This window comes from Fundulus heteroclitus, chromosome 12 (genome assembly GCF_011125445.2).
Source record: "Fundulus heteroclitus isolate FHET01 chromosome 12, MU-UCD_Fhet_4.1, whole genome shotgun sequence".
NCBI classification, from domain to species: Eukaryota; Metazoa; Chordata; class Actinopteri; order Cyprinodontiformes; family Fundulidae; genus Fundulus; species Fundulus heteroclitus.
In genome coordinates, this window is record NC_046372.1 from 17,221,918 (window position 1) to 17,294,006 (window position 72,089).

General features: G+C 39.7%; 4 protein-coding genes across 5 annotated transcripts in view; 3 read left to right on the forward strand and 1 right to left on the reverse strand.

Annotated features, from left to right (window-relative positions):
- The window catches only part of prodhb (proline dehydrogenase (oxidase) 1b), a 16,153-nt gene extending 8,091 nt beyond the window's left edge, over positions 1–8,062 (reverse strand). Inside the window, exons 1-6 of one of the 2 annotated variants that reach the window (XM_012869865.3) lie at positions 7,593–8,062; positions 5,887–6,095; positions 2,300–2,334; positions 2,062–2,211; positions 1,821–1,927; positions 1,596–1,712 (exon numbers count right to left, since the gene is read on the reverse strand). In XM_012869865.3, the coding sequence (XP_012725319.2) occupies positions 1,596–1,712; positions 1,821–1,927; positions 2,062–2,211; positions 2,300–2,334; positions 5,887–6,095; positions 7,593–7,958 (984 nt within the window). In that variant the 5' untranslated portion in view covers positions 7,959–8,062. The remainder of the gene's footprint in view (positions 1–1,595; positions 1,713–1,820; positions 1,928–2,061; positions 2,212–2,299; positions 2,335–5,886; positions 6,096–7,592) is intronic. The other variant, XM_012869866.3, reaches the window with a different exon arrangement.
- Positions 8,063–14,429: 6,367 nt separating this feature from the next.
- Positions 14,430–42,751, forward strand: scarf2 (scavenger receptor class F, member 2). Its single transcript, XM_012869857.3, has 11 exons — positions 14,430–15,162; positions 19,327–19,385; positions 19,480–19,581; positions 22,119–22,638; positions 24,184–24,402; positions 24,533–24,661; positions 24,963–25,066; positions 27,304–27,418; positions 27,713–27,810; positions 35,411–35,566; positions 37,521–42,751. Exons 1-11 carry the CDS (start codon positions 15,059–15,061, stop codon positions 38,741–38,743), a joined length of 2,829 nt encoding a protein of 942 aa, XP_012725311.2. The 5' UTR covers positions 14,430–15,058; the 3' UTR covers positions 38,744–42,751.
- Positions 42,752–59,441: 16,690 nt separating this feature from the next.
- LOC118564841 (selenoprotein M-like) lies at positions 59,442–62,052 on the forward strand. Its single transcript, XM_036144119.1, has 4 exons — positions 59,442–59,947; positions 60,289–60,365; positions 60,582–60,660; positions 61,742–62,052. Exons 1-4 carry the CDS (start codon positions 59,828–59,830, stop codon positions 61,883–61,885), a joined length of 420 nt encoding a protein of 139 aa, XP_036000012.1. The 5' UTR covers positions 59,442–59,827; the 3' UTR covers positions 61,886–62,052.
- Positions 62,053–62,338: 286 nt separating this feature from the next.
- Positions 62,339–67,205, forward strand: LOC105923206 (transmembrane protein 17A). The gene is made up of 4 exons (XM_036144115.1): positions 62,339–62,622; positions 63,572–63,678; positions 64,750–64,863; positions 66,467–67,205. Exons 1-4 carry the CDS (start codon positions 62,496–62,498, stop codon positions 66,785–66,787), a joined length of 669 nt encoding a protein of 222 aa, XP_036000008.1. The 5' UTR covers positions 62,339–62,495; the 3' UTR covers positions 66,788–67,205.
- Positions 67,206–72,089: the final 4,884 nt, after the last annotated feature.

Sequence of the window (72,089 nt, forward strand, 5' to 3'; positions counted from 1 at the left end):
GTGGGAATGCACACAAGCCATGCACTTTCTGTGCAGCCAAAGGACAGAAGATGTTATAAACATGCACATCGTCCCCTTATAAATCACAGTGCTTGTGGAAATGAGCACACTTGGATTAGGTTTTATATCCAATTAATGATCAATACAAAGCGCCTCAAGAATGCTAATGAAAAGTAATGTGCCTGCAGATTTCTGACTTACCCAGAGACGCTGAGAGGAAAATGTATTTATCAGATACAGACATCTGGGTGCTAACAGGTGAGTGTTTGCCGTAAGCCAAAAGCTGTTCCCTCCTGATTTTTCTATTAATCTTTTCTAGTAGTGGCTAATGGCAGCATGCGTTTGTGCAAAAGTATAAAAGCAAATAAATGAAACTTAAGACTGCAGAATCTCAAAGAATAATATCCTGTACTCCTATAAAACAAGATGAGTGTAACTCGACTCTACAAGGTTTCTATTTTATTTGGATATCATCATGTGCGTTTAAACATGTTTATTAAAAAAAGATGTTTAAAATCCAGAATGCAACATGCAAATGCACTTTGTTGTTTGTAATCATTTCCACTACAGCACTGTGTTCATGTCAAGTCAACCAGAAAGAGCTGACCTTTGACATCTTAATGAACATTTGTACAGCTGCAGATCTATCTTTTGCTAAAAAATGTACACTAAAGACATGCTAAGTTATTGCATGTTAAACAATATTTTTTCTTTTCTTTTTTTTAAAGAAATTGAATTATTTGTTTACTTGTATTTCCTTTTAAATGTATTTCTATGACTCATTAAATAACGATGAACCTGTTAAGGTGCTGAGTAAATGAGTAGAAGAAATCAGTGCATGGATGTGGCAAAATTAAAGTAAAGACAAAATTAAAGTAATAATTTTTGGAGCAACAGGGAAACGATCAAAAGTTAGCACACAGCTTCAGTTGCTTTAACTAGTAAACACTGATCAAGCCTGAAGTCTGGGTGTAGTGATGGACTCAGGCCTCAACCTTCAAAGGCATCTAAAGACAACTACAAAGTCGGCCTTATATCACCTAAAGAACATTTTCAGGATTTAAGGACTGATGTCTCAACAGGATCTCAAAAAAACAAATCCATCTTGAGTCGGTTTGATTGCTGCAACGGTGTTTTCACAGGTCTGCCTAAAAAGTGGATCAGACAGCTGCAGCTGATCCAGAACGCTGCTGCCTGCATCCTCACTAAGACTAAGGAAGCAGAGCATATTAACCCAGTTCTAAAGTCCCTATATCTCAGAGAATAGACTTTAAAATACTTCTGTTAGTCTATAAATCCCTGAATCCCTTAATGTTAAAGTTTGTAGTCCAACTTATCTTACACTGTATCTTGACCTGCAGCTACTATTCCACTGCAATGTGCTTCCATCTGTCTCTCTAATGTTTTTTTTTTCCAAATGCAGCACTTTGAATCGTGTTACTGAAAAGTGCTTTATAAATAAACTTGCCTTGCCTTACTCGATTAATTGTCAGAATTGATAGAACACTTAATTACTAAAATAATTGTTAGCTGCAGCCCTAATCCAATTGTCTCTGGGCTCAATGCAGAAGGAGAAGGAAAAAAAAGAGCCCTACCTGCAGCTGTGTCAGCTCCAGCCTCTGCTCCAAGGCCTCCGTGCCATCTTTACCCTGCTGTGAGGCCAGGAATGTGAAAAATCGCCCCCATTTCACGAGAACCTCAGAGAACTGGAGCTTTGCGAAACGAAGGGGGAAAAAAGAGATCTCAGTCGTCTCCTGTCCTGCTGCTATTCCCCGAGCTAGACGGTCACACTGAGCTTTAAATCATCATTCACAGCTCACCAGAAGCTGGGGTCGTCCTAGTGCAGTCATTTTGATTGCAGAAAAGCCATCAATGGAACTCTCACCTATGGAGAGGAAATGATTCGGTTCTGATGTAAATAGATTTGCTGGAAGACAATTTATAAACAAGTCAATAAAAGATATTACAAAATTATGGGATCCTATTTAAATTCATGACTTCAATTAAATAGAACGAAACCAACTTATCTTCGAGATGTATCAATGATTTAGGTTTCCCTACCAGCTGCTTTGATACACTTCATGAAGGTTTCCATATGCTGGTCACATTTGGCCTCATCAGCATAGAAATACGCGCTGGCTCTGATCGCCTCCCCCTGACTGTCACCCAACCGCTTGCCTGCGCCGCGGTTTCTCTCTCTGTAGTCCTCGCCTGGGGAGGAGAACACATTTGCATGCCTATTTCTTCTAATTGCATCATGTGCTGTGTACACAAACGAGAACAAAACAAGGCGGCTTACCTATGCTCCCGTCCCCTGCAGCGGAAACGCACGAGCTGAAATGGGAGTGTCGAGAAAACGTGGTTAATTTGCTGAGAATTGGGGCAACATCAGAAGAGCGAGTTGCATCATAGCCAGGGAACTGGCACGTCTCCGCGAACGGTTTTTTTTTTGGCCTTGTGGCACGCCATAGACTATCATTGTGTTTGATGACCTTAAACACTGTATGCGGAACATCCTTTCCGTCTGATGCTGACCCTCCAGGGGGGCTTGAAGCATCACTCTTCACTTGACCTATTCCCCCTCCTCGCCACAAGGCAGCAGAGGAAGCTGATATAAACAAGCAGCTGACTTAACAGCTAGACAGCCAGACATCGGAAATTCAAGAAGAGCTGATGGGAGCTGTCTGCGTTTACCACTGCAAGCTTTTGACAAGGGATTTAAAAGTTTAAAATTGGATCATGCTGCAAAAAACAATAGAAGTAAAGAAAATGTTGTTTAAAGCCCATTTTAATTGATTTAGGTTGCAATAAACACAATTCTCTTGCTCTTGCAATTCTCTTTTGCAATTGTTTTCGGTCTTGTTTAGCATGCACTTAGAGTAAAATGCTTAGAAAGTAAGAGGATGGCGTTTCATAATAGAAACCAGTTTCATAAAATTAAATAATACTGACAATATGCACAGTATAGTATTTTACTATGAGTGAGTACTGCCGTCCGAAATTGAAAGAATATTTAGATTTGTTGCATTATCAATTACAAAAACATAATGCTTTAATGTCTGCTTTAATAATCAGAATTATTTTTACACAAACAATGCATCCTGCCCATTACGGAGGGTTTCTCCTTCTTAAATTAATCCAGGGTATGTTTCTCTTCCTCATTTCCCCCTTTTCCAGCTCATCAAGGATCTTAGAGTGTTGCCCTCTGGTCAAAGAATAAGTCCTGAAATAAAATTGGAAAATAAAACTAGAAAGTAGCTGCAAGTTGCAATTATTTTTAAAATGAAATTCCAAACTGTTTTTGAAAAAGCATTTTGCCGTTTGTTTTTGCAATTTTGTTGCACTTAAATGTTTTAGATTACCAAACCAATTTTACAAGAATGAACACAAAATTTAATTTTCAAATAATGATTTAATTTATTAATGGAATTTTTTTTATCCAAGCCAGCCTGTCCCTGTTAAAAAGTATGACTGAACTAACTGTGATTGAAACACATTTCCTTTGTTTGATTTCCCTCGCAAAACACCCAGGCGTTGACTCCCTGCCAGACATGTATCACCTAAATAGAACCTGTGACAACCTGGAGTAGCCATAATTCTGCAAATTCTGAGTTATCCGGGCTATCGCAACAGCAAGAAGGTTTAAATCCGAGGCAGTCGGAGTTTCGTTCAGTTGTTCAGTTAAACAGGCAACTCATGCGTGGAAACCCTCCAGTTGGCTTGAATTAAGAATGGGCCAAAAATTATCCACAGTAAAAGACTGGTTGTTGTTATTTCAACTTTTAACGTTTTGCTCTCTGTCATTTTTTTCTCATCATAGTAGGTACACATGGTCTGGCGTTCTGTTAGCTGTGACATCATCCAAGGGAGATGATCTTCCGCTATTACCATGTAATATAGAAAGGATTCATGGATCAATGTGTGCTTCTGTGCATTTTTGTGTCTCTGCTCTGTTTTCCCTAATCCCCAGTTGGTCGAGGCAGATGCCCGTTCACACTGAGCCTGGTTCTGGTTTTGGTGGAGGATTTTCCTTCCCATTAAAGGGGAGCTTTCCTCTCCACTGTCACTTCACATGCTTGCTCAGTATGAGGGATTGCTGCAAAGCCATCAACAATGCAGACGATTGTCCCTGTGGCTCTACGCTCTTTCAGGAGGAGTGAATGCTGCTTGTCGAGACTTGATGCAATCTGCTGGGTTTCCCTAGATAGGAAACTTTTTGACCAATCTGTCTGATTTAACTGAATTTGACTTTTTAAAGTGCCTTGAGATGATATGTGTTGTGAATTGGCACTATATAAATTGAATTGAATTGGTTCAGTTTTCCCTTGGTTACCAAGTATGGCATTTATTAGCTTTAGGGGGTAATCATTCTTTCCACATAAGGTTGGTTTGTTTAGATAGCTTTTTTCACCTTAATAAATTCAATCAGACTTTGCATGCTTAATTTTGTTTAATCAGATAACCAGTCTGATATTAAAACCTGAAACATTTAACTGTGACAAAAAAAAAAAAAAAAAAAAAAAAAAACGAGGAATCTATAAGAGCCGCATACTCTCTCACAACACTGTAACATAAGATAAGTAGGTCATGATGGAGGTAATGGTATTCCACAAAAGGTAAAGCACCGGGGATCTTCTTTATGTCACAAGTTGACACAGTAGTCAGCCGTCACTCTACATCAACCTAAAATTATATTGCCTGAAAAGCGCATACTTCCTTCACCGTTTTTTGACCTTTTAAAAACCTGAGACGTCACACAAGATATAAAAGGTCAGCTTTTCTGCACAGTGTAATATGATAAATATATCTGACAAGTTGGTTTTTTTTTGTCTTACTTCTAAGAGAGGCTCATGAAAATGTTTCCTTTTAGTCACACAACTGATTCAAGTAACTATGCAGTAGGCAGAGCTGTCTATATTTAATCGTGGACTGTGAAAGTGTTCTAATTATTCTACATATGCATGAACGCCCAGAGCTAAGAGTGAAGCAGCATTGCTGCTGTCGAGAGACAGTGGTTGCATAAGGATATTACTGTCATCCAAGTTAACACACGAGGAGGGAGATCAGATAGTTGTTGCCTTGTGCTGCCCATGTGACTGAATGCCAAACAAGTGACAAAATACTGCCAGTCCAGATGGGGTGCCCACAAACGTGCCAGGAAATCAGTTATCATCATAATCTTAATTTTTCCACAGTCCTCACCCTAATCTTACCAATTGAGGTGAGTTGTTGCATTCACCATTTTTGCCTTACATTTGATAAAAGTTAACTGAAAGTAGGGTTGGGCGATATGGATTAAAAAATAAATCTCCGATTTTATCATACCAAATCCGATTAAATCGATTTTTCCCCCCTTTTTGTTTCATAAAAAGAAATTAAAGAAATTATTTGAAAACCTTGCTTTATGTCAAGCATTTCATCAACATGCTTGTAAAACAAGATGGCAGCCGTGCCATTATAAACAATAAAAATATAACAAAACATTTGCTGCTAGTGGTATTACACATTGAGCTAAGAACAGGCTTCACTGCACTTGTGAACTTCAAACTAAGTTAAAAAAAAAAGTAAATAAGTAAATGAAGTACCTCGTATTATGGTAAAAAAAAGTTTCTAATTAACAATATTTTGACAATACATTTGCCTAAACATATATTCAGCATCACATGCTGTTCTCTTCATGGAAACCCAATGAATGTATTGGCAAAATAAAATCCAGATTTTCCAAAAATGAATTCTTAAAGAATTGTAAATTCGAATTAATCGATTAAATCGATTTATCGCCCAGCCCTAACTGAAAGTACATTTAAAACACAATTTCAGAGGGAATATTATTTCTGTCCTAGGCAGTATTAATTATAATGTAAGGAAATGCAAGACATGTTATACTCCTTCTCTTTCTGCCGAGCTTCTGTTTGGCTGATGTCCTCCTCAACACTGTAGTCCAGGACAGAGCCAACGCCAAAAGCCTGGTTCTTCTGGATCAGAGGTTTGATGGAAAGGTGATCCTCCCCAGCGACGAACTGGCCATAAAAGGTCATCTTCATGAGCTGATCGAAAACCTTCTGGCCCAGAATTTTCTGACCAAGATCCATTATCTAGGCAAAAAGGAGAGACCATTACTAAAGTCTTAGAGAATGGGAAACCGATAGTGACAGTACGGTATCATTTGTGTCTGAATAGTACTGAACCCATGCGACTCAATGACAGACTTATGGCTTGAAATGTTTTGAGCTAACCTGACGATGTAAAAACATAAAACAGCAAGCTATTGTGAAATAAGTAACAATTAAAAGAAAAAGAAAGTAGAGACTATTGGCTAAAATGTAAAATTAGAAAAACATTGGGTTTAATTGGTTTATTATTAATCAATACTTTAAAGGTATTTTAAAAGTACAAACTATCTGGTAAAGTTGTAAACTCCAACTAGGTTGATTTGTTGACAAACCAGCAGATCCAGCCAGATGCAACTTTTCCCACTTTTTATTGAAAAAAAAAAAATAGTATTGAAATTAACATATTGCGTCCTATTTTTTGTCAGTGGCTGGACTCACTGTCTGAGGTTTATGGTTTAAATGAACCCAAAACAGAAGGACATTAACATAGTTTAGTTAGGTATTCGCTACATTATCCCACGCCACACTATCACTAGGATATTCATACGCATTGTCAAAAGAATCACACGAACATTGTGCAGCCCTAATTCTAATAATTAAAATATTTTTTTATTGAGCTAAATGCATCTTTTGTAATGATCTAGGACTCAGTTGTTTGTTTTTCTTTGACAACTCTAACAACTTTTAAAACGGCAGGCTGAAACTGGAGGGCACAAGATGAAATTCTTAACAACAGTCCGACTACAGAGAGCCTGTTTCTCATCTTTTTTGCACTAAGAATGACTCAACATGTTAGAAATGTAGTTTTCCTGTATTTTATTTACCGACGAACGTCAACATTAAATGACTGATGGTAATAAAAGCTGTATTTATTACCATAACCATACACAATTACCATTTATTTAACACAATCTAGTCATCTGCTAAAAAGATAAAAAAGAATTGTGCATGTGGACAGACATATTGGCGCATATTGCACCCCGTAGGCTCTTGGTCTGCTGAACAAATAGTTTGCATTGTGAAACACAGACTGCAGAGGGCTTGGCATGCAAGGACAGGTTGTAATTTGATTCAAGGTTGTCCTGCAGGATGTCTGGCTGGTTAGCTGTCAGGGACACCACAACAGTCTCTAACAGGTATACAGCGGTTTCAGTTTATTGTTCAAACTTGACAATTCATTTTATTGGTAACAGCACTAATTGGTTATTATAGCTAGAAATATTTGTGTAAAGACAAGTCTATCAGCACCGGCTATTTAATACATCATAATTAGGCTACTGTGCCAGAGTAATGCCTGCAGACAGTAGTTAACAGTAGGCCGGGTGTGTCTGCCAATTACTCTCTATGAAGTTTAGAGTCATCCTTCTAATCTGTTGTTCTACGAGTATGATAAATAGATTGTACACACATTTATTGCTAATATAAATCAATCTGAATCTGCCGAATTTGAACTACAATTTCTAGAAACAGGCTGATTACCTCTTTATTGTTATCAACCAGGAAGTTATAGGAACAAAGTTTGAAAACCACCAAACTTCTCAGGAGCTCTAATGAGTCTTTGCTCCTGTAAGCCTCCTGGCTTCGCTCAAAGTCTACGGAGATTCTGTTAGCGGCGGAGGAAAGGTCGGCGCCGTCTCCTCCTGCCTCCCCACACTTCCCAGGAGACTGCAGCGGGGCCGAGGCCCGCCGAGCTCCGCTTCGGCTCTTGCCTCGGCCCGCCGTCTCCGGCCGGGCCGTCGAGCCGGAGGTGACGGTGGACCGGAGTCTTCGGTGGGATAAAAACCGCTCCAAGTGAATCTCGGCATTTGCCCGCGTCGGGGCTGGCAAGGTTCTGACCCAAAACATCCGGTAGTGGTGAGGCAGATGTGAGCGAAGTGTCAAAGTTTAGCGCACCATCTTCTTAGCTGCCGGCTGCTGGCACGCGACGGTGTAAATAAACAGGAGGTGGAAGTGTCAGAAGAGAGCCACCTGATTGGCGGAGAGGGCGTGACGCTCCCCTCCGCTTCAGAAGCGCAGCGCGGCGTTAGCGTTTCTTCTCGGCTGAAGTTTCCATGAGCAGACACCTGCTGTTGCGCTTTTTCCACAAAAGCATGGGCGGTTCTAGACAGGGGCCAACAGGGGCCTGTGTCCCTATAAAACTGGCCAGGGCCCCAGTTATGCATCATTATTTTCCGCTTATTTTGCATCATTATTTTGTATTACTAATGTTGCCGAACTTTTATAACCCATTTAAATTGTACACAACTGAACGTTTACTGTATTTTTGCACCATATCATATTGCACTGCACCTGCAACTTTTTGATATTAATGCCTTTTGCACCATTATTTTTGCACCATATACATGGTTGAACATTCTTCTGCACATTGTTTTGCACACTGTTTTTCCCATGCATTGTTACATTCTGATCATTGCTGCACTCTATATTGTAATGTTATCTTATTCCACATGCAATCCCATTACACTGTCATAAGCTGTATGCAACGCAATTTCGTTCTGTATGCACTCTGTACATACAAAATGACAATAAAGTTGTCTAAGTCTAGGTGTTATGGCCCCTGTACTAAAGACATAATACTGAATCAATTTCTTATGATATGTGCTGGAACAGAAACCATAACTGATTGGTCCCTTGGGCCCTTTTATTTGTTTTTAACTTTACATTTTATTTTAACAATTTTTAAATTGATGTGTTTCACTTTTAGCTTCAGCAGTATTGAGTCAGCCCCCAACCCCCCGTCTAGAACCGCCACTGCAAAAAAGTGTTTCCGGTGCTTACCCAGGGCGTGTTCTACAGCCAGTTCTTAACTGGTTCTGCAGGTGCCTCTACCTGCGAGCCAGAGAGCCACATCATTCAACACGTCTCATTTTGATCCTATCCTTGTTTTACTCAGTGTTTTTTAAGGACTGTAAAGCATGGAGGAAATTGTAACTACATAGATTATATTATTTATCCTATTATCCCTGCAATATAGATGCCATGACATCACCGCCTCTAAACCATCAATCATAATCAGCTGAGTACTATACAATTTAGTTAAATTATTTATTGTACATTATGTTTGTATGTACCTTTTTCATAAATTAACTTAAATGGCTTGAATATACAGTATACACAGACTTCTTCTCTTTTCGCTTTTTTATTACCCTTATTGAATTCATGGCAAAACTTGTTTTTAAATAATGATTTTACTCATTAATGATCAAAATCTACTGAGGCCGACCTCGCCCAATGTGACAACAGCTATTGTTCTCCTAAGCCCGTGGAGGCATTTTTCCAACCCTTCTCTGCAGAGTTTTAGTTTTAGAAGGTTTTAAAGCATAAATAGGCCATTTAAGTCCATGCCACAGCGTCTCATTTGGAAATGTTTGACTTTGATGAGGCCATTCCAAAGCATTTGGGTCACAAGCAGTTGGGTAGATATTCTTTGTTGTTATTATGTTTACAATGGGACATGATATGTGGCTTTTGGGGATACTTTAGCCCGCTTCATGTTGTCAAAAAGATTCTTCTTACGTGGTTTAAAAAAAAATATCTATCAGACACTAATGATGAATGGGTGTGGCTATTTATGTTCAACCCAGTTTTCTAGAAAATTTGGTTACTTTTATTTAAATTATGACATTGATTGATTTGGATTTTTTTTTCCTTTACTGAATTTATTTGAAAATTGTATCTGTTTTTTATTTTAAAATGTGTTTGAGCATCTGAATCAAGAGGGAAACAAATGCAAAGGCATACATAATCTGTAAGGGGAGAACATCTTTTCACAGCACTGTAAAACCCTATTGGGTCCAAATTCAGTCAAGTCACAATCCAATCACATATAAGTAACTGGATCCGAATCGCATTGTGTATACACTGTAATTCTGTTCAAAGTTAGTTGATCATATACAGCCAGGTACTATAAAAACCTGTCAATTGCATTATCTTCCACTACATCAATCCATGCTCCTGAGGAATCATGTTTGGTAGTTGAGAAAGCGAGTAATATCTTGTTACTGACAAAATCTCATTTTAGTTTGAAAAGCTTGTTATTCAGAAAGTGAATAAAAAAAATAGAGTGCATCATACTGTAAAACTTAATGCCTTTTAGCGCACACACACTACATAAACACTTTTCACAGGCTGACCCGGAAGTCATTTCATTTGGCTCTCCTAGGAACGTCTTGGGATCCTAGGCCAGACAAATTATGATCACTGCACTGTGGTCTCCTCCCGTCGGATGTGCTCTGAAGAAAAAGTCCAAAGGAATTCACCCAAAAGGCATTCTGATCAGATTTGTGACTTATCTCAGTTTTTCTTCTGTCATTGTGGCGGAGCAGCAACTCTGCTCCTTTCCTCAGATCACCAAGCTCCTCATCCTCCCTCTATAGCCGAGCCCAGCCCCTCTAGGAAGGAAGCTCCTTTAAGGTCTCTTATATTTGGGATAGAGTTTTGCTCCACCTCTTATGTTCATAGGTGAGGCATGGAATATGTACAGATGAATGCTGACAAGTGTTGCAAATGGAGAAATTTTGACTCAGCTTTGCTCACCACGACAGACGGGGATCAGTCTCTCCATTGCCACAAGCCATCCACCTACTCCTTCCGACCATAACCGACTAATCTGTTGTATGATAACGTCGCAGCATACGAATGGGTTTCTTATGCTGCTTTCGTACCTTAGAATCTGTGTAATACTTAAAAGTATATTTAACTTTATTCCTGTACAACATTTTGTGTTTTTGCTATTTGTTTTCTAGATTTTTTTTGTGGAAAGCATTATACAGTAGCAGCCACATACCTTGTCCATTTGTTTAAGATAAAGGAGGAAAGTAACGCAGAAAATTTACTCATATGCACTGATCTGTCAAGATGTCGAGGGTCTTCATGCTTCACTTCAGAATGCCCTTTTTGTGCAAATGTATACGTTCTCTCCACTTCAGTTCAGACTGTAAAAATAACATTAAATGTACTTGTTTATGGGGCTTAATTGCTTTAGCACTTCAATGCTAAATACATGTAAACTACTGAATTGATAGAGTAAACTTTTGTAAGCAAAAAACGTTTGTAGCTGGACTTACATTTTAGATAACTTTTAGTAGTCAATACCTGCTCTAGTTAAGTTAAAAGACCTTAAAAAGCTTTTAAGTTCTTAAAATATTGAGCATAATAAACATAAAAAAAATAAGCAAAACATTTATCATCAGTGTGCAGGAAGGGCACACTGATGATCATGCACATTTAATTAATCCATAACAATTTCTGTTACCCTTTTTAAGGAACAAGCACATTTATTACAGCAAATGCATAGTTGGGTAAACTCAAAATAAAATACAACAGAAAACCAGTTTTTAGAAACAGGACTTTGAAAATGTAGTTTTTGTTTATTTCAGTTTCAGTATTTTTGCTCTCCTTCACTGTTAAGTTTATCTAAAACAGGGATGTCCAAGTCCAGTCCTTGATAGCTATCATCCTACAACTTTTAGATGAATCCTTTCTCCAACATCACTAAATCAAAGGAATGACTTGTTGCCAGGCCTCTTCAGAGCTGAATGACATTCTGGTAACTGAGGAAATTCAGCCATTTGATTTAGGTGTCTTGGAGAAGAGATTCATCTAAAAGTTGCAGGATTGTAGCTCTTGAAGTCTGGACTTGGGCACCCCTGATCTAAAAATGACTTCAAAATCCACAGCCTGGGGTTTGTTTCCATACGATTTAAGATACAAAAATATCTTTGCAAAAATAAAGTTATATTTAATGAATTAAAACAGGTGTTTCAATGAGGCTCGTTTACCAGATTAAAAGTACCTGTAGAAAATAACATTTAAGTAGATATGAAATATACTTTTCATTAAGCCCACTTTTCTGTAGTAGTTCTGTTGCATTCAAATAATAACCTTTAATATATCTTATTAAGATAATTTGCTATTGGCCAACAAAACATGGGTGACCACGTGTGTAAGGAGAGCTATAGATGGTTTGCAACGAGGTTTTATTCCATCCATCCATCCATTTTCCATACCGTTTAATCCCTCATGGGGTCGCGGGGGTTGCTGGTGCCTATCTCCAGCTGTCAATGGGCGAGAGGCAGGGTACACCCTGGACAGGTCGCCAGTCTGTCGCAGGGCGAGGTTTTATTTTATCAATAAAAACAAAAAAGTTTACCATGCATTTGTATTTTGCATGCTCTACTCTAATATCCTAAACAAAATCATGGGCAACCAACTGATCACAGAAGTCCCCCTAATCGTGAATAGAGTTTACCTGTGTGTAGTTGACTCTCAGTGTAAATCCAGCTGTTCTGTAAAGACTTTAAAAGGTTTGTTAGAAATTATTGGTGAACAAACAGCATTTGGAGCAAAGCAGATACGTCAGAGATAAAGTTGTAGAGAAGTTTAACCCATGCAGGGTTGGGTTAAGAAAAACACAATTCCTCCCTTTGAACTCTTCACGGAGCCCCCCATAAGCCATCATCTGAAAATGGAAAGGATATGGCACAACTACAAATCTACAAATACCTGACTGCCCCCCCAAAGCGATTGCCTGGACATGAAAAGCATTAATCAAAACAGCCAAGAGATCCATGTTAACACTGGAGGAGCTGCAGAGATCTACTGCTTAGGGGTTGAAATGACAACTACTGGTTGTGTACGCCTGTAAACTGGCAAAAAGAAGCCATCGTTGAAAGAATGTTAAATGGCCTGCATTTGTTTATTGCTTTATCAAGTCCAAAAGACCATAAAGAAAAAAATTAAGAAGTGTTTGCAGTTTGCCACCAGACATTTAGGGAACGGGAAGAAAATTAGACCAAAACTATGCTTGTTCACCAGCTTAAAAAACATTTATGTGAAGAAAAACTTATACTGCACATTACCATGAACCATTGCCATGGTGAGGTGCGGTGGTGGCAGGACCATGCCATGGGGATACTTTAGTTCTTGACGGACAAAGAAGCTGCTGATATGGGTCATGGATGTAGCAAAATCCAGGGCAACACTGGAGGGAAACCTGAGGGAGGCTACTGAAAACCTGAGACCAGGGCGCAGGTTCACCTCCCAGCAGGACAACAACCCTAAACCTACAGCCGTAGCCACAATGGAACGGTTTACATTAAAGCATAACCAGGTATTAGAACAGCCAAGTCAAAGTCCAGACCTAAATTACCTCAAGAATTTATGGCAGGACGGAAAAATTGCTGTTCACAGATACTCTTCATCCAACCTGACCAAGTCTAAGCAACTTTTCTGAAAATAATGAGCCATAACTTACTTGTACAAAATTGGCAGAGAAACAGCACTTGCAGATTATCTTGTTGCTGAACTCGTTAATGTGACATAACGAGATCAAGGAGGTCGTTGTACAGCAACAGCAGCTCCACTGGGTCATGACATAAGAGCTCAAGCTCATGTTGTCGTGGCAACAACTCACAATTAAAAACTATGCACCAATTTAAACCTTTCTGGAATTTTATTCACATTATAAACACACATCTGGATTTATTTTACTAGAATTTTATGACACAGACAAACATAAAGTGATGTAAAATTGTGGGGTGCAAGGACAAATGAAACATCATACAATCTTGAGCTCCTTGGTGGGAGACATTTTATTATCATCCATCCATCCGTTTCCGAAAGAGGATTTTGCAAAGAATTGACTCAGTGGGTTGAAAGCAAATGTACGCCACACTTTTCAGATTTTAATTTCTTAACATAAAAACAAATTGAATGCCATAAATCATTTTACCTTTCCTCCAAAATGATAAACGTTGCGTTCCTTTAACTAAAGTCCTAACACCATTGATTGTAATTCGTGGATGTACCGTGACGAAATGCAGAAATGACACTAACTGTTTTGGTCTCAATGGTCTAACACATTTTTCACTCACAGCAGAGGTGCCATGTGCCAGCATCATTTGCTTCCTGAAGGGGGAGCTATTGTACCACTCGGAACGCCATCGTTTCTTCATGGGCCACAGGCACACTTTTTCCATGCATTATAATCTGCTGCTGTTTGTAGTTTTAATACCGTTTTACTGCTCACTTGTTGTTTAAACGGTTTTAAATAATCATGTTTAGACCGTAATAAATCTAATGTAGGACCTAACAGGCCTATGTGAAATATCTATAATACATTTATAACAGGTAATTAACGAAAGTAATAAAGTAATGAAGTTTTAAGCCTTTGCATTATGCTTGTCTTTTTGTTTGTTTTATTAAAGGAGTTATTTGTCTATGCATTTATTTTAACTTGGGCCACTGAGGCAGACCACGTTGCGCCCCTGCTCCCGCATGCAGGCCTATGTAAATCTTGGTGGCGGAGGCATGGCGCACAAAGCCAAAGATAGAGTAACAAATCAGGAATTTCCCTTCTGCCACTCCTGAGAGCGCAAGAGAAGGACCAAAATTACGGATTATGCGCTTCCCCCCTTGGCAGGGTAACGTCGAAACCCTCATTTGGACTTGTTCGTTTAAATTATTCTCATTATTAATACGTTTAACAACAATCTAAACGCGTTTCCATACAAGATCCGGAGTTTTTTTTCTTCTTCTTCTTCTTCTTCATTTCGGAAACTTCTTTTGTTTTATGAGTCTGGAGTCATTCAGGCATTTTGCACAACCATCATGGAATAAGCTGCGCACAGAAGTGGCATCGGGAGAACCATCGGGTTTGAAAGTTTGGACTTTGTGTCTTTTTCCAATATTTTTGAAGCCACCGTTGGGATTGCTTAGTTCCTCTGCAGCTTCGGTGCTGGGACACCTAAAGACCGAGGATTTAAAGGGTCTTTTTCATGAAGTATACCCAGTGACCGTCTGGATTAAGAAAAAGAGAGAAGTGGAAAAAAAAAAAAGAAATAGTGAAACATCGCCATTAGAGAGGGAGAGAGAGAGAAAAAAAACAGAGAAAGGGAAATGTGGAGGAAGAGTGGCGTCTACATGAGGATGCTGCTGCTCTTACAATGGAAGTGAAGAGCTGTTTTACTGCCGCTGCGCTGTTTTGCCTTTTCTTTTTCCCCGTTTTCAGCCAAAAACTCAACGCTAAAGGCAGGAATGTGTGCAAAGGGTAAGAATGCATGCTTGGCGGGCAGAAAACTGCCTGTAAAGGTTTGGTTTAAAATCACTTTCTCTGAATTATTTAATGCAGGTTCACAGAAGCAGGAAGGAGATGGAAAATGTTTCATAAACCCATAAATAAGGAGGCACTTTCTTATTTTTGGTGGACTTAACAATGTGTGTTTAAGCTGTGCAGATCATATTCAAAACTTTATATAGTCTAATTGTTTTAATTTATGCAGTGTCGGACCTCACCATTATAAAACCATGAAACTTTTTTAAACGCTGTGTGTTGTAGGATCAATGTGGCCATTGTTGTTTAAGTTATCCTTGTTGACCTAGTTTCAAGACGCGTTAGCGCGGTTTCTGTGCGCTGTAGCAGCAGCTGGAGGAGGAGTGTTGAGGGGAAGGCAGCCGTGCAGATGTGCTTGCATCTGGAGGCGTGTTTTTGTCCATAGGTGGCGCTCTAACCAACCCCCGATGGCCTTCACGGAACCGTCTTCCAACACAGTTTTAGTTTAGAAAGTCAAGTTTTGCCTTTGAGGAGCCAGGGGAGCCTTTAAAAAGTTCAGCGGCGGTGGTTCAGCCTGCAGATGTCTATTTCTTGAAGGTCCTTGGCTAAGCCTGCATGTCTGGCTTCTTGTGTGAAAGGCAAGCATCCGAGTTCCACAATTACTGACTGCAACTTCCAGATATGCTGAGGTGATGTCCCTGAATCCTAAAAAGATGTTGGCCTGAAACAGCTGAACATAATCTTACGCTAGTTCTTCTTTTTTCCCATGCAAAATAACCCAAAACATGTTTATTTTTGGTGTGTTTAAGTTTGTAGTTGTTTTGTCTCAGATGGATCTCTTTTTTTTGGGAACTATAGCGTGGATATGGGGAATTTTTCATGTGCAGTAAATATAGCTTGCTGTAACCACACTAAAAATAACTTAAAGCCACTGACTGCAGTTACCCAAGCCTTCGGGATGGAAGTAATCAGGAGCTGCTCCTTCATAAGCTAAAGTTTTGTTGACATCATATTTAAAATTAGCTTTTTTAATAGCCACAAAAGGCTTTGAATCTCTTAATTTCTGACCTAAACACATGATTCTGGGCAGTATAGAGGACCCAAAATGAAAGCATCACAATCCAAATAAAAAAAAAAATTGATAAATGTTGCAACTTATCATAGCTTGTCATTTTCCCTCTTCAATTTGTGCATACAAATAATCTCCAAACAAAACCGAGATGAAGGAGTAGGGACATGTTAACATCCAGTTCTTGTTTTCTTGTAATGTCTAAAATAGTTTTCTTACTTCTGATGAACTGGGGGAACTGATGACGAGCTTATGTCCACCTGTGAGCATTTCCAACATGTTCCCAGATTACAAAATCAGCTTCTGAATTTAGCTGAGGTGGCAATAATAGGCTAACTTGGCCATGATGGGGCTTTTTAACACCCATTGCTTTATAGCTGTGCTGTTGGTTGAAATGCTTGGGAACTAAAACACTGTGAGCCTCAACATGTGTCTGAATAAGAAAACAAAAACAAAACCTGAGCTGCTATGAAAGTCCATGATATACAAGTTTTGTTGTAATGAACACGCCCACACGCAGAAATCCATCCAACGCCAGATTAACTGCAGAAGGCTGTGAATCTAATTGTTCATTCTCCGTGCTGGCAGACCTGTCAACTAAATGTCATCAGCTTTGTGCAGTTGCAAAAATAATAAAATTAAAATTAAATAACTCACTGGCCACATTATTAGGTAACAAATAACAAACCAACCAATTAAAATGGAGCAACTCAATGCATTTAGGCTTCTAGAAGTGATGGAGACCACTTGCAAAATTTCAAGTTGGGTATCATAACGGGGAATAAAATGCATTTAAGTGACTTCAAGATGGACATACAGGCCGGCTTCAGCACATGAGAAATTGCTCATCTGGTAGGATCTTTTTCAAAAAATGGGCAGGAAAATAATCCAGGTAGTAACAGTTGAGGACCAACATGCCTTGTCCATGTCAGGGATAAGAGCAGAACAGGCAGAGCGGTTCGAGAGGATGAAAAGCAGGGGTAGCTCTGCGAAGGCATGCAGAATAGCACCTCGGAATGTACAGCGTGCTGAACCCACAGCAGCAGAAGATCCCACCGCGTTCCACACTGTGTCAGCTAGGAAAAGGGAACTGAGGTGACAGTTTGCACAGGCTCGTCAAAAATGGACACTAACTGATTGGAAAAGTGATGCTGGCCTGGCGAGTTTAAGTTTCCGCTCCAACAATCTGGTGGTAGGGTCAGAATTATATGTAAGGCAAGGCAAGGCAAATTTATTTATATAGCACAATTCAGTACAGAGACAATGCAAAGTGCTTTACATGATTAAAATATAGGAATAAAAGCAAGTAGGGATAGAATGTAGAAAAGGAAAAAAAAAGAAAATTTAAAAACAGTTTAACTTGAACATTCAAAGGCAATTTTAAACAAATGTGTTTTTAATCTCGATTTAAAGGAACTCAGGCTTTCCGCACTTTTACAGTTTCTGGAAGTTTGTTCCAGATAAGTGGAGCATAGAAACTAAATGCTGCTTCTCCGTGTTTGGTTCGTGTTCTAGGTATGCAGAGAAGGCTGGAGCCAGAAGACCTGAGTGGTCCTCTGGCTACAGTAGGCTTTTGCCTACTACATGTAGGCAAAAGGAAAGCATGGATCTAGCCTGTCTTGTGTCAATGGTTCAGGCTGGTGGTGATGGTGCAGGGATAGTAGGGACATTTTCTTGGCACGCGATGGGCTGCTGAGTACCAGCTTTGCATCGTTCGATATACGACAGGTAGGGCTGGACGATATAGAAAAAAACATTATTGATAAAATAGAAACCGTATTGATAGATATCGATAATTATCAAAACATTCAAAACATATTTATACTGTTACTGAATGACCTATTTTTTAAATGAGGAACACTGAATTCAAGCATAACCCTTTATTCAACCATTTTTCTACCAAAACGGTAAGTCTTAAAAAATGAACACGTGCTCTCTGAACTCTTTGAAGCTTGGTGCCGGAGCATTCCTGGGTCAACGTTTGTGATTGGTTGGGAGGGTATAATGACTTTAGCATTAACCTACATGATAGGCTAGAATGCAAAAAGAAGGAAAACTGTTCTTCTATTGAACTTTTTACTGACCCCCTTTTTTTGTTCTATTGAACCACACGTCTATCGATCGACATTTTTTGTTGCTGAATTATCGTCTAGCCCTAGCGCCGTTGCTGACTATGGTTGCCCCTTGATGAGCACGGTACATCCATCTTCCAGTGGCTGCTTCCAACATGCAAGCATACCTCAAAGCTGAAATGGTCTCTGACTGGTTTCTTGAACATTACAATGATTCACTGCAATGGCTTCCACAGCTACCAGATCTCGTTCCGATAACGGTAGATTTTCATTGTGGTCAACAAATATGCTGCATCTGCATGATGATATCGTCTCGACGTCGACATAGATCTTCTTGTTGAATCTGTTTCATGAAGAATGAGGCAGCTCTTTTAAAGGTGGCGCTTCAGATCTGGTAATAGCAAAGCGCCCAGTGGATGTAAAATACAGGAATAATGTTAGCAATTAGCGTTACTCTTATGAAAAGTACTACAGGAGATAAATCTGTGACCTTAGACGAGTGCCTGTCTGTTCGGGATTAAGAACAGCCCTGCTCCCTTCATTCGGACTCAGGGGAGCAACCGTCTACAAAGCATTAGAGGAAGCTGACGTGTTGCAGGGGCCTAAAGAGGTCGCAGGCGAGGGAGGAAGAGGAGACACATCCGTCCTTTCCTGTCAAGCCCACAACTGTCTGCGAAATGCTTCCTTTGAATATTCATGCTCCCTCCTCGCAGGTCAGGAAGGGTCAGATAGCCGGAGAAACCGCACAAATTCAGATGTTAGAGACCTGAAAGTGTACTTTCTTGTACAGACTGGAATTGACCATGTTGGGGGTAATTGCACAACAAATGTGCCACACATCTGAACCCATGCACACTCTGGCAGACCGGGAGAGCTGCGAGTTCAAAGAGACGTGAGCTGGGTGTGGATGCTGCCTCTTTGATATGTGTTTGTTTTTCCTTCGTTTCAGCGCTGTGCTCCATCTCTGCCCTCTCGCTGTACGCGTCTCATAGCTCTGTTTGTTTCGCTGTTGTTTTCCAGGCAATCAGGATGGGTTTGCTGCAGCGGATGGGGGCAGCTAGGAGATGAATGCCCGACACGTACGTTGGAATACGTCGTGCATTAATCAAGACGTGTCAGACGGCTCATTGGGTGAGCAACTGTAATAATCTGGCCTATTCTTTTTCATTCCAGCCCTCTGTGAAGGCAACTTCACCTGCAAGGAAAACGAGGTGTGTGTCAGGCCAAATGAATGTCGATGCCGACATGGATACTTTGGAGCCAGCTGTGACACGAGTAAGGGCCTGTTTTCTCCCTTTCCATGTGGAGCTTGCCTATCTTTTCTGTTGTGTTTGAGATGCTACAAAGCTGTGTGAGCTAGTTTTCACCAGAAAAGACACCTAGCAGGGTTTTTTTGTTTGTTTTTTGCATTGGTAAGCAAAAAGCGCTGAACATGGTAATACTGGTGAAAGTTTGTTGCTGAAAAGAAAGACATGAAGTTGTGCTCTGACATTTGTGGTGCTCAGAAAATGTTGATCATTCCTAACTATTATACATTTCAATAACCACAGGATTGTGGTTTGATTGCAGAAAGCTAGAGACTGAGGCTGCCAGACGGCATGGGTTTTCCATGTACAATAATCTTAAGTAAATATACATTTTCCGGTTATTTACACCCCCCAAAAAATAAAAATAAATATGTATAACCTAATAAAAATGACTCTAATTAAAACTGAAAAAAAAAACAATTCTTATTTTAGTTGTTAACATTTTGCATTTTATCATGTTGATAATATGTATAACATGGATTTGTCGTTGTTCTAATTTTGAGACACAGACTTAAGCAAGCCTATAGAATCGACACCCTCTAAATATAGTACAAGGTCTTCCGGAAACATTTTTTCCCAGAATGCTGTGCCACTTTTACTTTTGTCTTCTTTATAGAGTAACACACCAACACTTAAAATAGCCTGCAGTCAGCTGGGTAACAGGCATGCCAACTGTACTTTTACAACAAGCTCAAACAAGAGCAATTGGTGTCTGGTCTTTGATTTCCATTTAACAGTTGGTTTTTGCAGAGTGGCAAGATTTCCAACTTGCTGAAATGTGTCTTTATTTCAAACAAAAAGAAGGTGTAGTAGACATCTTTCAGCTGGATAAATGGAGGTGCCCAGGAGCATGTGGGGGAGGAGCAGTGTTGCGTTACTCTATGCTCTGCAAAGCTGGCGAAAACCCCACTTGCTCCCATATGTGCTCTGGCCCTTCATTAAATAAACTTTAAACCGTAGGAATAGTGTCCTGAAAAATCTTTGTGGCTCTGAAACCATAAAAAAAAGCTTGGTTTACCATGTTACCTTTAACCAACTCATGCATAGCTGGGAGATTGAAGGAATCAGGGCACTTTGTTACAACAAGGAAAATAAGAGGCACCAGTAAGAAAGAGCGAGAAAACAAAGACAAGGAAATAACGACAAGCCGAAAAACAATAACTCAAATATAAAATAACAGCAGGCTACATGTTTACAGTATCCATTCATCATCCTATATTGGCCAGGTCTCCTTCAAAAAGAGCTTTAATCTTGAGGGACTACCATGTAAAATAACAATTTAATTAAAAAAAAATTCCCATTTATCCAAGATAGATAATAAGAGTAAATGACAGGAAACAGCTAAAGGAGAGCAACCCAGATAAAAGTGCTATGTCAGTTAGCTTCAGTGGATTTTGTTAAGTTCAATTTATCAAACATAAACATGCTAATTCATGAGACAAATGTGCGATCAACATTAAATATCCAAACCGATCTCACGGAATTAAATCCAATGTAACTGAGAAAGTTTGGTTGCATAGAGGGATGTGTGGTTTTCCTTCATGGTTGTGTTATGAGACAATCAATGAATGCCACTCAATTACACTTTGAGTGGCAAGATGTTGTGCACCCTAGCACTCATTTTGATTAAATCAATCAATCAATCAATCAATCAATTTATCCATCAAGTGCAGAGTCAAACATATAATTATTTTCACAAAACTTTCAACTAAATGCCAGTTTGCATTTACAAATATTCAAACTGTCAGCATCCCTCGGGTCTTCAGGAAGGCTGCACCAACAGCTGATGGCCATAATAGGAGAAACAGAGCTAGCTTGCCTTGTATTTTAGTGCTTTGGTCCCAATAAGGAGCCCTACCTTAGGGGCCTGGAGGACAAAAGGAAATCGGATAAATAAAGCGGTCTAAGACTATAAGAAGTTTAAAATACTAATAAGGCCAGCTTTAAATCAGCTATGCAAAGGACCAATGCAGAGACTTTAAAGTTGGTGTGACGTGAGCTGGCTTTCTGCTACACATTAGCATTTTTGGAGGTAAATTCTGAACTAGTCGTGGTAAAGCAAAAGAACATCGGGAGACCAGAACGAACTGAATTAAAGTCTCTGCATTGGACGGCGAGAGAAATGGCTGCATTGAAATGGTAATGCTCTTCACAGAATAACGTGCATTTTTGTGTCACTTTTTACGTGGTCTTTGAAATTATTTGGGTGGGATCCTTGTAGCGCAGATGTGGTATTATACTTTTGTTCTTACAGTTAACTGAAGTGTAGTTTGAGGCTTTTGCTTAATGCATCTTCATGATGAAAGGCAGCCACAGGCATTTATATTCATTAAACAAATGACTATAACCTGAGCTTGTAAACATCTGTATGTTAGCATTGCTTTTTCCAATGTGCCTGTATTTTTAACTCTGATTTCTGAAGATCCTCACAAAGTAAATGACATGACAACTCACTCTGCATCACAGCGGTTCTCACATTCCCCAATTATGCTTTGTTTTTAACAGAGTGCCCTGCCCAGTTCTGGGGCCCTGACTGCAAGGGCAGATGCGACTGTTTTCCTAATGGCCAGTGTGACGACTTGACTGGCAAGTGCACCTGCAACCACAACCGCTGGGGACCCAACTGCGAGAAAGCGTGTCAGTGCCAAAAGGGCAATTGTAACCAAGACACAGGGAAATGTACATGCCACCCCGGGGTGTGGGGTCCACTCTGCAACAACAACTGCTATTGCAGCGTCAATTCTGTCTGCGATGTGAATACGGGCCGGTGTCTGTGCAATCCCGGCTGGATGGGGAGAAACTGTTTGAACCAGTGCAACTGCAACGGCTCGCCGTGCGAACAGTTCACGGGGCGCTGCCAGTGCAAGGACAGGACGTGGGGTCTGCGATGTGATCGGTTATGTCAGTGCATCCACGGCAAGTGCAACAAGGCGGACGGCTCGTGTACCTGCACTCCAGGATACCGTGGGAAGTTTTGCAGGGAGCCATGTCCGGCTGGATTTTATGGCCAGAACTGCAGAAACAGGTGGGGCGGAAAGCCTGTCAGAGAGCAAATGTACCGTTTTAAACACAAAAAAATCTAACTGTTTGCAGATGTTCTTTTCCAGATCCATATTATTGTGTAGAGATTATTGTTTATTATGCGAAAAGGGATTTGTACCAGTGCACAGTGGAGGTAAATAATGGGAGGTGTGAAAGCTGGTTTTCACATTATGCAGTAATAGTAAAAAAAAAAAAAAAAGCACAAAAACAATTTAACTAAAATGCGTTCCATCTGTTGACTGTCTCTTATAAGAATATTTTCAAAAGTTACAAACTTCAGTGTCAATGAAATTTAGTAGAAATGCCCATTTGAGAGATTTGTGGCTAAATTCCTGTTGAATCTTTGTAAAGCTCTGACGTGCTGATATTAATTTTAAGGCTTGTTTTCTGGCTTTCTCCCCAGGAGCAGTCATTATTTATTTATATGAAAGACAGAGGCAATGGACCATTCAACTTGTGTTATGGCAGTGGCTGTAAAACATGGTTTGCTACTATAATACAAAAAGAAGTTTATGGCGCTGACATCAGTGTCTTAAATGAGCAACTTGCCAGTTAGCATGTTAGCAGTTAGCAACTATGAGCTGCCACCCTTTACTTGTTGCATTTGGTAGAGACTTTAGTTGCAACCCTAATACACTACCTATGGAGCCCCTAAAGGGATATTAATGGGAAAAAAAATAAAAAATAGCTTTCCAATGCGCACCATATTCTTTCAGCACCAGAAAATATCTGGTGAGCATGAAAAAGTATATTTGGAAAGAACGTTGTTTTTGTTTTTTTTTATTATTTCTCTTCAATGACCCTCTATGGACTCAGTAGCTGTATTCAATTTCCAAAATGTAATAAAAACATAAATAAAGGGCAACTTTAGATATTTCTAAATTTACTTGTGTCAACTGCATGTATGTCTATGTTTAGCCTCCTATCACCAAAGCGGGTTCCTGGTACATATAAAATACTACTGAGCAATGAAGCTCATCCTGATTCAGATTTTGATCCAGCAAGGCCTCCTGTTATCTACTGAAATTAGCTCAGAGTCAATTTTCTCCTTTGCGAAATCGCTGAAACAATCCCAACGTGGGTATGAATAGATGTCTTGTGGCAGATGGCTCGTTTTCTTACTTGAAAAATGAGGGCCTAAAATAATAATAAAAAAAAAAATATTTTGAACCGCCATCATGCCTTTTTCTTTTTAAATTGCTTCTGGCTGTTTTTTTTTTAAACCTTACTGACTCTGACAACAGCTAACTTTGAGTCTTCTTTTTTTATAATAGCAACTCAGGAGACAGTTTCTGTCATCACAGCCTGGTAGCGCATATGGTGCATTCACATGTGTGTTCACGCATCAGAAAAATATAGGATATTTGGTTATGCAACCTGGATGCTCAAGCTAAAAGAATCCTCCAATTCTCTGTGCCTATCTAAAAGTTATAACTGTTTTGATAGTGAAACTATTGTCTGAAGATGAGAATGAGCTTTTGTCCAGATAAGTCATAGTTCTGCATCTGTTTCCCCTGAATGCGGTCAGGTGTGGACACTGCAAAGGCCAGCAGCCATGTAAGGTGACGGAGGGTCGGTGCATCACCTGCGACAGAGGCTGGAATGGAACACGATGCGATCAGCTCTGCTCCAAGGGCTTCTTTGGGGAAAACTGCCAGGAAGTGTGTCCCACCTGTAAGGATGGTCATCACTGTGACCCTATTCATGGCAAGTGTTCTCACTGTAACCCTGGATGGATTGGGGACAGGTAAGAACCAAACTTGTTAAACTCCTTTGCAGATTAACTCTTTTCATTTTAAAAGCTTTACTGTTTGGGTGATCATAAATATGTCGTCAAAAATGACAGTAATTGTGGCGTTCGTTCCTAAATGTGACAGGTGTGAGGTGCGCTGCCCCAACGGCACATACGGAGAGAACTGCGAGAACAACTGCAGCCACTGCTTCAATGGCATCTGTGACTTTGTCACCGGAGAATGCCTTTGTGACCCAGGCTTTTATGGCACCTAGTAAGTTACAAGATAGCACATAGTGTAAAAAAAATAGCATGTTTATGCCCTTGGCTGCTTTATAGTGAAAAGATTTGATCACTTTCATTTTCTTTCATGACACGGTTGTAGATCTTAGGAACTGAAGGGTTTAATTTACATTTAAAGACAAGTTCTTATTGTTTGAAGAATCTTTCAGGGTAGCAAAGCTGAATCATAGAACCGAAAACATGGAGGAACATGGACATTACACATCTTTTTGTTGTATTTGTGCCATTTTACACATAAAACACATTGCTTTTGTCTCTCCTCTTCACTCAAGCTGTAATAAGACCTGCCAGCCTGGTCAATATGGAGTCAACTGCAACCAGACCTGCTCCTGCCATGACAAGAACTGTGATCCCGTGTCTGGTGCCTGCTATCTCCGTAAGAAACTCTTTTTTTTTAGAACAGCATTATTACTAATGAGTTACTTTCATGAGGGATGCCCAGTCAATATTATTATGCCACCAATACTGATCAAAGTCATTTAATTGCATAAATGCAAATAGAGGAGGGAGATTATTTTAAATTCCACTGGTGATGTATCTGTGTGGACTTTATTTAGGAGATATTTAAAACCACAATAATAATGGAGACATTTCTATGTCATGAAGTCTGTTGTTAATACAATTCAAATGTAAGCCAAATAAATTGCTGATGTAGAGAGCAGGATAAAAAAAAGTCAATGAAAATGCATGCTACAAAGATTTTTGGAGGAATCCTTTTGTATCACTGCTTTAACCACAGTAAAGTAATTTATTTTGAGGGCAATATCGCATCTATAAATCAAAGCTGTAATGATCACTTATCACAACAAACAACTGTTGCAGATAAAAATGGTATTTCACATATTTTGGTTGTAAAAGTAGACAGGGTGTCTGTCTCACTGACTAAAACTGGGAGTTGGTTCCACAACACAAGATGCTGAACAGTGCAAGGACATGCCTCCCACTCTACTTTTTGAAACTCCAGGATCCACCCGTGAACCTGCAGACTTGAAGCGAAGTGCTCCGTTAGGATCATATGGAAGAATCCGATCTCTGATGTGTAACAGAGCTTGATGGGCTTTGTATGTGAGGATAGTTTCAAATTATATTCTGGATATAACAGGGATTATTTGAGGGAATCTAAAATAGGAGAAAGATGATCTCTGTTTTCAATTTTCAAAGCTCCTGCTGCAGCAATTTTTAATAAGCATGCATTTTGTAGACTTCCTGATAGTAAAGAATTACAATAGTCCAGCCTGGAAGAATTGGTGTGGAGTATATTGTCTTGGTACACTGTAATGCTGATAGTACCATCTTAGCATGACTTGAAAACTCTTTATGACCACAGTGTACTGATGACTACTTTCAGAAGGATATATCACCATTTCATAAAGCTCAGATCATCTCAGACTTGTCTGATGAACATGACGGCAAGCTTGCTGTCCTCCGACAGCGTCTACAATCACATCTCTTCAATACAGATGATCTTGAACATGAGATTACGGTGTGCAGCTGAATCTCTGAGGAATGTTTCTGAAAACCTTTGAATCTATTCGACAAAGGATTAAGGTACCTCTGAAGGAAGACATAGGTCCACCCAGACATTAGATATTCCCATTAAAGCAGCTGATTAATGTATTTTTACATGCTAAATTAGCTGGGTTTGTCAAGAGTGACAGTAGTCCAGTGTAATATATGGAAAGTGCATACACACTGCGTAGCAAACAAATACATCCATTCAGGTCAATTTGTTTGAAGGGAGATCCAGGGTCCTTGATTGTATTTCCAGACTGAAGCCAATGTCCTTTTTATGACTGTGATTGTTGGATCTGTTCCTCCACGGCCAGAGTAGAGGCAAGAGAGGGAACCATGAAGAAAGAAAAAAAAAACAGGATAGAAGATGGATGGATGGAAAGAAAAAAAGAGACTGAAATCAAGACAGAATAAATAAAGCAAAAGGTGTTGATTTGGAAAGAGATTTTTTTTTTTTGTTTCAGACAGGCATGAAGCATATCGGGTTAGAGTACATAACGCTAGCAGCGATTTTGGCCAGAGGAAAAGATGGATGGTGACAGGTTGGTCAGCGATATTATGAGACCTTGTCATTCTTGCGCAACTCCTCTCTCAAATTCAGCAATTACAACCTGCCACGCCCAGACTTTAGTATTATTTATGATAGTGAGTTAACTCCTAACTGATTTTTTCTTCTTCTAATTCCCATTTGTCCTTGCAAGTGCAACATATTGTCCATGCTTGTGAAATACAGCACTTATTATGCTTGGGGTGTATCCTATTTGAGGGAGTGGAGGGGCACTAATAAATCATTGGATGATGAACATTTAGGATGAGGGGAGGAATGTTGTTGCAGGAAATCTACAACGAAGGGGTAAGTGGTTTCATGTCTTTGGGGAGGGATTATGCAACACCAAGCCATCACATTAATAAAGATCCTACATTTACAAGTGCTTGGGACTTAGTTCCCATACTCAGGCTATGTGAATGCAGTTTTATGGTAAGTCATAAAAATGGACTAAATTAGACTGTTTTTAGAGTTTGCAGAGTCCATTTTTTCTAAAACTGGCATTTCCTGCACTCATGTGGCACACCCTTTACTTGTTGCATTTTATCTTTCAGAGCCAAACCAGCGGATGGGTGTGATCGCAGCTGGGTCCCTGGTCTCCTTTTTACTGATTGCCCTTCTTTCTCTCCTGTGCTGCTGCTGCCTCTGTCGAGACAAAGACGACCACAAGTGAGTGACACAAATCCTGATTTATAATAAAGAGAGAAACCTTGTCTTTTATCATTTGTTTTTTCTCACAAACAGATGGTTGGTACAAAATAAAGGGGAATGACTTGTATTATAAAGTTTTTTTTTTGTTGTTGTTGTTGTTGATTGACATAGCCGTGTGGATATAAAACTGGTCCACGAGCCCTCAAAGGAGGCAAAAGGGGCCAGGTTTTTAAATGTCTGCTTTCAATGATTCATGTAGATTTCCATGGCATCATCCCTTTTCACTTCTAACTGAGACAACTCTACCAACAGCAAAAAAGCCAAGCGGATTTTGTGCGGACGATTCAGCCGAATCAGCACTAAACTTCCCCGTATTCCACTGAGGCGACAGAAACTGCCCAAAGTAGTCGGTAAGCCTCAAAAGCTTTTCTTTTTCCTTTTTTTCCCCCCCTCCTCACGTCCCAGCACATCCCTGCCAGAAGCTGTGTGTTATGAGATGATTTTTTTTTTTTTGTCTGTGACTTAATAGCAGAGAAGTTTGTTATTCATATAACAAATAGGACTAGTGTCTGACTTTACTAATGTTTACCAAAGCATTGAAGTTGTCCAGCTTTACATAGAGAATGACAGCAACAAATGACGGTCGATGGGAGACTTTTCCTTGGTTGCTACTTTCGTCTGCTCCGTGGACGGTGACTAGAGTTGAAAAGTGTACGCTGGCTGGCAAGCGAGTGTGGGGTTTCATTTAGAAGGAATGCACTGGTTTTAGAGACCCTTATTATTCTTGGCACTCTCGAATGCCATGTGTTCATATTATTACGACCCTAGTCGTGTAACTTTTTTTTTCTTCTCATTTTCTTTGCCCTTTTTCATTCTCCCCACCCACCCCCCACCCACCCCCAAAAAATAAGTTTTTTTTCCCCCCGTTCCACTGAGAAGGAGGTTGTGTTGTTAAGTAATGGCGAGTAGTCGTTCGGGGGCCCGTCTGCTGGCGTATGAGCTGCTATCAAAGGCCACACTGTTTGGGTAGACGTTGCAGCCCCATGCGGAGGCCTCGTGGTGTGTGTGTGACACATCTGTCTGTGACTGCAGTCTTTTTTCATTGTAGTCAAAGGAGATATGCTGATCTTTTAACCCCCCCCCCCCTCCTCTTTCCCCATCGGTCCCCCAACAGTTTGTCATGTTTGTGGTTTGTCTCTTTACCAAATTCAGAATTCAAAGCCTGCTTTCAATACGGACTTTAAACAAAACTATCTTGCATGGCAGATGTCCTAAATATCTTTTTTCAAAAATGATACGTTTTGGCATGTTGTTTTTTTTTCAAGGCAGTAAACTCTTATTTTTGTTACATAGCAAATAGCACTTGAGCCCCCTTTGTGGCAAATGTTATGATTTGTTAAACAAAGTTAGAGATTGTGTAATTATGGTTATTTAACAAGCTTTGAGATATCTGATCTCCTCAATCAGCCCGTAACTTCAATTACATACATTTGTCCTCATTTAGCAGAAGAAAGAAAGAATACATTTCTTATTTAAAGCTATTTCAATTTTCCGATTTGTAGATCTCATCATAATCTGACCTAAATTTTTTTTCTATCATCTTAAAAAATCTCACAACCTCAATAGGGATAAGTGTGTTGGAAAATGGATGGATGGAAAAAAATACATTTTGAATGAGGCATGAGCTGGTATGTGATTCACACGTTATGATAAAGTTGAGTACGGTTTCATGTCATCGAGTTATAACAGTATTAGGAATAAAATAATTTTAGATAAATAATATAAAAAAAAAATAAAAGCAACAATTATTTGTTTTGCTGCTAAAATAATACATCTTGGCTACTGTACACTTGATTACAAAGCATGCATGACGTAAATTGTGTCATCTAAGACATGCAGACATCCACATGCAGCCAGGATTTGTTGTGACCGCTTTGACTTTTTCTTCCAAAGGAACCATAATACACCCAGTCAGAGGGTTGCACCGAGGACACAGCAAAAAAATACAGTTCAGATCTTGAAAAGGACAAAAATCACAACATGTAGTAAACGTAATAAGGAAAGATTTGCTGTTTGTGTCCAAGTGGCTTGTCTACAAGGACACAGAGAAATATTTTAAGGCCATGTCCTCACTAAGACTAAGAAAGTAGAGCACATAACCCCAGTTCTAAAGTCCTTACACTGGCTCCCGGTATCTCAGAGAATAGACTTTAAAATACTTCTGTTAGTCTATAAATCCCTGAATGGCTTAGCACCTAAATACATCACAGACTTGTTATCAGTGTATCAACCATCCAGACCACTAAGGTCTTCTGGCTCCAGTCTGTTCCGCATACCTAGAACCAGAACCAGAACCAAACACGGAAAAGCAACATTTAGTTCCTATGCTCCACTTATCTGGAACAAACTTCCAGAAAACTGTAAAAGTGCAGAAAGCCTAAGTTCCTTTAAATCAAGATTAAAAACACATTTGTTTAGGATTGCCTTCGACTGTTCCAATTGAACTGTATTACTGAAACATCATTAGTTCAACTTTGTAGTCCAACTGTTTTTAATGTTTGCTTTTAGTTTCTATTCTCCCATGTCTTATCTTGTTTCTACATTTTATTTCAACTTGCGTTTTATTCTGTTTTATTTTCCTATAATTTAATCATGTAAAGCACTTTGCATTGTCTTTGTACTGAAATGTGCTATACAAATAAATCTGCCTTGCCTTGCCTTCACTGAAATACTGTCTGTGAAGATGAGAAATTAATAGAATACTAGAGAATTTTAAATGGACAGTTTGGAAAACTTGCAGAGCTTTGATTATAATAACAAGACTGGTCACACTTCGTGCGAATAAATCTAAAACGAATACACTTGGTAACAATCTACCACCCAAGTACAATTTATAGAAACGTCTGTTTCTTACAAAATACATTTTAAATGAAGTCGATCTTCCCAAATTAAATAAGGAACAGTAGAAGGTTCTGGAGTAACCTTTAGGATTAAGTGAACTCCATGAAGCAGTTAAAGTGTTTCCAAAGACAAAGCTCCAGGACCCAATGGCTTCCCTGCAGAATTCTGCAAAAATGATTCGGGTCACCGTTGACCCCCACCTTCCAACGCATGGTCACAGAAATGCAGGAAACCTCGATACTCTCTCCAAACATGAATTGAAGCTTATCCTCCAGCTAGATAAAGATGCCGACCTTCCATCTAGCTCCTGTCCAATATCACAAATGAATGCAGGTCATAAAATCGCGTTGGCTACGAGGTTTGAAAAGATAACACCTTATATTATTCAGACTGGATTTGTTCAAAGTCAGTACGGTATAATAATACGAGAAGACTAATCGATCTAGTAACCTGTTGCAACTTCCAAAAAAAGTATTCCATTAGGTATAGAGAGGGGTTTAGACAAGGTTAACTAGAAATGTCTGTTTGCTACCTTCTAAATATGGTTTATACAAGTCTTACTATTATTGGAATATTTCAATACAAGTGACTGTGTCTCGGTGATTAGCTAAATGAGGCAACACACCGAAGTTTCTATTGGTGTGATGTTACTGTCTCAAATTTTTCATACATTATCAGACCATCTGTTGATAAAATAATCAGTTATGAGGACATCCAAGCAGTAAAGTAATTATTAGCTGAGTTATTCAGAAGGTGTGTCGGGCTGCCTTCAGTTGGAGCCACTGTAAGCATGTAGCATGCCCTGCTGAGTAAATATTTCTCAGAACATACAAGGGTTCTTTATAGCATATGTCATTATTAAGTCATTTGAATACCACTTGAGTGAATTACGTTGCAGTGGTGCCTGTGTCCAGTATATATACCATGTACTCATATGTCAAGAGAAACCCATTGCAAAATAAATTTCCGCTTCATACTCTAATTAACCAGTGATAAATAAAAAAAAGAACCTATATAAAGTACCACTCATTGTGAATTTTGAAATTACAATGAGTGGTACTTCTTCTTGGTATGTTCTGTTCCATGTTTCGCTCTCCTCTGCTTTCTGTCAAGCTGCCCACATAAGTGTGATCTGGCAACATTTAGAAACTCTTGTCAGGAGCTAGACAGTCCTGAACACATGCATTCCAGAAGGGGCCCAGTGGGGCTGGAAACAGGAAGTGGTCAAATTTACTTTAGTGTGTGTCAGAGCTGTGATTTATCCACACCGGGGTCAGTGTCAATAAATGTGCCAAGGTAAAACTGAAGAAGGAATAAGGATGTCAAGCAATAGGAAGCAGAACACAAGATTTACTCCGTGCACAGCAAGCTTTAGGGAAATAGGCGAACAGTTTGCCATCTGTTTGACAAACCGAGGTTGTTTGCTCGAAGGTTAGCATTCCACTCCGAGCATATTTACTCCACACCCTGCGCGTTCGTGTCTGTCCGGCATTCCTTGCATCCCCTGTACCCAAATTGTTTCTAGTAAATCGCTGCAAAGAGCTGCACCATCTGTCGTTTCATCCTCCTTTGTTCAGGAAAAAAAAAAAAAAAACACTTGCGTATGTTTTTGCCCAAACAGTCGGAGTTCAATCGTCAGCTGTGTAATAAAGTGGAGGGAAACCAATGTTTTCACCCTGTAAAGCCCCACAGTTTACAACGGCCTGGTCCAGGCATTTCTTTGTAAACATACGCTCGGCCTCATTAAGCCGTCGTCTTTTTAACTTGAAACTAAATATCGGGCTCAGACATATTTGTTCCTGTAAAGGCTGCCATCTTTTAATCATCCTCATAATTTGCAAAACGGTGTCAGGTTTTGAAGTATTTTTTTTTCCCCCTATTTTTGTCCCCCCCCCCCCCCCTTGTTCCCTGACAACCTCAGTCCCACAGAGCAGCTGCGGGGTTAGCGCCGTGCAGCTGTGATAGGTCAATAATGTGCTGTTGTGTATAGGCCTTCACGCAGGGTGGGATCGCTGTGGCGTCCAGTCTGCACTGCGACGTTTCCCCGACTAAACCTAAAGCCTCGAGACAGCGGCTTTCCGCGGCAGTTGTTCCCCGGCGCTGACCACATCTACTGACGCGTGTGTTCGCTTGCTGATTGGCATGGCTGAGGTCTTTGCATAGGTTAGCTACTCTACATTCCTCAGTGAGTGTCCCTCTGCCTGTTTCCCTGTTGCCGAACTCGGGATGGAAACAGAACACTCTCTATGTGTTGTTGTTGGTTTTCTGCTGTGTTGTTCGAGCAGCAATGTCAGCGATAAAGTTTAAAAACTCTTATTATATGCCTGGTTCATAATTCTTCCAGAGTCTACAACAACTTGTTACTAAACTTTGTTTTAAACTTTTAAATGATTGCTCTGTCTGCTGGTAAGGGCGAGTATTTTATTTTTCATTTAGCCATTTCCTCACTTCGGAATTTCGACAAAGATTGAGAAGGTGGTCTCCGCAGAACCCTACTTGGACAGATCAAATTTTTATAAAAAAAAAAAAAAAGGATATTTATACATCTTCAGCAGGTGTACCAATAATGAGCAGACTGTGTACTCCAGGTCTATGTAAATATTTTCACCTATATTCGTTAGGGGCTGCTGGTCATCTTCTACAATGCCATTATTTAGTACGTTTTGTGCACATCCATCACTTTGTGAATTGGCTCATCTACAACACCAGAGAGGTCCAAAAGACAAAGAAACAATAAAGTCTGCAAAGAAGACTATTAGGGCTGACCTTCCATTCATCCGGGACTTGTATAGGTCTAGAGTCGGGAAAAGGGCAGCTAGCATCTCGGCAGACATCCTGCACATAACCCACTTAGACGTTTGCCTTCAGGTCGGCGCTACAGACACTATTTACCAAAATCAGCCACCTAAGAGTCTCTTCCCCCATGCTGTATATCTGATTAATACTTAACAGAGTGCCCAGAATGATACCAAGATTGTGCTTATGATTGTACATCAATCCAACCATGTCTTCCTTTTTGGTAGAAAAAGATACGCCTACATATTTATAAGAAAATTCTATTTTCTTTCTTTGTGTATTTGTGTGTGGAACCAAAATAAAATTCCTTGTCGTATAAATTAAATTGGGGATTAAAGCTGATTCTGATTTTTGGATGAGTTTTGAAATAATTCAACAAAGATATACATCGGAGATTCAAATCTGAGGTTTGAAACAAGTTTTGGTAACACAGTCTAGAGAAACAGGGAAAATATTAGCAGTTGGATAAGCAAATGTATCTCAAAACCTTCAGATTTATGTTTCTTTTTATTATTATTTTTACTGTTAACGCAATTAAATTATCCTATTGGTAGCAGTTTAACAATGAAAGGCACTTGGAAATCCCATACTGTGGCAACAGCACTGCATAACTTATTTTAAACAGTGTCTTGCCTCTGTACCAAAAGATTTAATGAGATGTTCTTCCAGCCATAATTTGATCCTCACTTTAAGATTAATTAAATCAATCTTAATATTGTTGGATAATCTTTCCTGGCAAAGATTCAGCAAACACGTCATGCAATAAGGAGGAAAGACGATGATATATTACAAGTATTGTGAACTTTAGTTACTCGCATAAGTAAATTATCATAACTGCACTCAGTTTTATCTGAAGCATAAGCAAACAGACGGTCCCATGTATCATTGGGTATTTGAACAGGAGCATTTGATGTGCTCTTACCACGTTAACGGGGAATGCAGCTTCGGTCTGTACTGAACTGTTCACACCAGATGGGAAGACTGACTTGAAGTATTCCTTAGAAACCACAGCTGTCCTGAGAATGAGGGGTCAGTGCGGTGCCTGATGGGGGCTGGGAGGCACGATTTGACCTAGAGTGAGACTGCTCTTCACTAAAGACCAGAATAGTTTTAAACTGAATGATTAAAACTTGAAATTCAACTCTTGAACAGAACTACATGCATATCAGTACCAGCAGTAACATCAGTTGTTACAGTTTGAACAGATTTACAGACAATGAAAGTAGGTTTTTGATTACCTTAGGCAAGATATATGCCAAAGCAGGGCTGATGTAGTTGGTAGCACTGATGCCTTGCAGTAGGAAGGTCCTGGGTTTAAATCCTTGTCTTTCTGTGTGGAGTTCTCATGTTCTCCCTGTGCATGCCTTCGGTTCTTTCCGGGTACTCCATAGTCCAAAAACGTGAATTAATTGGTCTCTCCAAATTGCCTTTAGGTGTGAGTTTATATGTGCTGGGTTGTCTGTCCTGTGTTGCTCTGCCTCTTGCCCAGTGACTGCTGGAGATGGGCACCAGCAACCCCACACGGATAAGCAGGCATAGAAAATGGACTGATGAATGGAAGATAAACCAAACTTTGTTGTTTTGTACAAGGTAATTCAATGTGCTTTACAGAAAAAAATTAAGGACCACAGGTAAAGACTACTTCAAGAACAAGAGGTAAAAATGATAGAAGAACTTTTGGCATACCATTTAAAGAAATGCAAATTTCAAACAAAATTAATTCATTAGATGTTCAAAAAGATCTGCTAAAAATAATGTTTGACCTTGATGCGATAAAGTGCAGTGCAATCATTAACTTTTTCTGTTGTATTGTAATAATTATTTGTATTAGTTTTATATTTAATTTTAAGTTGTTTTTTTAATCTTGTCACCAAACACCAAATTCTGATATTGTTTATAAAAGAAATTTAAAATTGAAACATCCGAGGTGGGTAAATATTTTTGAGGCATTTTAGAGGTTGAATAAAAGGGGTGTGAGCTTTAAGAAACCCTACATGGGTCCTTACTTAAATCTATACTTATCCAATGACAAAGTAGTCTTTGTCTGCCCAAACAACTCTGAACGAACCTGAATTTCTAAATCTTTTGGTTCATCTTTGACAGTAAAATGTGGTTGGCTACCAGTTTAATACAGTTGCTCTTAAAAACAGAAAGTTAAAACTCATGACGTCCCTATGTCCACAGAGTCCAATAAAACCTACTTTGATGTTGCTGCTGTGACAATGAGTGACAACAGATGCCTGCTGCTCTTGTAACAGAGAACAAATCTCCTGGAAGGACCTTTTGGCATCTGCATTTGTTTTCTCTTCTCAGTTGCACATCATGACCCAGAGAACACCTTCAACTGCAGCTTCATCGAGCCCCCCTCTGTGGCCGAGCAGCCCTCCCCCTCCTCGTGGTCGTCCCAGGAGTCCTTCTCTTCCTTTGAGAGCGGGGACGAAGGGCCCGTTTACTGTGTTCCACATGAAGGTTGGTCATCACATGAGCAAATAAACAGTTGGTTATCTGCAATCACCCTGTTACATTTACTGTTGGGATTGGAGATGTAAGCGCGCGCAAACACAGCGATGAAGACGTTGCTAAAGAGGCCCAGCTCCCCTGTGTGACCGTGGAGTGACTCACGCACTTCTGTAATTCTCATCATGAAGAAAGTTCGCTTCTAATCATAGACCATCTAGATCCAGGTTTTCTCTTGAGAACAAGTCGAGTATACACAGGAAATGGAACGGTCTAGTCAGCGTATGACACGTATCCTTCAAATGTGTTGAAATTCTGTGGAAAAACACCAGTTCCGTCAGTTTCTATATTGGAAGTATGAAACTGAAACTCAGTCTTTATTCGCAGAGACTTTCCCCCTTTTTTTTTTACTGATATTGTCAGTGTAATAGATTTGTTTTATCCATCCAAAATTCAAAACCATAAATTAAAACTACCATCAGTCAACACATCCATCCAATTCAACATATTAAAAATCAGTGGTAAAGATAGCGTTTACATAAGATGTGTTACTGTGCTTTTAGAGCTTTAAAAGGTCCACAAGAAGAGAGGGAGCAATATGTGAAGACACATAAATAATATGGGCGTAATGATCCCTTCAGCTCACAAGACAAGACCTGTTGGGTTCACAAGGAGAGAACAACATATTTTGTTGAAAACCCAAAAAATACAACCTTTTGGTTTTTACAAATAGAGTAAAGTTTTCAAAAAGCAAAAACTTTGTTTATAAGAAAAGTTGAACTGTGTAGAATATCTAGGTTCATGTTTGACTTGTCTACATATTGCAGGTTTAATGTTCTTTTTCTGCATATAAGATGATCCTGACGTCCACCAAGCATTAAAAATGCTTTTTGGGATTGTTAGCGCTACAACACACATCACCGCTACAAATAGTACCAAGCTTCGATCTCATAGAAGCTTGTTTTCTGATCCCATAGTCTTTTTCTAATGTGTATCCATTTAAAATCTGTGGGCTTTTCACTGAAATGCTGATTTTTCTGAGCTCCTTCCTGAAGACCTGACAGTGAAGCAATGCAGTGGGCGCTCTACGCAGTTGGTCGCTGCACTGTCTTCCCTATGGAATAAAAGTTTACTACAAATCAAAATATATTTTTAAAGAGACAATTTTAATTGTGGAATAATCCAGTGCAGATCGTATTGCAAGTCAAATATTTTAAATTCAGAACTGGACATGAATAAATTCAGTCCTAATTTCTTAAAAACAGTGATATAGCTCATAAATCACATGTTAAATTTACTCTTTTTACCACTTTTTGTCATGATGTGTGGCAATATTTTCTTACACAGTTCTATTTAAATGTACTTAAAATATTTTTTTGCGATTCTTAATTTAAGCAAGGGCAAGAACATAGACACTGGATCAAAGTGGCCTGAATATAGAGCTGTGATATATTTATAATTTCAAAATTATGCAAAGTAACTAAGGTTTAGTTACATAGTTATTTCCCAAGATTATGTATGACATATATATAATGCAGTTTCTGAAGTAGTCATTCTGCAGTTCCTAATAGCAACTTAAGAATTACTTAGGGTCTACTTAAGTCTTGTTGAGTTTGTCATCCTTGTAACACACACCTATCTAAGGCTCATAACAGTTGTTTAGATTTAATTACCCAGATGCTGCCTTGCTATCAATTCTAAAGCGCTGAGCAAGACAGATATGAGAACGAAATATAATGAGGTTTTGATATTGCCTGATCTCATGCCAGGCGACCTTCTTACATCCCCCAAAAGATAATACACGTATTTACTTTTTGAGCCACGGACTCTGTTTATTCTATTGTTTAGCCTGCTTTATTGCCATGATCCCATACCCATACCTGACCACCGGAAGTTGCATTCACATAGTCTGAAAGTAAATTGAACTCACAGTATGCTTTGCTGTTCCTCTGCCAACAATCAACAGAATCCACGAGTGACAGCAAAGGGAAGCAGAGCCCCAGCCCCGTGGCAGAAATCCCAGAGGACGACCCTTACAAGGAGGACGCGGGGGAGTACACCTGTCTGAAGGACACGAGCGTCACCAAACCAGAAAGCAGCGAGCATTCGCTGCTCAAGTGCTCCGACAGTGAGATGTCAAATAGCGAGTCTGAGTCCGCCGTTCAGTATGCCTGCATCGCCCGCTTACCCAAGCAGTCTAAGGAGGAGGATTGTAATGGCAAGGATGGTGATGGCACCCCTGCCCCAGAAGCCAAGGGCAACGGGAAACCTCCCCCGTCACCTGGCAAGCCAAAGCCACGTCCACCGGATCCCTCTACTAAACCTAAAGTCTCATGGATACATGGAAATGCAACAGGGTCGCAACAACCCGAGCAGCAAGGCGGAAATAGGGCACTCGCCGTTTCAAAGGAGAAAAAGAGGAGCTCCAGCGACGGTTCGTCAAAGAATGAAGAGCGTCATAATATTAAAGAAAAGAGTCAAGGACAACAGAAGAAACAGGACGGAAATGATACCGATGCAAACGGATCACCTAGCAAACACAAACTGCTACAGGGTAAAAAGTCTGGCGATGAGCACAGCAGTCCAAGTCACATGGAGCACATCAATGGGGTTGTGCAAAATGCCCTTAAGATGATAAGCAGCTTCCGCAGCTCCGCACCTGAGAAGAAGAGCGTAGAAAATCCAAAGCAGAGCCCTAAGGAGCCACCTAAGAGCCCGAAGCTCATCCACCCGCATATGAATTCTGAAGCAGCTACCTTGCTTGCTGCACAGCTCAAGGAGAAAACTCAGAGCATCAACAGGAATGAGGGGACTGGACTGACCAAGACCAACGGTTTCTCCCTGCCTAAAAATAACCAGGAGAAGCCCACGCCTCCACAGAAAGCCAAGAGGACCAACTCCAGTGGACTTAGCCAGCAAGGCTCCACCAAGCCGGTGCTGCCCACCACCAGCAACCTCCAGAAAATGGTGGCGCCTATCACCAACAGCTTAGGGACCCCCGAAGCCAAGAGCCCGGAGAAGCAGGACTTGAACGGCTCCAGGACGGGGAACCTGCTGGACCCGACACCGAAGAAGACTCCCATAAAAAAGCCCCCTAGGAAGAAAGGCCAGGGCAGCACCCTTGAGACGCCTGAAAGTAAAACACCCCAGCAGAAAACGGCCATTATGCCGCCGCAGGTAGTGAAGTAAGTGTCTGAAGAAATTCTGAACATTTGCCGATCGTTTTCTATGAGACAGAACTGTTTGATGACTGCTAGAACCATCTTAGCTTTTTTTTTTGTTTTAAATCACAACAGCATGAGGGCAGTGCCTCCAGGACCATTCAGAAGTAACAACCTTGCTGAGAGAAAAAAGCACAATTGAATCAGTCTAGGAAGTCTTTCACAATAACCTTGAAACCATTGTTAAATTTTGTTTCTGTACGCCTTCAAGTCGCAACCCAACCTAGTCTAGAGCTGAACACAACTTTGTGAACGGAGACATTAGCTAAAAGTTTATTCATCTCAGCTGCTGGGCAGTGAGCCCACCATTATATTTATGTACTGCATGGAAAATAAGAATTGATTTCATCAGCATTTTTGTTTTTTTTTATGTTCATTTCAAATGAGGGTTTTGGCATGGAATTCACACCAGGTGTCAGTAACAACCTGAATAATCCAGACATATAAAAAAATCAAACAAATCAGTCCATGCATCAAGTGTAATAAAGTACAATAAGTGCTGCTAAGAGTGTTTAGTGAATAGTATTCAAACTCTTTCAAGATGTCTCCTGTATGCGTTGCTCAAGTTTGAGTCTGACCCATTCTTTCACACAAATCGTTTTAAATTCCTGAAGGCTGTGTGGGATGTTTTTGAAGATATTTTTGAATAGACTCATGTGAAATGATTGAGTGTGCCATTTAAGCAGCTTTACTTTAGTTTTCTGGAACAAATTGATAGGTTCCTTGACCGCGTCTTTGAGATCATTGTCTAGGTGAAAAATCCACCCTTCTTTCATCTTTAGATTCTTATCAGCATCGTGCTGGTTTAGTTATTTTCATTCTCCTTTCCTTTGATTATATGGATTTTACCAGATCTGTTGCTGCAGTATAGTCCAACACCATGATGCTATCACCTCCAAACTGATACCGTCGTGGTGTCGGGCTATATTAGCGCTCATTGTTTGTATGTTGTTTTGGGGATGATATGCAATGCCGTTACGGCTCAAGACTTGTGTAATGACAATAAAATTATTTCAGTCTCATCTGACTATACTTTCCCAAAATGTTCTGGAGGAAAATTTAAACGAGCTTCACTACTTTGGCAGTGATGTCTTGTAAAGTGAGATTTCAGGTCCTTCTGAAGCTTTGTGCGACTAATCTCTTTGAGAAATTTGTTTTTGTTTGACTCCTCTATCTGAGATCTTCCGGTAAACACCCATTTGGCTGGTTCATGGTGAAATATTATGCTTTTCACTTTTGGATGATGGCCTCCATGGTTCTTATTCAAACATTTAAAAATTTAGAATTACGTCTGTAACTAATGCCATCTTGAGAGAGCTTCATACTCCCTATCCCATGCTTCTTCAATGATGCCTTGGTAATGACAAACCTTTTACAAGTTAGGCCATAAATTAGAACTATGCTAGCCAATATTAATTGGCACTGATTGATTTCTCATTACTTTCAGATTTCTGCTAATGTCTTGGTTTCCTGTGCCTTTGTACATGTTCTTTGCTCTTTTGGTTCATGTTTTTTTTTGACACACAGCATTATTCATATATGCATTTGTTGGCAAACTTATTAGTTCATTAATACTAAGGTTGTTACCAGCATGTGATGTGAATTTCCTGTCAATAGCCCATTACATATATATTTACAGAGAAAAACGTGGACACATGGAAAACTGATTTCATTGCTTTAACAACAGTGGCCAGGAAAATAGCTATTAGAACGTAATGTTCAGATGCTGAGAGTGAGTAAATGGTGCTCTGATGACTAGAAGCTAACATTTTCTGTGTTCTTTTCTAACTTGCTTCGAAGCAACATGCAATAGTACAGCTTGATACCAAAGCTTTTCAAGAGTATCCCAGCCTTAAAGTTTTACTTTGCAGATGACTGTCGACTTTAGGTCTAATATTTAAGATTTTAAATGACTTCAATCTGTAATATCCATCACTCTGACAATGATTAGTACACAGGTTATCTTAAGGTTCACAAACTAATACCTCATTAATAAATTAAGGTGGTTTAAGCTTTTTTTAAGCTTTAATGTTTAATCTATTTTAAATCTCATCAATTGGCCAACTCTGTCAGATCTCTTTTGTTGATTCACATGTCTACCTTTTTTGCTTTTGCCAAGACCAAACAGGAGAATGTCCTCCCGCTGGATGTTTTCCAGTCAGGTGAACCAGTAAGCTAAAGGATAATACTCCAAACTATGCAATGTCCTTGTCCTGTCACTTGTCTTCTTTCTCCTTAAAGAAATTAGGTTAATGTCAAATTCTCCTTTTACACAGATGTCAACAAGATAATGTATGACAAAAATAGCCTACCTGTTTGTTCCCCAAAGATGATTTAATACCAGCAAATGAATGCTAAATTTATGAGGATGCTTAACTGTTCTTGCTTTTGGATACAACCAAAAATTAAATGGTACTTTATTTTGCGTGTAAAACCAAATCTACGTTTGCCGGATGATTTTGTCAGTGTTTACTCGAAGTGCGGATCCCAAAATGAGTACATCCATGTCCGTGAAGGTATAGCTGTAGAACACCAATAATAGACTAATAAAAGGAGCAATAAGTGACATTTCACCACCAGGCAGTGCGTGACAAGCTGCGCCTCTCTTTATCCCCACTCCAGCTGCCACCTGGCCCTTCCTTTCCCTTTGCAAAGCATAAATTCACCGCAAAACAGCAAAACCCTTTTCAGAGGTACATTTCTAGTGAAGAAGAAAGTAACTCATAACTTGATAATGCTGTTAGCAAGAGAACATTTTGATCTGCTGGGGGTGTTCTCTGCCATGTTGCTCCAACACTGCACTGCTCTGATGGTGGTATTTTAGGGCACGGAGGGGCTAAGCCCTGAGTGGCAGCTGTTCACATGCATATACATGCATGCACATGCACGTACATGCATACGCGTGCACGTACACGCGCAGCCAGCGTGGCTATGTAAACAAGAGACTGGAGAACAACAGAGAAAGATGCGATGTGCATCATACCATAGTCCATCTGAAATATTACCTTTTAGTTCTTCACGTCACTATTGTTTAGTTCTTTCTGTGTAAAAAAATTATATGTAAAAATTTCACTTATTGCTCCTTTTATTTTGTTCGGTAGGGAAAAAAAAGCTAATCTGAAAGCAGCTTTTACAACTTGAACTATAACAATTCATGAAGTAGGAAGTGACGATAATCTGCCTGTGGCACGTTTTTTTTATATTAAGAATATCACATTTAACAAACTGTTTATATTGTTTTCATCAAGGTACAGGTCATTTCTTTATTTTATTTTTCAACATTTTACTTGTATACGTTGTGTACTTTTTTATTATCTTTGTAAGCTGTGCTTATATGACCTTGTGGGTTCCTCTGTTTTCTCTGGTGCCAATGAACTGGCTTTCATATCGTATTGGCTTTTTTTGTTGTTTTGCTGTGTTGCTTATTTTTGGCTCTCAACCAAATCTGCAGTAAGAGTACTTTCCTTCTGTAAAGTTTACATTGGCTTTGTAATTGTTCTCTGTTGATGTTATTGTTTGTGTAACACTTAACTGCATGACGCAGAGTGTAATTATATGGCATTATAGCTGCAGAGGAAATCTGTAACCTTCCTGCTCCCTCCATTTGTTGTTTCAGCCTCCCATAAGCAAATCTTATACAAAAAGAGGATTGTACAACACTGCCGTAATACCACTGTTGTAATAAGTGCATATGCTTAAAACCATAATACTGTGTAATTACTAAGTTGCTATTCTTTTTTTTTTTTCCGCCTGACTGGCCCTTGCCTGTTTTGATTGCCTTACGGTGCATTTTTGTAAAGAAGGGCCTAACAAACTGCAAAACCGTCACCAGCTGTAAGGTATATTTTGTTTTTGTTTTTTGTCTTACTGCAACTTTGATTGCCTTTATGTATGGCTGTTAAACTCTGTGTGTTCATTTAGTTCTTTTGAATAAAAAAAGCAATACATGTAGCCAAAGTGAAAGCATAATTGAAAACAGTCGTCCTTTGACTTTAGTTTAATTTCATTTTACAGAGACAATGTTTTCATTTTGTGTCGCATATTTGATTATATATATATATATATATATATATATATATATATATATATATATATATATATATATATATATATATATATATATCAATGCACATGTAGAACAACACAGTACTCGCAGCAGCTGAAATTGATCAATTAGCATGGTGACTGCTATATGACCCTGTCCCGCTTCTCTGGAGCTTGGATGGCTGAATCTCAGGAACACTGTAGAGGCCCTCAGGCTTTCAGTCAGTGCTGCTCTTCAAAGAGCCTGAAGGAATCAGGAGATGGTTGACTGGCCCCTCCAGGAAGGGGGACAAGAGCTCCTTTCATGGGTTTTAAAACAGTGGAATCTTTGTGCCAAGAAGTTGATTATGCACTGCGAAAGGGATTTGTATTGGAGGGGATAGAGCAAAAGCTGAACCGATGGTTGATATTTGAGGACAGTTGGACTAGTTCTATTAATATGGCACAGTGCACCGCAAACAAATCTGCATACAGCAGTCGCGCACATTTATTGGCTCTGCTTGTTAATACGTGGAAAAGACTTGAAACAAATTGGGGTACCACTTTACAATAAGGCTCGCCTATAGATGGATAATAAATAGTTTATATATGTTATTGAATAATGTGTGAACACGCTATAACTAATTCAACAGTGTTTATTATGCATTAATTAAGGACGAGCAAGAGACCAAACTGACCAGTTTGAAAAACAAATTGTGTACATTTTCATTTTCCTAATCTCGGAAATGTCGTGGTATTTAGAAATAATTCAGTCAGATGGTTTCCAAGGTCCTAGAGGAGACCTCAAGTATATCAAAGATCCTCCACCATACTTTCCAAATATTTCTCCTCTGTTTTATTTCAAACACATCTGGAGTATTTCTTGCCAAAAACCTCAATCTTGGTGCCTTCTGACAAACGCGCAGGCCTCTAGTTGGTCTCTGTGGAGTTTAGCAAAACTTCATATGTTTGCGATGGTTGAAACAGGATTCTTTTGTTGTTGTTTTCAAGAATGACTACTAACCAGATGGCATTTAGCATATAATAATTTTTGACACATGGTGACCACTAGATGACTGTTTTTGTTCAAAATTATTACTTACAATGGTGTGTGTGTTTCCCACAGAATAGATGGTTTTTCCAGTTAAAGGTTGATGGTGTGAGATTGTGTTTTAAGGCTTTTGGCACATCTTATCCAAGGGTGCATATAAAGGTTTCCAGCACTGTATACGATTCATTTTGTAATCCTATCCATTTTATTCCTCAGTCCCAAAACACTTTGCATGACTTTATTACAGATAAAAACATGGGAACACCTGCTTTTACATCCTAAGCAGGATAATGTTGTCATTCCAGGCTATTTATCTGCCTTGTCAAAGCCATTGTTATGGACAAAAGCGGAGGTTAAAGTCAAACTTAATTCGGTGTGGATCTGGGGTGGTCACATTAGTTGTGGCAATTTTAATCGTACATTTCCTGTTTCAAGTTGAGAATGTGGTTAGGAATGGAAAGATTGTGATGTTAAACACAAATGAATCCTTATTATACCTTTAGGCTGGTTCACACCGCAGGATTTAAAAATAGTTGGCCGATTTTCAAAGCCTGAGAGACACCACACGTACCGATAAATCTTAGTATTTGTTCGTACAGTGTGTGTTCGTACAGACCGGTCAGACTGCAAGATCAGCACACCCCACACCAACAGATTTTGCTCAAGATCATTCAGATTTCAGACGGGCAATCTTGCGAATCCTCTCAAGATCAAACGTGAGTTCAGAGTAAATAAACATGGACGACCAGGAAGAATAATGGTGATAGTTTGTGGACTGGTTTTAACAGAGAAAAAAAACATAACAAAAAGAAAAGATGTTGGTTAAAGAAGCAGACACAACGCAGCCGAGGGCTCGCTTGCTGCACTATGAAATGGGAGCGAGTTGTAACTGTGTCCCTGCATCTCCACCCCATTGTCTTTTTCTCTCCCTCTAGTCATTTTTATTTTTTCATTAAAGATATTGATGCACGTTTGTGCCCTTTATTCACAGTTATTGGACAGGAGGTGATTGGACAGATTAGAATTGCAGTAAAAGTTCTGAGATTGGGAATCGAACCTTTGACGACCGGGTTGGGGACTAATCTGGGCGTGCCTCATGGGAGCGTCTCCTTAACTGTTACACCCCACACTGCATAATGATTGTTGCGGCCTTCCCTCCTTGCTTCCTCAACCAGATGCAGTTTATTGTACCTTTAAATGAAAAACGGCGTATTTTTTGTGGCAAAATGTTACATTTTTCGTCTTCTGTAAAGGAACTCTGCCCAATACAGGAAGACAACCAGACAGAAAACAGAGAAATGTAAATGAAAATAAAGAATTTAACAAATGGCGCTCGCACTAGTATATACATGAGTGCTGGTGTGCCGTTAATGGCTTACAATCCTAATATATACAGCTTCACAAAGACGGTCAACTGGCTGTTGGACTGAAGAAGGCTATCTGTTTTCCATTCTTTTCAGAACCACTTTTTACCCGGTCACACCAAGTTTAGTTTTAAATTCTTGTAAATCTTGTCAGCTAGATTTTTTACTAGCCCCCCCCCCCCCCCCCCCCCCCCTTTTCTCTCAAATAGTCCAATTTTTTTCATGTGACAACATCTTGAAGTCAGATTTACTGCCAGAATGGAGAGGAATGTTGACACAACTGCCTCCATCTGCGAGCAGATGGAGAAAATTCTCAGCTGAGGACACCGACACATGTTCTCTAGCTTTTCATCCCTGACATGTTGTGGGAAAGCCACAGATTGGAGATATTCTTTGCATGCCGCCGTACATTTATAGCTTTTAGGATAAATTCCGTTGCTGAAGTATTTGTCTACGTTTTCACTTATGTCAGCGGTTCCTGCTGGTCCTGAAACGATTAGAGTAAGACAGTTCTATGACAAAGATTTTGATAGCAGTCCGTGAATTCAAGCCAGAGAAAAGAGGAGAAATAGTACATCATCAAGTGAAGTTTGTACAAAACTGTCAGAGTCGGAGCCGTGTAGGAACGGGGGTCAGTGACATCTCAGCTGGCTGGCTAAACATGGGTTTGACCGGGGGAGTCCTCCGTGTGCCATGAAACAGCGAGACTTGAAAACCCGGGCCCCCGTGAGTCAGCCAAAAGCCTCGGACTTGAGAAACAACAACAACAACAGAAAAAGCCTATTCCAGTCCCCTGTGTTTCCACGGCAACAAGAACAGATTGGAACCACATCTGGTAGCCATTTCAGTCCTAGCAAGGAAAGGAGAGGAAGAAAGAAATTTATGAGTGAGGGAGAAAAAGACAAATATTTTCTGCAATGCAAAGCAGAAAGAACGGGGAATCAAATGACACTTTGAAGTGACTAAAAGTAGTAATTTAACAATGGAAATGGTAAAGAGAGAATCGTTACTGCCCAGGGATTGTGATTAAGTATGTTTAAAAGCAAAGACAGGCTAAAAACTATCTAGCATTGGGTAAAATGGGTCTTGAAAAGCATTAATGCAGTTTTGACGTTTCTTTGTTACAAGCTGTGACACAGTTTCCTGAGATGCTGTCATTTCCTCGCATCAGATGTGGCCAGAAGAGATTTTAAAAATACAGTTTTTCACTTCTTCTTCTCCCTGTCGACAGTCTGTCTGCGAGAAACATTGTCTAATTGTAGCCCTTCCTACACGATAAACGCTGCTCCTCAGCCGTGTGGAAATGCAGAAACTATGAAATGACATTTACTGGAAATGGAGCTTGTGCCTCTCCTAAGCCAAAACCACTGAGAACTAAGACCAGCGTGCAACTAGAATGATGGAGGCTGAGGGGGGGAGGGGGTGGGGGCAACGCTACCATTGCATGTGTTCATTGATTTCCAGCGGCAACTACACTGTGATTTAAGACTGTCCTAATAATGAGACATGAAACTGTTGGCAGGGAGCTAAATTAGGTTGTTTTTCCTTCCAGAGTTAAGCCAACCTCACTGAAAGCTGACCTCCACAACGGTGGCTCAGACATGCTGGTGGCGTGCACAAACTGAGTCAGAACAGCTAAAACTTTTAGGCTTTTTTAGGTGGGGAAAAAGCATCGGCATTATGCTTACTGTCATTTTTTAGGCTGAAAGCTGATATTCTTTTTAACGCAGACGCATTTATGAATCCTTTGGTTTTTCATATCGCTTTTAACCTTGTTGCTGCATCATTATTTTATTTTAGTTATGCAGGACATTTAGAAAAACAATTTTTTTTTCACATTGAGTACTTCTCTAGAACTCCTGAAGATAGGCACCAGCACCCCTCGTGACCCCATGAGGGATAAAGCGAGTAAGAAAATGGATGGATGGAGTATTTCTCTAGAGTTAAATTTACAGTTCCGTAAAAAGGTTCTTTTGCTGTATGTAAGGTATTTTATTGGGATTTTATTTGATAGCCCAACATGTGCTTGCACATAATTATGAAGTGGGAGAATAATGTTAAATGGCTTTCCAAGCTTTTTTATTATTATAATAAATCTGAAAAAGTGGGGCATCCATTTGCATGCATCCCTTTCTCTGATATAAGGGAGTGTTTTTCTTGTCTTACCTGCATTCATCTTCCAATTAAGTTGGACTAGTTTTTCTTTCCCTGCTGTAGAAAAGCATCTCATATGATGCTGCCACCGCTGTATTTTTACCATGGGTATGGTGTTTTCAGAGTGGTGAGACACTCTCCACGGGTCTCTGGGCTGTTTCTCTGATTAAAGCTCTCCTCTCTTGGCCTGTCAAATTAGTTGAAGAGTGTTTCCTGGAAGATTTGATTTGCTGCCAGACACTTTCCATTTTTGAATGCTTCATAAACTAATCTTGCTCTCCATAGATTGTCAAAAATTTGCTTCAAACCACCACACAGCCATGGTGTTGCGTACCAGCAATGCCTGTTGATGCATATTCAACACAGACTAGTGATTAAATTGCTAGCACTTTGGTGTTCCAAATGATTCTTAATTTTGCCAATGGGCATACTAAACACATATTTTTTTTTTTGCATATGAGCTGTATTTAAATTAAGAATCGTATACAAACAATCCGTTTTAAATTAATTTCAGCGAGTATACAAGGTTAAATTTCTCCACAACTCTGTCCCTTACATGTCTGCTGTGTTTGCTTCGTCTTCGTGATGATGTATTTTTTTTTATAATAATATTCACTGACAAACCTCTCAGACCTTCATAGAACAACTGAAATTATACTGACATTAAATTAGACAAAAGTATTTACTGTGAATTATGGTGCCACTGTCTCTTGCCCAATTGACCGCCGGAGATAGGCACCAGCCCCTCCGCGACCCTGCATAGATAAGTGTATATATGTATATATATATATATATATATATATATATATATATATATATATATATATATATATATATTTATTTATTTATTTTTATTTTATTTTTTTTCTTCACAATTGTGCAATAATTTGTGTTCTATCACATACCATGACAATTAAAGTACATTGAAGTTGTAGGTTGCAGCCTAGTAATACTTGGAGTAGGTTTAAGGCTTTTGGATATTTTTGCAAGGCACGGCAAAATCATACAGACTGTCAGACATAATTAAGGTTCAGGCCTTTTCTACTCAGACTAAGTCTTTTCTATTCCCCTTTTCCTTTTGCAAGGATGTGTGTGCAAGCAGTTGTCTTGAACTTCAAATTGCCCTGGATTTTCCCCCTTTGTCAGCATAATTCCAGGGAGCGCATTAAGGGAGGAGATTTGGATGGCTAATAAAAAGCAGATCAGTCAAATGCGTTTTCTCAGCCTTTGTCCTCATCTTTCATTTTAAACCCTCTCTCTTCTTTTCATGTCTTTTTGTGTTATTCTGCTTTTTTTATTATCTTATTCACTCCATCCACCATTCCCTTTTTGCAAGTTATTCTCCCTGCATCCATCCATCCATCCATCCATCCACTCATCCAATATCTGAGCACCAAAATGGGACTTTAGACTTCATAATGTGGCTTGAGGTTTCAGCTTTCACATAATTCCACATGCTCACCCCAGAGTTTTTTTTTTCTTCTTCTTTTCTTTCCTCCCTGCTTCTTGCTCACTCCATCCCAAAGCAGCCAAAGGGGAGATATTGGATGGAAAATGATCACAAGACCCAATGTGTCTGCCCAAAACCAGGGAAAATAAGCAGATGGCTTATGTTTTTATGCAGTGAACCCCAGCTGTCCCAGAACTCAGTCCAGTCTGTAGCCAACAAACTGTATTGTAACGGGTTTGTTCATGGAGATGCAAGGTTTTCTTTCAGTCCCCCCCCCCCCCCCCCCCCCCCCCCCCACACACAAAACTAAGTCACTCAAACATATTGAGACTGTTTAACATGCAAAAAAAATCCCCAATTATTTTTACTTGTCGCCTATGCTTTGCCAGCTTTAGTACTTATTCCTATTTGAACAGTACTTTGATTACTTCTGAAAATCCAGAGAACATGTCCCTACTTGCCTGGACAAGATGCAATTGCAGAGCTTTGGCGCATACACTGCCATGCAAAAGTTTTCACATCCCTTGAACTTTTCCAGATGATGTCATATTTCAACAAAAAATCTCAATGTATATTAACTTCTAATATGATAGTGCAACACAAAGTAGTGCATGCCTATGAAAATGAAATATGCTTTTCTACATGTTATATTAACACAAATCTCCAAGGTATAGTGTGTTTTTTTCACAGTTTTTTACTTTTATTGTATTTTGATAAGGTCATATCATGTTACTCTACAACTAACTTTAGATTAGATTAGCTGTTTTCTTTTTCACATTCATGATCATATGATGATGTTACGGTGCTTTTTGCCACTGTCACGCCTGCATTTCCCCATTGTGGAAACAATAAAACAGTGTCTTATCTTATCTTATATTTACCTCCCTTTACCATGAGACACATGAATAAATACAGTACAACCAATTGTGTTCAGGATAGAGTCAACCTTTTTGTAATTTAATCTCAGTATGAATGCAGCGTTTCTGTGCAGGCCTCAGAGGTTTGTTAGACAACACGGGTAAACAGTCGTAAAGACTGAGAAACACAGCAGACAGACCGGGGATGAAGTTATTTGCAGTTTCCACAAGCCATGTAGGAGACACAACACACATGCATATGGAAAAAAGGTGGTCTGGTATGAGCCCAAAATAAAATAAATGACATCCGTATGGTGAAACATGGTAGTTGCAGCATTGTGCTGCATGTAGTTTTTTTCTTTAATGCCAACATCATGCAAACTGGTCACAGTAAATTTGATGATAGATTGAGTTAAATATAAGAAAATCCTGAAAAATCTCCACCACTTTATCACTGACCTGTCAGGTGTATTGCTTGATCTTCATTACTGATTTTTCTAAAGTCTTCTTTAAAAAAAAAACATCTGCTGTTACTCTTCTGACAGCTGTTTGTCAGATTATAGTACACACAGGGTAGGGAATACATTTAGATGACTTCTGAAGGCTACTAGTTGCACTGGATTCTTTAGAGGTAAAGGGGACAAAATACAAAGGCACACATTTCAGATTTTATCTGCAAAAAAGCTTTTAAATCATATGTGGTATTTCTTTGATTACACAGTTACACATAAAATCCCAAAATAACACGCTGAAGGCTGTGGTTACAATGGGACAAAAATCAGAAAAGAATATAATTACTTATGTAAGGCTTGCTACGGGGAGATTTAAAAGATTATTTTGATGACTATGGCTTATTTCTCAGTGTATGCACGACAATGATACCACCGTATATGTGACCCTCACAGCTCATTCTACTTCATGGTACAACACTGTAGTCATTGTGGGAAGCCATGTGTTTCTGATTAGCCAGACACAGATTACAGGGTGGGGAGCAGCGCTTGCTGTCTGTTTGCCCCCTGGCTTCTCTTTTGTGGTCAGAACCTGGACATCTATAAGTGCAAAAACTCCTCACCGCCCTCACCCCATTACCGCTTCCCCGACAAACTCTTTCTCACATCCTGTCACTCCTGTCCGTCACCTCGTCCCCCGTTCCCAGGAAAGCATGTGAATGCTGGGATTGCTGTTGGCGAGGTTATTTCTCACTGCCCTGCATACCGAGCCCGGCTCTGTCGCTGCAGTATTTTTAAAAAGTTGCTATAGCTGGGAAGGCAGCTGTGGCTGTGCCATGTGACGACAGACGACTACGGCGCGGTGTTTGTTGTTGCTGTAGCAATCTGATACGTACGTGACCTTAGAGGGGGGAAATTGTTTTTTGATTCATCTCCCTGGAGGGAAGTCAGGGTCAGACACGGAGCAGTGAGAGGATGGATCACAACGATTTGCTCAAGAACAGCAGAATGACTTTCATCATAGGACACAAAACTTCAAAGCCAGCAGCCGACAGCAGTTTGGGGCAGCAACCTGTGTGCACGCTCCATCGCTCTACAAAAAATGCTTTTACATTTATTTTCAGTTTCAAATGTAATTTTGTTTCTTTTTACATCTAGAAAACAGCAGAGTTTTTTAATCATGGAATGTGACTGTTGGCAGATGATGTGACTGAGCAGCTTGGTGCTTTTAAATATTATTATATATGTTTTTTTTTAACATTTAAGTAGACAGGTGGTGTTTACAGCAAGAAAATTGTATTTTTGGCTCCAAAAGTCAATTTCCATAGAAGAAGTGCCTTCTGTCTTCACCTTAGCATTAAACAATAATATTCCCACCCTGTTATGCCCAAAGTACACTGAAAGCCTGAAGGAGACAGAAACAAGCTACTCAAATCAGTTCAGGCAAATATACAGAGTACTGGTCTACTAAAGTTTACAAAAACTCATTATTAAAAGGAATCGAGAACTTGTGTCCAAGTTTCAATTATCACACGAAGCTGAAGAATTATGAACATGCACAAAACTGGAGAAAACAGATTAACAATAAGATTTGGGAAATGTCTTAAACTTGGAATTATGTGGCTTACATTTGAAACATGCTGGAAAACAATCCAATATCAATGATGTACTAATTCTGTTAAAATATGTATCAAAAATCCACCTTGAAATACACTAGATGCTTGTCGATGACCACAGTAATTGTTTGGTTGAGATGCAATGTGCAATGTTCAGAGGTTTTGGTATTGTGCTCTGACAAAGTATTTGATCCCTTGCATATTTCTTCTTTTTTTTTTCTCTCCCACCATCAAACCATCAAACAATGCTCATATAACAGTGTATGTGTGAGCTGTAGCTGCTTTCCCCACTGACGACTTGCCAAATTTCCTGGAACCACAGATTCTGCTCACTGCCAGAAAGTCCTTCAGGAGAATGTTCAGTCATCAGTTTAAAACCTTAATCTCAAGTGAGTTTGGGTTATGCAGCAGGATAATGATCCAAAAAACACCAGTAAGACCACCTCTAAAAACCTCAGAAGAATTTTTCAATTTAGTTCAATTTTATTTATTTAGCGCCGATTCATGAAATATGTCATCTCAAGGTACTTTCCAAAGTGGAAGAATAAAATGAAGGTTTTGGAGAGGCCTAGTCAAAGACTAGATTATGTGACGTTACCTTAAAAAGGCCATTCATGTTGGAAACCCTTTCAGTGTGGCTGAATTTAAAGAAAAAAGTGTGAAATTAACTTATTTTACAGTGATGTAAAAGACTCATTGCCAGTTATTGCAAATGTTTGATAGCTGCTTTTGCAACCAAAGGTGGGACCACAAGTGATTTGGTTTACATGGACATTCATTTCTCATATAACACTATTGGTTTGATCTTTTTTTTCTTTTTTTTTACTTTTTAAATGAAATTATCATTATCTCAGGTTGTTATTGTCTGATAAAACATTTTTTTTGGATATTCTGAAATCTTCAAGTGTAACTAAAATAAAAAAAACAGGAACAACCTTTCAGGGGGAGATAGTTTCACGCACAGCAATATATACATACATCATTGTATGTATTTGATATTGTAGTGACCCTTTGTGGATAAAAAAAAATCTGGAAGATCAAAAACTTGTCTTTTTCTTGTTTTTAAAATTCTTAAAAGATACACATTTTGCACTCAAAAAATTGTTCAGCTGCATCAATAAAAGGCAGAAATGCCTGAAATTCTTCGCCATGTTAAGTGTATTTTAACATCTACATCTAACTGCAACCGAAGGACAGATCATTGCTCTGATATTGAATTAAAAAGCCACATTTAGGTCCTAAAGCACAAAAGATTATACATGCATATCTTACTTTATGAAGTAGCAACTTAGTTATCCTTTAACATCTTAATTGTACTTCCTTTGAAGTACAACTTAGAAAATGCACCAACAGAAATTAACAACTGTCAGCTCTAATTTCTTCATTACCTTAACAAAACTAGAGCCAAAACAAACTTGCAGCCAACTCCTCTCATCATCCAATCCTACACATGACATGTCTTTTTCCCAAAGCTGGCAAGCTAACACAGTGGCTGCCTGCTTGGAGAAAACTAGAACCATTATGTTATAAGTTCATGTTAACTGGAATCGAAATGAACTATGGTGACCTTTTTTTTGAGAGCAGGAACTTCAAATTGCATTTATCTTTCCTATCACATTTAATTTAGCATAGTATCATGCACTAACTTCCAGTTTTAGGGCAGACACCCTACCTTTAAGACTAGGCTTAAAACTTTCCTTTTAGGCAAAGCTTATAGTTAGAATGGCGCATAGGTTAAGCTGAGCTATCTCTATAGTTAAGCTGCTATAGGCCGCTGGAGGACATCCAGATCTATTTCTCTCACTCTGTTGAGTTCTCCTAACATGGCCAGTTAGAACCTTTGGTTATTGCAAATGCCCACCTACCAAAAGATTGACTTTAGCCAATCATGGTATCAAACTAAAACTTGAGCAACATCGTCATGCGAAAGCAGAAGAAGGTAAGCTAGTCAAGGCACTTCTTGCTGTTCTTCTTCCAAAGATGAAATTGTGGATTCTGACAAAACAGATGTGATAGTCTTCCTGTACGGCCATGTTTATGTTGGTTCGTTTGTGGGCTCAGCAGAAGCAGTACAAGATGGATTCTCATCTGTTTGTGAACGCACACCAGCCGCGAGAATTCAGAGAACTCAGCAGATCATCTGCTATTACCCTATAACATAGAAAGGATTCCTGGATTAATGTCTGCTTCTCTGCTTTTAGTGTCTCTGCTCTGTGTTCCCTAACCCTCGGTCGAGGCAGATGTCCGTTCACACTGAGCCTGGTTCTGGTGGAGGTATTCCTTCCTGTTAAAGGGGAGATTTCCTTTCCACTGTCACTTTGTGCATGCTTAATAGGGGGGATTGCTGCAAAGCCATGGACAATGCAGACGACTGTTGAATTTGACTTTGGAAAGTGCCTTGAGTTGACGTGTTGTGAAATGGTGCCAGAGGTGTCAAAAGTATTCACATTCATCGCTCAGTACAGTTACTTCTGTAGAAGTATCAACTCAAACCTCTTACTCAAGTAAAAGTCTAAAGTACTGGCTTTAAAACTGCTCAAAGTATTAAAGTAAAATAATTAAAATTTAAAAAATGCCACTAAGGACAATCCCGCACCACAGGGACCTATTATGCACTAGTTTTGTTCTTCTTAAGTATTTGTTGGGGTGTTTGCCAAACAACTTGGTGCAGTACTGCCTCCTACCACAATCAAAATAACTCTGCTCGTTTAGCGCTATCTTTCTGAATTTTTTTTTTTTTTTGACAAGCCCGAGTGAAAACAAGCTGAGATAAAATAAAAGTAATGAGACTATTTTCAAAATGTAGAAAGTAGAAAGTACAGAACATTGCATGAAAATGTAAGGAATAGAAGTAAAATGTAGGTTAAAAATAATCACTCCTGTAAAGTATAAATACCCAAAACAAAGTATTTGTACCCTTGATTGGTGCTATATAAATACAACTTAATTTAATTGAATAGGGAACTTGCAATGTCCCTCACTGAAGCTAAGGAGTCATAAGGAATCCCACAATCCTTTGCATGATATGACGTATAAGCACTGCCCATTTCATGGAAATTAACAAAAATGTCCGGAGAGAAGAGAGCATTATTGGTGAAGTCAGGCGATGTTACGCCAATCATTGACACTAGTACCATTTACAGTGAAATTGTTTCGCATGTACTGTGTGTGACACATCCAAATGTACCCGTCTTCAGATGTTTTGGTTTGTGTAAGGGAGAGCTTCAGTCGTTCACCACATTTGCCTAACTCGCGTGTTTTGTACTTCTTTTTCGAAGGCTGCAGGCCTGGATTTGATTAGCATCCCCCATGTGCGTTTCCATCTCATAATGACGTATGAGTTAAAGGCAGTCTGACATTGGCACAGCAGTCCAAAGCTCCTTTCCTACCCACAATAGAGTTCTTACTATTCACCTCGTGAAAGGTCAAAGAACAGGAGCTAGGGGCTATAATTAGAACATTTTGGACGGAGTCTTGGCAGTTCCTGATACCGAGTTCCATGGTGTTATAACCACAGGAAAAGTTCTTTATGTGACCAGCTCTGACTTCCAGCTAACTTCTTTTGGATGTACTGACTAGAGTGCAGCAGGCAGACATGCAACACGCATTCTAGCCAAGCGCCCTGAGGATCCAGAAAGACCAATAACCACAGACAAAAGTGAGCAAATACCAGAAAGTACATTTCTGTCAATTTCCTCCACATATGTTTGCACCAATAAAAAGCAATAGCAATGCACATGGAAGCCAGTGCAAGTGAAAATATTTCTCACATCATAGGAAAACAAGCACCCAGACGAATGCCCTGCTGGCTTTGGTAGACAGGATCCGGTGCTCCGGAGAAACAGGAAGTGTGCGTCTCTTTATTGCGAGTTTTCTAAAGTAAGCAGGATCTGAGTGAGGTGTTCAAGCGTTTGATCTTTTTTCCAGCTGCAAGTGTTGCAATTTACCCGGCGCTGCTGGAAAAAGTGGCTCAGTCTGAACTTTGTAAACGTTTTCATCATCTGTGTCTCAGCTCCATAACTCACGGGTTATAGATGGCTGCAGTTTCCCTTTGTCAGCCCGTTAATGGCAACAAACCCCTCCTGGCAGACCACCATGTGATGCAAGCTAAAACATGCTAATTGTGAACACATATGGGACACATCCACACGTATAGACCTGGACTCAGCAGAAACGCCCCACCCCCACAGCCCATTGTATGTTCTTCCCCCCTCATGTGCTCAGCTGTTCTTTTTTTTTTTTTTTTACATCAACTATTTCAATTCTCCAAGGTTAGACCTCCATTGTGAGAAAAAGTATGAACAGTTTTGGGCACAATAACGCAGATGTAAAAAAAAGAACAGTACAAGCCTACAGAGGTATGACAAATGCCAAAGGGAGGAAACCTTGTTAAAAACGGGGGCAGCTTTATAACCTTTGGACACATAATCCCAAAGAGCAGCAGAGTGCAGAGAGCTCTGCACTCTGCTGCTCTCTGTCTGGAAAAGATGGAGATAACAAGATGGTTTCGCTTCAGGATTCCAGGCACGAATGTTTATTTTTGTTGGAAACATAACTGTCTGTGGCTAGATTGGAAGAACATTTTACCCACCAGACTGCCAGTAATCTTACAAGCAGCTGTTACCACCCTCTTGTGGTGACCTGATGAACTTGCAAAACGTTTTCCTCCAGTCCAGGGCGTTCAGACGTTACAAATACGCTGCGCTGTCACAAGGTCTGACATTAGTTCTCATGCGACTTCAGCAGTGAGTAAAGGGGAAAATGTCAGGAGGAGAGGGGGTTATAATTTGCAACCTAATTGAAGCCGGTGTGTTTGGGTCAGCAACATATACAGAGGTTTGCACTGGATAAAACTAACGATGTATTAAAATGAGAATGTTGAAGGTGCATAATTGTAGAATAGCAATTATGCAATTATGCAGTGTTGGCAAAAAAAGGTTACATTGTGAATTACATTACAATTACTTTATGCTGTATGTCTAACCATTATATACTGTATATATATGTAAACACATATTCACAGGAGATTCACAACAGATTTCCTTCACACTATTCACCCGGATGGTTCCACTTAAGGCCCAGATCCTCAGTCAGCAGCCTTGTAGATTAAGGGTTCTGCATAGTATCTTAGCTGTTTATAGGACTGCGCTCTTTTCAACCAACGTCCCAAAGGTTTTTCCAAAAACCTTTTTGTTTTAGGGTTTCCGGATCACAGTCACTAGGGCACTTGCAATCACTGGCACCAGTGAAGCCTTGACTCTGCACCCTCTCTTAATCTTTGAGCCTTCATTACTTGTTCCTTTTCTTTTGCTACAACTTGGCATCCCAATGTATAGCACTGCGGCTTCCTAGCTTTGCCTTAGAACACTATGTCCGGTTGGTTAGCTATCACCTGTTTATCAATATGGATCTGGAAGATATCATCCTTATCATCCTTATCATCTTCAACCTATCAACCTATCATGCTCTGCATTATTCCAGCCACTTTGTTACAGTGTCCCAGACATGCTTTGCCCTTCAAGCATCTTTCGCCCATCAGTTATGTGTTGGACTGTTCCAAATGCATCTGTGTGCAGCTTACATCTTGGTTCCTGTCTGCTGTGGCAGACCCCATTCTCTATTGCTCCGTTGCTGAGAGCCTGTTTCTGTGCTGGCATGATTCGTGCTTCTGTCATACAGTCAATCCCTCTCTGTGGGAAAGTGAAGAAAGTTAATCAAACACAAATGATTCCCAGCTACGCTCACCTTCCCAGGCTGCGTGCCATTCCATAAGAGAGCCTACTATTATAGTACCCAGCAGAGGATATAAACTCTAGCAGCTGGAGTATGAAATCATTGCAATTCTAAACTTAGAAAGATTCTAAATAAGTATGGCGAATAACCCCTGCTGCTTCCAGTAGACCATAAAGGGCCAGAAAACTGGCTCTATTTGAGTTGTTTGACCACTTAAAGCCGAGCTATATATTTAACTTCTGTAACTTCTCTCCGCAGCTTAACTACTGCAAGATCTAACTGTGTTTTGCTGCATGAAGGAGAGATGGTTTGCAAAAGTGTGAAATGAACCAAGTGTCACGATTTGGTATGAGGACTCAGAGACAGACCTTGCAAAAATCAGCTTGAATGTTAGTTTAATGATTGAAGAGCAAAGAAACTACAACAAAACAGATCCTACATGATGAGGTGAGAATGGTAGTGCTGCAACTGGGGTAAACGTGGAGCAACAGAGAGGCGTGAAGTCGACGGAAGGAACCAGAGAGGAACAAGGAAACCGGTAGGTATGTGCACGCAGCAGGGGAGAGAAATGACAAGCAAACCGAAAGAGCAAATCAGAGAGAATGAGTTGCAGCGGAGGCAGAGGCTCTATCCGAATACCGCTATTGGGCAAGGACTCTTTCGGCAAAGCGGAATTGTGTCAGAGGTCGCCATTATAAGTGCTGTCCGAATAGTGCAGTCAGAAAGGAAGGAGGTAGGAAAAGGAGCTTGTATGCTTCCTATCACAGTTAATTTAGCATAGGAACCTCACGATGGGCCTTATCAGCACTAAGGAGCTACAAGGAATCCCACAATCCTTTGCGTGACATGACGTATAAGTACAGCCCACCTCACAGAAATTAACAAAAACGGTCAAAGAGAAGAAAGCGCACACTCTGTAGTTCATGTTGGGAAGGCTGTAGGCCCAGATTTGACTTGCATCATCCACGTGCGTTTACGTCACGTAACGACATCGGAGTTGAAGGCTGTCTGAAATCGGAACAGCAGTCCGAAGCGTCTTTCCTACCTACGATAGTGTTCTTGGTGTTGAACCCATGAAAGGTCAAGTAACAGGAGCTAGGAGCAGTAGCTAGGTGCTATCATTAAGGGTATTCAGATGGAGCCAGAGAGAAAGCAAAGCAATCAGAGGAGATGTGGAGCAGCTGGCAGAGTGACACAGAAAAAATAGAAGAAACAGACAGAAACTCAGGGATCTATCTGACAGAAACGTCTGAAAGTACAAAGAACAAATAAGGCAACACCATGCTAACAATAATGAACACAGAAGAGAACTAAATAAGGCAAGACCTAACAAGAAGATTATCAAAATGAAAGCAAAGATGAAAATCAAAACACAACAGCAGTGGCTTGTGACAGCAAGTCTATTTATATTCAGCAACAGGTCAAAGAAACATTTCATTAGAAACTCTTCTAAACAAAATGTAAACATTAACAGACAAATAACAGCCACTAATAAGCTCTGGAATGTCTCAGGTAAAGATCAATTAAACAAGTCAACTGAATCCAAATTATAGGATTTCCTTTCAGAGGAAAAAACAACATTGAGCGTTTTCTCACAAGTAGACCCTGCGAGGGCCTCCAGAGTACAGATTAATCAATATGCAAACAGTGTGGTGTAAAAATGTTGGGGAAATGTCACCATAAAATTAGGACAGTATATGAGAACCAGACTAACATCCTGATAGGAAAATTCCTCATCTTCATAGTTATTGCAGTATAACTGAATATTAGCAAATTTATATGTTATGAAGGAAGAAAATAGCAAAATTTGAAGCTGACAAAGTATACATGTGATTTTGTTGTTACAAATTGGGAGTGTGTTTCACTTTTAAATGGACAGATTACAAAAAATGTTCAATTATAATCAACTGAATCACAGACTGAACTTTGGTTGTCAGTGGATTAGAGCATCTGGCTGGCTCTCAGGGGCCACATCCTCTGAAACCTGTACAGTATGGGAAATAGTGATAACAGCACAGATGTTCAGTAGAGTTTCTGGGATCCTGCTGACGAGGAGGAGACTATATTTTTTAAAAAGGGGCCCCTCATAAATCAAAAACAGACTCCTAACCAAGACTTTGGAAACACAAATGTATTTATGTAAACCAGGTGGCAACATAGTGCAATCTTGTTCTCAGCTTCTAATTTTTTATTAATAACAATAACACTGGAAGAACAACAATTCAACTCAGGTAGGCGTAACTCCCCCACGTACATTTCTCATGGACTCGTCCATCCTCACAACCTGACCTGCTGGATTAGAAGGTTACAAGTTGTTCGTTATTAACCTTAGCAGAAGGATTGAAAGACACAAAAATGATCTATAAAATGTTGGCCTGCTTGGTGCTCACGTTCACACTCGCTGCTGGAACGTCAGAAAGCAGCAACGACACGGCGGCGGAAGAAAGGCTGGTCATCGCCCGAGGTAAACTGATGGTGAGTGGGAACTGCAAAATCTGACACGTGTGGATACCTTTAAAACTAACCCTGGATTTCTTAATGAGATGATCAGTGGATGCAGAAATAACATTAAGGAGCTTAAATATGTAGACAACAAAGAGAAAGAGGACTAAATAAGACAAAGAATGAGATGCTGGCTGGTTTGTCAGTTTGTTTTCTGCCAAGATATGAAACCCAATGAACCACACACACACACACACACACACACACACACACACACACACACACACACACACACACACACACACACACACACACACACACACACACACACACACGCATCAGTTATAACAACTGTCTGTTTTCCTTTTCCCCAGGCTCCCAGTGTGGTTGGATGAGGCATAAAGAAAATGCCTGAGCTCCATCACTTCCTCATGGAGCGTTGGGCTCTGTAGTATCCTTCTGCTCCTGTCATGTTCCTAAGTATTCTTGCTGAGACATGGCTTCAAGCAGTTTGCTAAGTCCTGTCCCAGCTATGCGAGCTTTCCAAACGCATTGCACTCCAAGTCTTTTCAGCTTCAAGTAAAACAGATGGATGTGTGTTATTCTCTAATGCCTACCTGTTGTTTTCCCTGATTTGCTGATTTTTTTTGTTGTTGTTGCTGTACAGCCATAACTTAGAGTATGACTCATCAGAAGAGAAGAACCCCCGTCTGATATTTTACAATGATAAGGATGAGGTTGTAAAGGTAAGATGCGAGTTTTAGAGGCTCGTCCAGGAGGTCCTTGAACGTAGACACGGGTAGATGTAGATCGATTTAAGGCCAAGATAAATAAAAAAAACACAAGCATGGTTTTTAGATCTTTTTTTATTTGTTTTTTGTTTGTTTGTTTGCTTAAATGTGCCTTATAAAAGCATCAATATGTTTTAACGAGTTACAGAAAAACTAAATCAAATTTGAGGAGCTTTGTTTTTTAGATGTTTGAGAAAGAGTTGGATGAATTATCATGTCCCTCTGAACTTGAATTATAGCCTTTTCTGACTGATGTTGCACAGTATAATACATGGTCCTTTTTGGCTGTGGTGGGTCTCATTTCCTTCTTGACAATACCCCTTAAATCCTCTATAAGGTCCAGGTCAGGCCAATCAAACAGTGATTCCATGGTCATGAAAGCGAGTACTGGTACTGCTGGCAGTGAGAGTAGGTGCCAAGTGGAAAATCAAATCAGCATCTCCACACAGCTTGTCAGCATTGTGGGCTCTAACATGTCCTGGTAGATGGCTGGGCTGACTTTGAACTTAATAAAACACCTGTAGATCGCTGACTGTAAACATCTCACTAGATGTTCAGCAGCATTGATTATAATAAAAAATATTTTTAAATATGTGTCCTTGATTGTCCCACAGAGGGGAAATTTGTCTTTGCATTGAATCCATCCCTTAGGGAGCAGTGTGCGATTTGACCGAAAAATAATTTTTAGACTTTTATATAATATGTGAATTTTCTGAAAAACTAAGATATAGGTTTGTATAATATACTATAATATATAAAATTATAAAGACCCTCCGCTTTAACTTATTAATAAAACATGATTAATATCGTACTGGTTTCCTGTAAACACCCTTTGCCTGCTCAGTTTCTGTAGGAACATTAAGTGCAAGTTTTTATTTTGCAACACTCAGAGCACAAACAAAAAATAAATAAATAAAGAAATATCATGTCCTGAATTAGCTGACAATATATTCTAACTTTAACTCCTCATGTGTGCATGTGGTGGTGCCTATGTGTCCGCGCTCCTGTGTCTTCTGTGTGTTTCCTGAAACATCAGACCGTCCCTGTGAAGAACATGAAGGCGGACGAGATCAGCAGCCTGCTGGAGTCTCTGGGTTTCTATAAGAGGTCCAAGAAAGGGGAAGAAGTGCCAGAGGAGTTCCAGAACTTCCCCCTGCACGCCCCAAGGGACGAGTTGTGATGACCCCTTGTGGCCAGACTCTGTACTTGCAACCCAGCCGCAATAATGACGAGTGGGGCTTCAAGGCCAGACTGTTAAAGCCAGGCCCCAGTCTGAGGACCACGCTGGTTGGGTGCGGTGCAGAGGGTGTTAGGCCTACTTGAGGCATACTGTTTGTTCACACTCTTAAATAAAAAAGATGACAACAATACAAACATTTTGAGTCTGTCTTTGTACTGAATTTATCAAATTACCAGGAATGGAACAGCATAAATTGGCAGTGTAATAAATATTGTCCCTATGTGAACTCTGTGAAGCTCAAATACTATATTTATTTATTAATTATCTAAACAAATTTACTCATCAAACATACCCACTAACAGACAATGTATGATGTCACTGTTTCAGACTAATCCTCAGCCCGCCTCCCCCGCGGTAATCTGATTAGCAGCAACGTTGGACTACATCTGCCTCTCTGTAGCCATTAGAATCTATGTAGGCCTGTAACTGTGCCTTTATATGATAGAAGACAACAGGAATTAGCAGCAGACACAGAGCCTACAATTAAAGTGTTTGGGTTGTTGCACACCGTGACTCCTCCGCTCTCTCATGACCACCGGCTTTACCCACCATGCCCGTGTTCTACTCTCCCGTTCCGGACAACCTGCAGATGGGCCTTGCCTACATGGGAGGCTCCGTATTCACAAACAACAGGACAGCGGACAGCGACTTCACCAGGGAGCAGGAGGATGCATCTGGTTGGTTCAGAACACAACACCTGTGTTTTATGTACTGTTCAAAGTTCCTTTTACATGCAACTCAAAAAACATTAGAAATACCCCACAAATAGTAAGTTCAGGAGTTTCTGTTTGAAAATGTGCGACATCACTTGTGCATTAAATAGAAGATTGCTGAATGTGCATTAACCAACCCCAGCACAGCTCAAAGTTAGGGAAAAAGTAACATTTCTGGTTGCTAAGGTTTACATAATGGCTGATTTTTTTTTTCTAACATGTGAACTAAGAAATGTAACTTTTAAAAAAAAAAAAAACTTAAAAATGATCAGTGTATCAAAGCATGCTGATGTCTCAAGTATAGTGTACTGTATTCATATCCTATCAGATTAATTTTAAGACAGCAAATTTATTTTTTCTTTACCTAAATCATCGTAGTGAAGTGTACAGCAGCCACCTGTATGGTTTCAGCTGAAATACTTCCTGTCCCACTTCTTTATGTAGTCATGTACACCAATAGTGCAGTTAATTCAGCTGCATCTTCCTTGCCTAAACACCATGAAACTACATGTTTGACTGGTTTCATGAGAGAATGAAAGATTTAATTTGATCCATTGTGACGAATACCACTAAAGGCAATTTTCTGCAGTGGAATGCATATACCAAGGCCTTTTTCTGCTGAACAAAACTATATACAATAAATTGTTAGGGTTAGAATACAGTTAAAATTGTATTTTAGGTGGTTGATGTGTTGCTAAATCCACTGGAGCACATGGGGGAATCCCAGCTTTTTTGCCTCTACCTTAGATGAGGCAAACCTTAGATGTTTTGGTTTTTCTTGTTATTTTGTGGGGATTTGATATTTTTATGTTGCAATTCTTAGATATTATTTCACTTTGAGTTGAGGTTTCAAACAGATTACATGTAAGAACCTATTTTCTATCTAAAAAAAAAATATTTCTTTGTCTTTCAGTGGTCAACGAGCTGGTTTCTCACCTTCCTCTGCAAATGCTCTTGTACTTCAACCTGTTTTACTTTCCTTGTTGGTGGTTTTCTGCTGTGTTCATGTTGGAAGTGAAAGTAAGTAATTGGAAAACTTTTATTACATTTATTCAGTACTAAGAGACTATTTTATACAGAAAAAAATGGAAACATATTTGGATATGATTTTTACTAGCTAAGTACTTTATGCTTGTAATTGATTTTTTTTTACTCTGTAAACAGGTTCTATTGCTTTATAAATATGATACATAGATCCTACACTCTTAGTTGTAGCCTTAACAGATGAGACCATAAAAAAACTCTAAAAAATATAAACATGGAGTCACAGAAGCTCAATCAAAGCTGTCAAACTAAGTAAGAAAAAGACAAGAATAAAGAATATGATGAAAAATGTAAGATCATGCAATTCCTAATGTAGAAAAAGATTATTCTTAAACAGTATTTGAAACAAAAAAGCTTTAAATTTGGCGTCATCTAGTGGTTACTGTGATATTACTGGCCCTTGCTTCTACTATACTTTATTTTAAGTCGCAAAACCTACAAAAATTAGCATATCAAGTGTTTTAAATGCCTAATTTATAACATCTGTTTGTTTTAATAGTTAAAAAAATGTTTAATGACATTTGATTGAACGGAACTTTCCATATTAATGGAAAATAAAAGTTATAAAAGCATGTCATTTAAACAAAAAATCTATTCTTTGTGGATTTAGTCTCATCCTATTGGGGACGTAGTGTACAGCTATTATATCGAAACACTAAAAATTATATTTTTAAAATGCCTTTATGTTTTAAAACACGTCTCAGTTCGACATCATTTTTGGCCAAAGTTATTAACAGGAGTAAAAGAGCCACATGTGGCCCCAGAGCCACAGGTTGGAGCCACTGCTTTGGACACTACTGAAACAAGAATAATGCATGGAGGTAAAACAGTAAAGAATATAAATTTAGCTGCCTTTTATCTACATGTCATGCATTGAAGTTCTGTACATAAGGAAAAGTAAGTTTAAAACTTTAAATCCAGTGAAATCGCCATTTATTTAATGTGTTTAAACAGCACAAAGAGACAAAAGGGACTGACAGACTTTTTTTTACACATTCTGTCTTTGTGCACTAAAATATTCTCATTACAGTTATTCTCTCTTTACAGTACTACTATCTTCCTGGGTACTACCAGGCTCTGCTCATAACCGGGTTGGTCCTTGTCACGGTGATTGAAGTTATCCGGCTCTACCTGGGCTACATCGGCAATCTTAAAGAAAAGGTAATTCAGACTCACTTCCTCTCTGAACTTGAACAAAAACCTCAGGTGATACCGTATCTCTTTACGTGTACTGTCCCTTACAAAAGTGTCCATACTCCTTAAAATATCTTTACTGTTTTGTCAAGTCATAATGTCAAACTTCAGTGTATTTTTATCAGAATTGGAGGTGATAGATCAACACCGACACATGGTTGTAAAGTACAAGGACAAAAAAAACATGGGTTAAATTTTTTTAAATTAAAAAACTGAGACATTATGGAGTGCATGTATATTCATGATTGCTGAAACAATAGTTTTTAGATCCACCTTTTGACTGCTATTAAAATAGCAAATCTTTTTTGATATGTCTACCAACCGCCGCATCTTGAGTGAAACTTTTACCTGTTATTTATTTTTATTTTTTTTTGCAAAACTGCTTCAGCCAGACTGGATGGAGAATGTCTGTGAACAATTGATTTAGGTCTGGACTTGAACTAGGACAGTACAAAAAATGAATATGTTTTGATTTAAACTATTCCATTGTATCAATGGATGTACAGATATGTTTAAGGTTGTTAACCTGCTGGTAGGTTAACGACTCTCAAGTCTTCTGCCATTTCTAGCAGGTCTTCCAGTAATACCCCAGATTTAACTCATTTAATCTTCCCTGCAGCTCAAACTATCTCTATTGTTCCTGCTAAATTAAGCATCCCAATAAGCATGAATGCAGCCGTCACAGTATTTCATAATGAGGATGGTGCATTCAGGGTGAAGTGCAGCCTTAGTTTTCCACCACACATACGATTTTGCATGTAGGCCAAACAGTTAATTTTTCCTCAACATATTTATAGCTAAGCTACTGCTGCCAACAACTTCATGTTGTCCTGGCTCCTACAGATGAAAAACGTAGCTCCGTCTTAGTCACCCATTGGCTGAGGTTTTACTGCAACTAACCTTATTTGCTCTCTTTTACCACTAAACTTTAAAACTGGCTCAGAGATATCTTAACTGTGTTTCTCTGTTAGATAAAGCCACTAGAGGAGCTAGTACTGCCAGTTCAGGTCATCTACTGTCCAATTTGGGATAATGAATTTAAAGGTGCTCTAGGAGATGTTTAAAGACATTGTTTTATAACCGAACGCTGCTATATGCTCCTCCAAAACTTTATCCCTTGCACGTCTGGTACTTTGTGTTCCTGAGCCTTCATCACCACCGGCGGTCTCTAACAAACCTCCAATGCGTTTAGAGAACAGCTTTATTTAAACCAAGATTAATTACACATAGGATTATTAAATGTTAGATAATTACTGAAGTAATTGGCTTGGGTTAGGGTTAGTGTTAGGATTTCATTTCGGGTCATCACAGTAGAGGGGGCTTAATACAAATGGATATCCCACGTTTCTGGTTTCCATTTGTAAAACATTTTAAAAACCATGCATCATTTCACCTCCATGTTTTTGCATTACTTTGTGTTGGTCTATCAGGAAGTTTTGGGGGTGTTTATGCAAAGCTCTGTACTATATATGCTTCACTGTGGATGTAACAGAAGCACTTGGTATCGGACTGCTCAATCTTTAAACCACCCTCACGCACCAGACTCTGTCTCTTTCCTCTCTGTCATCAGGTGCCAGCACTGGCGGCTTTCTGGCTCCTGTCTTTGTCGTTCCAGCTGCCAGTGCTGCTGTTCTTTGTCACCGACGAAGGCATCATCATCCTGCCTCTGGAGAGAGCCATCCACTCCATCTTCCTCATTTTCCTGCTCGCCCAGATCCTGGCTTCTTTCTTGGCGCTTCGGACCATGACCCGAAAGCTCACCCTGCTTTTCCACATGCGTCAGTTTGGCAAGGTGGAAAGCTTGCAGCATGCAGCGATGAGCCCCATCTATGGGCTTACCTATAACCGCAGCGTGCTGCCGCTTTCACCCACCCATGAAATCTACAACTAAAGGCAGAAAACACCACTTCTCTGTTTATCACGACAGTTTTCATTTACAGGACTTCTAATAAAACCTTCATTGCACATTTAAAATCTGCACAATGTCTGCCCGTTTATGCTATTGAAATGTGTTTCAGCATGATAACTTCAGTGGAAGCATGCTTTGAAATTTGTGACTGACTTTTTTTAAGGGTTTTATTTATTATGACTGGAGTGTGTTGAGCCCCTGTATTTTATAACGTTGTTTTCCATGTTAATATAAGACGTAAATAACAGGTGTGTTTAAATGCAGTGTCTCAAAAGTGAGTACCCCCCAATCTTTGTGTCAATGTTTTATTGAATCTTTTCATGGGACAAATCTGAAGATATGACAAGGCAAGGCAAGGCAAATTTATTTATATAGCACAATTCAGTACAGAGACAATGCAAAGTGCTTTATATTATTAAAATATAGGAATAAAAGCAAGTAGGGATAGAATGTAGAAACAAAAAAGAACATTAAAAACAGTAAAACAGTTTAATTAGAACATTCAAAGGCAATTTTAAACAAATGTGTTTTTAATCTGGATTTAAAGGAACTCAGGCTTTGCGCACTTTTACAGTTTTCTGGAAGTTTGTTCCAGATAAGTGGAGCATAGGAACTAAATGCTGCTTCTCCGTGTTTGGTTCGTGTTCTAGGTATGCAGAGCAGACTGGAGCCAGAAGACCTTAGTGGTACTAATAAAATGTAAGGCGGTCGATGTGCAGCTTGTATAACCGTGTAAATTTGCTATCCCCTTAAAATAACTCAACACTAAGTCATTAATGTCTAAATCACTGGCAACAAAGGAGAGCACACCCCTAAGCGAGAAGTCCAAACTGTGCCCAAAGTGGGGCAACTCTTGGGGTGGCACACTGAAACTAAAAGCCATACTTTCAGGATTTTATTCTACTGTTGTTGTAAAGCTGCCTGTAGAAAACTATCTTAAAGACTTAAGTAAACGCCTACTGATATCTTTTGGTTTATTGTTTGATCTTTAATGTTACTAATGATCTAATGTGCATAGACCAATAAGAGTACAGTTAACATTTTGAGTTGAACAACAATTCCTTTTCATTTTGTAATTATATTAGGAATGTACATTTATTAATTTATTGAAATACAAAACCACTAGAAGGGCAAAGTAGATACTGGCAGATACAAAAAAAAGCGCGATATAAGGCCAAGAGGAGCGGCTGCCTTGCTGGCTGTGCATAATGGGATGAAATGCTTAACTGATGCTACTCCAATTTACACTGGCCAGTGGGGTGGCCAGGACATGGCACGGGGGGCATGGCCACTCCTGGCCACCCTCTGGTGGTGCCATTGGATGCCACCCCAGGTATAGTTGGTAATCCTGTTCAGAAACACTTTTTGTGATACTGGGTGAAATGGTTCTTCCATCCTGCCAGTAGCCAATACATTATGGATTCAGAGAAAAGGAGGTTAAAAATGTAGATTGTGAAAGCTGCAGGGCTGTAAAAAAACTCTGACCAATCCTATCATTCGGACTGAATGGAAAGAACCAATTAGATGCCTTCAGCCATGCAGCATCATGCTTGAGTTGCTTGTACTCTTCACCTGGTTGCCACCCACACAACCAATAAATCACCATCTGAACCAAACACAATTATGTTGGTCTTATCAGACCAAAGGAAATACGTTCTGGAGTCCATGTGCTTATGCTGCTTGCCTTCAGTAAAATGTTTGCAGGCTTTCTTGTCTATTTAGAAAAGCTTTCCTCCTGGGACAACAGCCAGGGAGACCCTTTTGATACAGTGTGCAGCATATGATCTGAGGACTGACTGACACCCCACCCAGTCAATCACTTTGGCAATACTGTCAACACTCATACCTCTATTTTCGAAAGACAACTTTTTGGATAATGATGCTGAGCACTTGTCCTCTTTCCGTCAACCATGGCGAGACCAGAATGTAACCTGACCTGTTAAACTGCTGTATGGTCTTTGCCACCGTACTGCAGCTCAGTTTTAGGGTGTTGCCAATTTTCTCATGGCCTCTGCCGGCTTTACGTTGAGGAACAACGATTCTTTTCAGATCCTGGGAGAGATCCTTGGCCATGTTGAACTTCCAGTGACCAGTATGAGAGTTTCTCTTGCTCGCAATTCAAACCTGAGACATTGTAACAACCAAATGACACAAGAAGACAAATAGCTAATGGGGTACAATTTGGACATTTTCACTTAGTTGAGTACTCTTTTTTTGCCAGCAGTTTAGATATTAATGGCTGTGTGTGAATTATATTAAGGGGACAGCAAATTTAGACTTTTCACAATCTGTACATACACTCACTATTTTATATTGTATCAAGGTCTCATAACATCAGTGTTGTCCTTTCAAAAACATGAAATATTTCAAAAAAGAGAGGGGTGTTTCTGACTTTTGTGAGCTACTGTAGATGGAAAGCATGGTTTCATCCCATGTTACAATGTCAAAGGCTGATACAATGTCAAACTGTCACGACATGACTAGGCCTTTAAAGTGAAAAGGAATAAAAAGCATGATCAAACAGCAATATAAAAACGGGAGCCTTTCATCAGACAGAGATTTTTTTTACCTTTAATCTTGATGGATGACACAAGAGGAAGATTTGCTAGAACCTAATTTTGCCAAAGTAGATGAAATTTTTGTGTTGCTACAGAGACCAGAAAGCCTTTTAAAACAATCCTGCTCTGTTTTTTTTTCTGAAATAAAGTGTTTTTGCTAATGTGTTATATTTAGTGGCACATCTATTATTGCAGCAGCATAAATGCACATTGAAATTTTAACTTGAGTAACTGGAGCATTTTTTGCATTAATACTTTAACTTAAGTTTTAATTTATGTTGCAGAGCAACTGTCATAATGCAGTTTTTTGGCCTGCCTGTCTCCCCATGAACTTTTCAGCACTTTCCACATCTCATGGAGCTCAGTTCTCACTCCACCTCCCCATTAGTTCCACCTGCCATTCCCAATTAAGCCTGGACTCAGTACACCTGCCAACACCTCTACTTAAACCTCCCTCAGTCTGCTCTTCCCCACCGGATTGTCTTCATCCTAACCTCGTCCTGTCTCGTGCTTCCCACGCCTGCTAGTCAGAGCTTCCCACGCCTGCTAGCTAGAGCTTCCTACGTCTGCCTGTCAGAGTTTCCTATGTCTGCCAGTCAGAGTGTCTCACGTCTGCTAGTCAGAGCTCCCATGCCTGCTAGACACAGTTTTCTATGTCCGCCAGTCAGAGCATCTCATGTCTGCTAGCCAGAGCTTCCTAGATCTGCCAGTCAGAGCTTCTCACGTCTGCTAGCCAGATCTTCCTACGTCTACCTGTCAGAGTTCCCTACGTCTGCCAGTCAGAGTGTCTCACGTCTGCTAGTCAGAGCTCCCATGCCTGCTAGCCAGAACTTTCTACGTCTGCCAGTCAGAGCATCTCACACCTGCTAGTCAGAGCTTCCCACACCTGCTAGCCAGATCTTCCTATGTCTGCCTGTCAGAGTTTCATACGTCTGCCAGTCAGAGTGTTTCACATCTGCTAGTCAGAGCTCCCATGCCTGCTAGCCAGAGCTTTCTACGTCCGCCAGTCAGAGCATCTCACGTCTGCTAGTCAGAGCTCCCGTGCCTGCTAGCCAGAGCTTCCTACATCTGCCAGTTAGAGCTTCTCACGTCTGCTAGTCAGAGCTCCCATGCCGCCTAGACAGAGCTTCCTACGCCTGCTGCCCGCCTGCAAGTTCTCTCTCTGCTGTGCTGCTGGTTCTGCTGCAACTCCAGCGCTCCAACTACTCTAGCTGCTGTGCTGTCGGCTGAACCACACCCCAGCGCTCCAGCAACTCTCTCTACTGTGCTGCCAGCTAACCTCATACCCCGGCGTTCTAAGAACTTGGCTCTGCTACCGAGCTTCCGGCATCTCCTGGTCCTCAGTGCTCTCACGCCTGCCCTGTATGCTCCTTGGCTCTCAGGGTCTCCCTGGACTTACAGCTCAGCACCTGCAGCCCTCCGGCTTTCTCTCTCCAGTCCTCCAGCACCTGCAGTCCTCCAACTCCTGCCATCTACATCCTTCTGCTACTGCTCAGTCAAGACTCTGGTTCTTTCTCTCTCCACAACTCATCCTTGCTTCAATAAAACTCTTAAAACGTACCTCGGTGTGTGGTTGTGTCTGGGTTCACCAGAACAAATCCTGACAACAACAATAGCAACAACAATAGTTTTGTTTACATTCAATCATCATGCAAACTCTGAGTGAACTTTTTAAATATTGCAAAAAAGAAAATGTGCATCAGACTTGTTTCCATTTACTGGTTTGTTGCATATTAACCAGGTGACGCATAGTGCAATGTCACCATACATTGACGTTGGTTGTAATAAAACAGGAAGCAGAGGTTGCTAACTAACTTGAACCACAGATCAGTAATGCAACATGGTTCAAATGAATATGCAGATTTTTCTTACGGATGAGACAAGAAATAAGTCTCTTCGTCGGTCCACACATACCTGTTGTTCAGCCCTGTTTTCGAGCGTTATGGGAATAACGTTATGGGTCAGATCAGAGACCTTAATCTGTAACTTTATGAACAGAAACAATTAAGCTTAGCATTTTTAATGATGAAGCTGGTTCCAGTGGAACTTTATTGTGAATAGAAACAATCCTCCAATTTTAGCTGCGGTTTAGAAAGGTCAGATCAGAGACCTTACGTTGTAGCTTTGAGTAATGTATCAATAGAAACAATTAAGCTTAAAAATTTTTGTGATGAAGCTCGTTCCAGTGAAACAATAAAATAAAATAAGTTATTCTAGTTGTAGCTTTAGAAAAGTTGTACGGATTTACTTTAGATCAGAAATCCCCAAGAATATGCTTAGCTTATTTCTTGTTATGAATAGAAACAATTAAGTATTTCTGTATGTTTGTTAATGTATGAAAGAAGTCTAGGATTTACTTATCTTATTTCTTTGTTAATAAAAAAATTATATTTCCCTATGTCTGTAATACTTTTTTCTGTTTATATACACACTTTGAATTGTCTTGTTCCTGAAAAGTACTAAATAAACTTGCCTTGCCTATTAAATTAATTTTATTTTATTATGTTTTGTTCTTCTAAGAAGGCTTAAAAGAACAAAACATAATAAATTATCCAGGGCGTTCAATGATAGTGTGATTCTGAAAAGAGGAATGGTGAAGGTACCTCTCTCTGTAGGTTCTGGCCTTGAGATTTTTTTTTTTCAAACTGAATAAATGTCATCAAATTGACCATTTAATTAAAAAAGTGCGTATGCTTCTGGAACATAAGATGCTTCTATTTTATGGC

Bases quoted from the DNA above. Each gene is read 5' to 3' on its own strand.
- scarf2 (XM_012869857.3), top strand. From the start codon at position 15,059: ATGGAAGTGAAGAGCTGTTTTACTGCCGCTGCGCTGTTTTGCCTTTTC. The intron at 15,163-19,326 runs GTAAGAATGCAT...GTTGTTTTCCAG, and splicing joins GGCAGGAATGTGTGCAAAGG to GCAATCAGGATGGGTTTGCT. The intron at 25,067-27,303 runs GTAAGAAACTCT...TTTATCTTTCAG, and splicing joins GTCTGGTGCCTGCTATCTCC to AGCCAAACCAGCGGATGGGT.
- LOC105923206 (XM_036144115.1), top strand. From the start codon at position 62,496: ATGCCCGTGTTCTACTCTCCCGTTCCGGACAACCTGCAGATGGGCCTT. The intron at 63,679-64,749 runs GTAAGTAATTGG...CTCTCTTTACAG, and splicing joins TGTTCATGTTGGAAGTGAAA to TACTACTATCTTCCTGGGTA. The intron at 64,864-66,466 runs GTAATTCAGACT...CTCTGTCATCAG, and splicing joins TCGGCAATCTTAAAGAAAAG to GTGCCAGCACTGGCGGCTTT.